Genomic DNA, 72,089 nt, shown 5'->3' on the forward strand with positions numbered 1-72,089 from the left:
TGCACACTCCTAGATTATTAGTTTACTGTGGGACTTTGCCTTACTTAAAGACAACATTCATTGAGGTGAGCTCTGTAATCTCTGATTACCTATGTTTTTTAAAAATCAAGACTTAAGAAATAATAACATGTCAGTACATGTACTCTAATTATAGGGTGGTGAACATCAGAATAAAAAAGTCAATCTGGATACTCCAACTCTTCACCCATTTATCAGGTAAAACCTCTCCATGTCTGATTAGTCATAATGAATTAAGTGGCTGTAGGTACACAATGTGAACACTTGCTGAATAACTTACCTGTTTTTGTTTGCAGCCATTCCTTAGAAATTGTCAAGGCCAGATTTGAGGATTATGCTGTGAAGAAGCAGGATTTTTTGGGTGATGATGAAAGACGGAAGAAAGTCTTATCATTAATAACAGAAGAAAATATCCTTTTTATTTGATAGAAAAATATTATTGTAGTAATTTACAACTTGCCTGTCTAAAAATCTTTTGTGGACATCAAAGTGCAAAAAGTAAACTCTCATCAAACTCACAAAAAAGCCAAAACATCACCATGGCTATTGCAAGTTATCTAGTATGTGATATGTGCCGTTTTCTACCATAGAACATTTGATTAAGTTTTTAGAACCCAGGTATGAGATACCAAGTAGAACACATATAGCACAGAAGGTGATGCCGGAACTCTACACCAAGGTTGAAAAAAGAATTTTAAGTGATAATGATAAAGCAGACTTTAAGTATCGTATCAAAAAAAATTGAATTGTGACACAAGTATCGCAATAAGTATCGTATAGTGAAGGGGCATATCGTTCAGCCCAAATGTTGAACTTCGCTTTGACCCTGAGCCTTTTATTCCTCAATTTGCATTTATCTTCGTTTCAAAAAACTGTTCAAGATATTTTCATCAATCTTCATACACTGATACAAAATGGTGAGAAGAATTCTATGGTGGCATATTTCTGCCCCCACTTGTCAGATAATTATGTCGGCTTGTCAGATCTTTTTGTTGTCTTGTCAGATAATTATGTCAACTTGTCAGATCTTTTTTGTTAACTTGACACTTATTTTAGGTGTTGAAAAATTCACCGTGAATATGTGTCCATGCCCAGTATAGGCCATCAGCTGACAACATATTTTTCTGACTAGTCAACATTAAGTATCTGACAAGTGAACATAAACATCTGACAAGTCTAAATCTCATCTGACAAGTTAACATCATTATCTGACAAGTCGACATAATATTCTACAAGTCATCATCATCTGACAAGTCAACATCTGGCAAGCCGACTTGTGAGAAAATGATGTCGACTTGTCAGAAATTGATGTTGATCTGTCAGAAAAATATATTTACTTGTCCGAAAATTAAGTCCACTTGTCAGATATTATGATGACACGTAGATGTCAGTGGCTTTAGCATGCTGTAATAACAAGATACGGAGATAAACATCTGACAAGATCTGCCAGCATAGTATTCAACTGAATTATGATTTCAACCATACCTAATTTAGACATCATGTATTATAAATATAGTATAAATAAAGTTAGCAAATTGGAGAAGAAACATGAAGCAGTAAGGCTTCATTTAGCTGCTAGTTAGATAGGATGAATCACTATATCACATACCATACTACAAAAAACAACAAATGTAATAAAAGTATCAGTTCTATTTCTCAAAAAAAAAAATTGAAAAGTATTCTTTCATAATATTTAATACTAGCTCTGATAGAAGAAGCAAGGCACATTTCTTTCCAAGTATGTTCTATGGGCATATCTACTGGGGTAGTTAAAATTCAGTTTTAAAAAAAAAATTCAACTTTGGAAACAAAAGTAAGAAAATTACAGCTGTGTATCAATAGGTGCACACAACAATACAATTAACAAGCGAGAAGATTCATATTTTATTATATTTTTTTGTAGAATTCAAGTGGTACCCATTAAGTGTGGACAAAAGTTTTTGAACTGTCTGGTCATTTTGTGCCTTTGTCTTCCATTGATTAACTAAAGATTGAACAATTTTACATATATATTCCCTTGTCTTCATACGGGTTGCCCCTGATATTTCTATACATGTTTTATACATTTCTGATGAAATGAATGATAATATTCAAAACAAAAACAACTCAATCTGGTCTCTGGTTAGACTGTTTGTCAATAACATATGTTTTTGTTTTATGTACCAGTCAAATTTAACCTTAATTTTATACAATTAAGATCTCCATTGGAAGAAAATTTTGAAAAGGAATTTGATGGTGCAGTTTCCAAAACAGCGTGGGATGTTATGAAAAAATATGTAAAAAATGAGTATCAGGTAAGTCCATTGGATTAGTAACCGGAAATGGACCTCTTTTGTAATATAATTGTCAAGGTTACTAGGCAACTTGGCTTAAGGTGGTACTATATGTCCTTTTGTCCTTCCATCCTTCTGTCACACTTTAGTGTGAAGCTCAGTTTCAAAGAAACAAGATATTTTAATCAACCTTCATCAGCTGATACATATTGTTGAGAGCTATTCAACTGCATCAATATTTTTTCACCTTTACCTTTTTTTTGACCTTGCTAAATTTCAAAGAAACTACTCAGATTTTTTTTTTTAAACTTAATATGCTTATGCATATTAATGAGAGCTATTCAGTGGCATCAACATTTTTGACCTTGACCTTCTCTTTGACCTTGACTTCCAATTTGTGTTTAGCTAAATTTCAAAGAAAGTATTCAAGATATTTTTATTAAACTTTATATGCTTATACATATTGATGAAAGCTGTTTAATGGCTTCAACATTTTTGTTCTTGACCTTTCCTTTGACCTTGGCCTAACTTTTCTCAAATTTGTGTTTATCTCAGTTTCAGAGAAACTATTGTATATATTTTTATTTAAGTTTGTGTACTGATAGATTATTTGATGAGAATTACCAACTGTGTCCAAATTATTTTACCTTGACCTTCCCAATGACTTTTGACCTTACTATTTATTGTGTATAAAAGTTGTAAAGAAACTATTCCAGATAGTTTCATCAAACTTCATCTCTAATACAAATTTTCATGTTTCATATCTAATGAACCCCTGGGCAGGACATTCATGTCCTATGGACATATTTTTAGTTTATCTTGGTCACAAATATTTATTCACAAAATGTCAGATCTTACTTGTTTATTTAGTTTATTTTCATTATAAAATACACTAAAAGTGAATCAACGGTGGGGTGGGGTCTGTATATACTTAACCATAGTAGGTTTCTTTAGTATAAATTGTAGTAGAGAACCAAAATTCAATGAACATTAGATTTCAGGGATCGACTCAACAACAAAATCCACAGAAATTGGTGTTCAACAAATAATGTTCAAACCACAGTGATCCTGTTGTGTTCAGGTACTGAGTTTCTAGGAAGTATATGACAAAGTAAATTTCTTCCATTTTCAGAATAAGTTTAAAGGATCTAAATATGTACTGGAGGAGATAATGCTACAGTACTGCTACCCTCGACTGGACATTAATGTCAGCAAAGGAGTCAACCATTTATTGAAGAGTCCTTTCTGTGTTCACCCCAAGACAGGTAAAGAGTTGCTCTACCTGCTGATAGGAACTTTTCAATGACAGTGTAGACTTTCAAGTGTTGCCCACAATCAACAAAATGATGTAGTGTTTATTATGTTCATCATCCTTCTTTCCATCCTTCTGTTCTTCCATCTGTCCATCACACTTTGGATTTAGCTCAGTTCCAAAGAAATTGTTCAATATATACATACTGGTAGGAGCTATTCAACAGCATCATCTATTTTACCTTTTGCTTTTAGCTTAGTTTCTTTGAAACAGTGAGAGATTTTTTTTAATATATAAAACGATACATTTCCTATGACCTTGACATCACTTTTCCTCAATTTGCATGTTGCTCAGTTTCAAAGAATTTATGATATTTTTATTAAAACCTTGTCATAGCACAAGTATACACATAAAAACTACTTACATTTTCAGTAATTAGGAACACCAAAATGTGTATTGTTTTTGCTCAATTAAATTGAAGATAATTGTCCTATTTAATTCTTGTAAAAATTGAACAACTGTACAATTGAAAGAACTATGCATGATAAAAACATATTTTTGCCCCATAAAAGCCAAAATTTGAAAATCTCTAGAAATATACACAATTGTTTATATTGTATGAAAAACCTGAATTAATAATAATAATAAAAAAATCATCCAACATGGTGCAGAAGTAGACAAATAGAAATTTGTCTTTGGACAGGTTAGTATCCTAAATTACCTGTCCAACCAAAAAATATGGTACAATTTACATTCAACATTCAGTGAATGTTTTCTCCTTTATAGCTTATGAAAACTTATTTCTGTTAATCACTTAATTAATTCTAAACCAGTTAGATCAGAATTTTTAAAGCCATCTGTATAACAGATTTCTTAGGAAGTAAGTTTCTTCTATCTGTAACATATGAATCAATAATGCAATATTTTAATATGTACTTTCATCCATTTATACAAATATTTTATACAGATATAAATATAGTCTTTGTTAATATGAAGATAATTGGTCGCAGCCATTGCAGTAAAATACTGTAAATCACTTTTTATTCGCGAGAACTTTATTTTCGTGTAATTACGTGAGACTGTCCTCGCGAAAATTTCATTCTCGCGTTTATTAGTATTTCATAAGATTATATAGAGCAATAAGCACAATTCGTGAAAATTTTGTTTCACTAATAGTTAATGACTATCTCGTGAAAATAAAGTGTTGCGAAAATTTAGTGATCTACAGTACATGAACTGTGTGTCATGCATATTTTTTGGTCATTTAAATAAATTTACAAGTTACATTTCTTAGTAGTGTCAATCTCAAACATAAATGTTACACCAATGTGAATACTGAAATTCCTTGTATTTTAAGGTAGAGTGTGTGTTCCATTTGATCCCAAGAAAGTTGATGACTTTGACCCCATGAGTGTCCCTTTGATAAGGTATAGTAAATTTCTGTTCATTGGTCTTTACCTGTCAGAAGCCATATCTTTCTGAAAGGTAAATTTAATACAAGATAGTAAAGTTTTTTCTAGGTCAGTCGTTATCATTTTGTCTTAGTATAAATGTATACAACTTTTTTCTAACTGCATCATTTATTTCTGAGGTAGTTTGCTTGGATGTTTTTTTTAAATGTGATGAGAAATAAATGCATTTATTAGTTCTAAGGGTCTACCATCAAATGAGTGAAATACGGACCACAGTTGTATTGGCATAATATGCCAAGGATTTCGGAGGGGAGTTGAGCAAAAAAGCCAGGCAAAGTTACAGTAAAATCACTTGATTTCATGTGTTTTGTGGTTAGAGGGGGAAATATTGGTTCTTTGGGGTATAATTTCAAGTTTGGTAGACACACTTTATCCTTAAGTTTGAAATTTTAACATTTTAAGTATTGATCAATGCAGAGACTAACAGAAAATTTTCTAGTGTAATGAAAATCAAGGTCTTTCAATATCGGCATTTTACTGGCTTGAATACAAAAGGATAAATTTTGTAGAATGGATATTGACTTTTAGTGTTATTTTTTATCATACAATACTTGATCGTTATTCATTGTTTATGTACTATGTCTTTCAGTGATATTTTGGAAGAACTAAATTCAACTGAGAAGGAAGACTCGAGCAAGAGGACGAAAGGTAACCTGACTAGTTTTACAGAGCTTTGTGCAGTATTCAAAAATAAGTAGGTCTACAATTGAGGTTTTTATGGAGGAATTATTAATTATTAACTGTTAAGTTAAAAATGGAAAGGGGGATCAAAGATTAATTCTGTATTTAATATCTCCCTAAGAAGAATAAGGGTATTGTCAAAGTACAGGTGACTCTCGATGGCTCGAACTCCGATCTCTCGAAGTTCTCGATCTCTCGAAGTGAACCTCCGGTCCCGTTTTTTACTTCCAATCTCTCGAACTTCCAATCTCTCGAAGTTCTCTATCTCTCGAAACAAGACCTGGGTCCCGTCACACATATTTCATTGTTTTTTACTCTCTATCTCTCGAAGTTTTGATTGCGCGTGTGTACACGCCAATCAAGCGTAAAATCAATGCAGCTTGGACTTACCTGGATAACAGTGAACGCCTGAGGCTGGCATGGAGGTGTTAATTGGGTGTTTACATAGATGACACTATACCTGTGAGCATCCGAGTGTTGATATAAATAATTAATCGGTTATAATTGGTAAATCATAAACGAATTGCTTCACAACTTATTTTGACTTGACAGCGAGACGAAAATTTTTAGAAAATAATTTAAGAGGCGCGTCAATAATTTTCCATAGATTATGAAGTTTTATTAGAGTGTACATAATCCCAGTATGACAAACATTGCACAAAAAACCTATCTCAAGAATTAAATACCGATTTAATACGAGAAATCTGGTAAAGGAACCGATCAAGCCCGGGGGGTAGCCATACCGACGATTGCTATTCAGGTTTAATGAAATCATGAAATGAGAACAAATAAATACTGAAACTTAAAGAGATCGTTTTATTTATTCAAAATACGATCAGTGTTGTTGAAATCAAGTGAATTACCTGTAAAATATGAATGAAAACGTGCAATGACATTATCAACATATACTTCCGGTATCAATAATAGTAGAACAATGATGATCGGAACTGAAAATTCCGGATTTTATTCACTTTCAATCTCTCGAACCCCTCGATCTCTCGAACTTTTCTTGCGGTCCCTTGGACTTCGAGAGATCAAGAGTCACCTGTAGTAGAGTACATTCTTATTGTCCACATCATTGTGTTGTAAATGAGGCTCTCAAGTTTGACATTGCCTTGCAGGGATTGAAATTAACTTTTTTGACCACTAGCAAATTTTAGCTAGTGGAAATTTGCTTTACTAGCAATATTGAACTTTCACTAGCATTTTTTCTTCACATAGTAATTAACATAGGAATTATTTGAATAATTTCATAGAAAACTTATTTGCTCCTTAATTAATTTAGGTTGTTTTATACAAATGAAATCTGAATGGATACAGGGGTGTGCAATTAAAAAATTCAAGCACTAGCCCACAGACTAGTGCAGTAGTGGCAGCAATAAAATTACTAGCCCCAAGTAAAAAGTTACTAGCTCAAACATAGGGGGAAGAAGTAGCAACTAACAATGAAAGAAAATAAAACAGTAGTTTATCAGTTTATCGTTGAAAAAGTCAGGGTCTTAAGGTCATTCTTTTTAAAATTAAAGTTTAATTCTCTGTAGAAAAATTTAATCGTATATAAATCAATAACTATGATTAAAAAAATGAATTTAAAAATAATCTTCCTTTTTTCTGGTCATTGGACTATCTCGTTTAAATTGAAGCGAAAATCTGAAACCATTAAATACACTGGAAATATATTTTTATGAAAATCACATATAACACTTTTCCTCTAGTTGACTATGTGATCATAAATATCTACATGTATTTACTGTAAACAAGGAAATGGAGGAAATTCGGATTAGGAAAAAACGATCGTTTTAAGAAGTAAATAAGTCAGGTAGTACTGCAAAATGGATGAGATAATGGAGGTTTACGAACTATAAGAGAATGCTTCCTGGAAATTTTTCATTGTTTGGGAATTTAATAGCAAAAAAGTGAATAAAAATACCTGTAGTACTGTTCATGTATTACATTGGTAATTTTAATTTCTACTAGCTCGAGGGGCTACCTCTGTGCATAAAATCACTAGCCCGACCTCCAAAAATGGTAGCCACGGGCATGAGGCAATGCTAATTGCACATCCCTGGAATAAACCGAAAAAAATCCGAAAAAGTTCGGTTTTTTTCACTCGCAAAAGTTGGCGACCACAGGTCACTTTTAACTCGCAATTTCTGTTTTTAATTCGCATTTAGCGAGTATTTCCCGTTAATTTCGACCCCTGCCCTTGTGTTATTCAGGTGAATGTTGAGACCCATGGGCCTCTTGTCTTAGCATTAGAGTCAATACTGAGTTAATTAAAAGTATTTTCCTATCTCACTAGATTTTAACCGAACATCATTGAAAGACTGCATCCAGGTCTTTGAGAAGTTTGTGAAAAAGCTAGAGGAAACTTGGAAGGGAAAGGGAAAGTTCATAGAACAGAGTGGTGGGTAGTTGTTGTTATTTAGTTTATAATTAATACATAGTATATACAGTCCATTTTTGATGAACTGCCACCGTGTGTTATTTATCAGTACTGATCTTTTTATGCCTTGCCATGAACATAGCAAGGGCATATAGTGTTTGTCATGTCCATCCCTCCGTCTGTCCGTCCATCACACGTAGAGTTTAGCTCAGTTTTAAAGAAACTATTCAAGATATTTTTATCAAACTTCATATGCTAACTTGACCTCCCCTTTGACCTTGACCTCACTTTTCTTAAATTTGTGTTTAGCTCAGTTTCAAAGGAGCTATTCAAGATATTTTTATCAAACTTCATATGCTGGTACATTTTGTTGATTGCTGTTGAACTGCATCAATTTTTTTTAACTTGGTCTTCCCTTTGACCTTGACCTCACTTTTCTTAAATTTGTGTTTAAATGAGTTGCAAAGAAACCATTCAAGATATTTTTATCTAAACATATACTTATATTAGTGAGAAATAATCAACTGTGTTCAAAATGTATGACCTTGACATTTTATTAATTTTGCCTCAGTTTCAAAAAACACATTTAAGCTTATGCATTGATACATAATTTGGGGAGAATTTACCAACTGTGGCCATTATTTAATTTTTTACTTTGACCTTCCCAATGAGCTTTGATTTTACTGTTTATTGTGTATAAAACTAACTTTTAAAGAAACTATTCAAGACATTTTCATGAAACTTAATATATTGATATATATTTTCATATTGCATTGTACCTTGGACAGGGCATTCTATGGATATATATTTCTAGTTTGTATATGAAATAGAGTTACCTTTCCTGCAATAAAAATATAAACGTTTTGTATTTATTTTCTCAATATTTTTAAAGCATATTTGGGAATATTTTGAAGGAATTTCAGCTTAAATTATTTCATTATATATCAAAATACAGAGTTAGAAAGTACCCACATGTAAATGCATGTGAAAACAAACATTATTCAAAAAAGCTACCCAGTAGTTACTGTCTGTACTTTAATACCTGGTGGTAGTATTTAAAATGAATATTTGTGATTAAATAATATTTATCTATCATGGCTGCATTGATAAAACTTTCAATAATGTATCAAAACTGTGAAAGCTGACTTCTCATCTATTTAAGTGAGATTGTCAAGCCAATATCATTGTCCTCGGACTTAAACAACATCCACCTTGATGGCCAAGCCATGACTAAACCAGCTAAACAGGAAACAGTTCATTTAAAAGAAAATTGTTTTTTTTCATTGACCACATGCACCCATGGCAGTCGATAGAGATAATTGACACTTTGAAATGATTTATGATGAAAACATGGTGGTATACAAATTTAGCCAAGAGAATTTTATATAGCAGGAAAGACATTTGTGGAAAAATATGGCATTACTGTGAGAATAGTGATGAATCTAAGAGAGATAATTCGCTAATTGAATGTATAAGAAAAGTTTATGAAGGTTTTTAGAGTCATATTCAAATTTCTGCTGTATTTTTATAAGGTGTTAAAAGCCATAATTTTAAATTGGTAAAGATGCTGAGATAGGCTGTTACAGATAGATTTCTGAAATGTAAGACTAAAAATATTTGTTTTCTCTTTCATCTCATCACAGATATGACAATGGAGTTCTAGGACTACACAGGAGACTGATGAATGTGTATTTATTTTAACAACCAAGTATTTACAACATGGACAAAAACTGATATGTATGTACATTTTGCAGTAAACAGGGCCTATGAGGTGACTGTACATTAGGCAAGCTTAAAAGATTCTTTGTTTGCAGTTGCCAATCTATAATTTTTAGAGTGGGTAGGTAGGTATGTATCTCTTTTTTTTTTTTTTTTTTTTTTTTTTTTTCCCTAGAAAAAAAAAATAGATTTTAGTTTTCAGGTTTTTGCTGGATAAAAAAATCATAGAGATTTTCAAAGGGTTACTAAATGTAAATAAGCTCCACTTATTGTAAGTCACCAATTGATAAAATAAAAAATGAAATGGTTTTAATATCCTGAAAACTTGAAACTTACACCAAAAAAATAATCTCAAAAAATGACTGGGAAAAAAGTTTGGGTTGGGTGCATTTAAGTGTGTCAGTAGGCAACTGCAAACAAACAATTTCTTATGTTAGGCCTTATATACCCAAAACTTTCATGCATCTTATGTTAACAGGTGGAAAGTTGCTATGTTTTATTCAGTCACAAAACACATACTGATGTATTTTCTGTAGTAAATGCAGAGCAGCCAACCCTTACGATTTATTTATTTATCCTTACGATTTCCATTTCTCTCCGTCAAACATTTGAAATACTAGTATTTCATAGCTGTCCTCCATCAGTTTTCACCATTATAATACAAAAGTTATAGTACTTACAGTGCATGTTTGTATTGCTATCGTCCATCTCTATGCTAATTGTGATCTAAATCATTTCAAAGTAATATCTAGCGGTCGCGGGTCTAAGCGGCCTCTGGACCTCCTAGTTACGATTTTTCATTTTATAAAGTTGGCAGCTCTGTAAATGACCATAAGATGTGAAATTATAATGCTCACTATTAAATAAGATAGAATGCATTGTGAAAGAATTGTATCAGTGGAACAGACTTTGTTTAAAAAAAGGAAGCTGGAATCAAAGAAATAATTAACAATTATTTTAGATCTGAGAAAAATGACACGAAAGAAATGTCTGGATGAATGTGGTAATTAGAAAGAATTTGTTTTTGATTTGGAAGTAAAATGATGCCAATACTTGATCATGTTTTGTTGTTTGTTGGACTATTAGATGCTTTCTGTGTTTAGTCATGGAATAAACTTTAAAATCATGACTGTGTCTCTCAGGTGACCTATTGTTTTCTATTTTTGTCCATCTAGGTCCATCACTTGTAAATTTTTTAAAAATTTCAGCTTCTCTAGAATGACAGATGCAATTTTAACCAGTTTTGGTAATTTTGTGTAAAGGAAATAAAAATCTTTAATTTTGTTATCTCTGCTTTCCTGTGGCTTGAGGAGGGGGACCAAAACCATCAAAACTTTAAAGTCCTGGACATTATGTTGAACTGTTAGCATGTTTGTATAAAGCCATGAACCCTCTACAAACGAGGGGCTAAGTTAGTCATACATTGAAAATACACTGCAGTGTTAAAAATATACTTCATCTAGCAGGTAAAATTTTATTACCTACCAAAATGGCCATATCTTGAATATAAAGATGAACAGTTTGTCAGCGCAACTACTCTTAAACTCCTACACAGAATTTTGTCAAACTTTGCAGATATTTAGGACACAGTGTGTAATTGTGCATATTTCCAGGAAATTCCGATTCCATTATTTTTTTGAATGTCCTTATATACATATCCTTATAAGAAGTTTTGATGTGATGATACAATGTATTTTGCAAGTAATGCCCCTTTTTGAATTGTACTTTGTATTTAAAGTGCAGCATGCCATTCATTATGTGTTGCATTGTCAAGTTTTGGGGGAGCGTTGGGTATGTGAGCTTGCTCACTTTTTCTTCCATTACATCTGTGAAATTTTTCTACAGTATATTTATGGACATCTAGCAGGCAAAATGTTTGCATGATTGTAATTAGTAGATGATATACTGATATGATTAAATTCATATCCCATGGGTCTAGCAAAATGGCCTCAGTATGGGGTTAAGTTGATCATATTTTGAAATTTATTATGTGGTGCACATCATCATCTTTACTCCTTGTCTACTAGGAGACGAGTTCCATGAATATGATAATGATTAAATTAAGTCTTCACCAAACTGTAACTTTTTTAGTCACTTAAAGACGTTTTATACACTAGTGAAGTTTTTTTCTGGACATTGACAAAGTTAATACATGTATTGTATAAAGATGTAAATATTGAGTTAATCTTTTTTTTTCAACATGGGTACCAGCCATTTACCCCATGGAAAAATGTTCAAAAACCAAAGATGAACAGAAATCACTGTTGCATACTTAAATGAGAGAAAGTGTTCAATTAATTCACTGAGGCCTAATGAAATGTTTAGAATACTTGGATTGACTAAAATTTGAGAAATATTCTGTAGATTTTAATTTATTTCACTGTAGATCTAAGGGTAGATCACTCTACCATGGAATAAGAACTCTTAAGTGTGCTGTGTATGCAGGGTTGTTAAGGGCAGATTCTCTGTGGTCATATCATATTCGAGAACTTTTAGAGCAAAATTGAAATCACAAAATTTTCCTAGAATCAATAGCATCGAAACGTACGACTTTTCAGTCAACTTTTTATATATGCAAACAATTAAATCATAGACAACTGCTTCTTTCATAAAATTGGAACTCATTTTGATTACCTTGTTACTGGCCATCTTCAAACTTATTTTGTAAAAAAAAATATCATGTTGATTCTAGATAAAAGTACTTCGAGGTTGAGCTTGAGTTTTATCTAGGTGGTTTTCAGAGACCAGGCCTGCCAACAATCGTCTGTTGGGATTTCTATGGGTGCTAATTGTGCTCATTTATCAGCAGTCCTGTTTTTGTATTCATATGAAGCAGAATTTATTCTAAAACCTCTACATGAAAAGAAGAAGTCTCTTGCTTAGGCCTTCATTCGACATTTAGATACATCGACGACGTTTTATCAGTTAACAATATTATGTTGATTCGAAATATCCCATTGAACTCGAAATAAAAGATACCACAGAGGCGGGTATATCTGTTTCAGGTTTGGATGTTTTACTTGAGAAAGACCTTAACTAAACTTCATGATAAACGTTATGACTTCAACTTTTCCATCATCCAATTTCCCTTATTTATGTAGGCTAGCAATATACCATTATCACCTGCATATGGAGTTTATGTCTTCCAGAACATGTTCTACGTGCGAACAATTTCTAAAACGAGGCAGTATAATGACAAATAAGTGGTCGAATGTTGACATACGTTTTTCATACAAACTGTTAGGTCATTATTTTCACACTGAATTGACTACGGATTTTTCTGTTCGCCAGATCATGACAGGGAGCGCATGATGGGTGTGACCTGTCGGCCGGGATGGTTATTCCTCCATGGCACTTGATCCCACCTCTGTTTTTAGAGGTCCGTGTCAGGCTATAAGAGACAAAATCAAATTTATACTATATTATGAGTAGAGATTCAAGATTGTTCAAATCATGACCCCAAGGTGGAACCACAGGAAAGTGGTCAAAGTTTTCCATAGAAATACCGGGGGTATATAAGTCACATTAATATCAGCAACACCATGCAGTGAAATTGTCCTTTCAAACCGTGGTCTATGAATTCAAAGTTTTACAAGTAAATATTTGGGAGGAAAATCTTTTGAGAACAGAAGGGCTTTTATTGGAGAAGTGAATGGGCAAGTCTTTAGTCCTCTGAATCACATTGTTTGTGTGTCTGTGAACACATTTGCTGTCACGCGGTAACTCATAAGGCCTTCCCATTTGTACAACTAGTTGAAATCCCGCGCAAGCGCGGGAAATTGAATTTATACCACTGCCGACAGAAAAATTCCAATAATATATTCTGTAGTTTCTACTGACAGCCTACAGGCTTCTAGCAGGAAGAAATACTTTGTTCAAAATCCCGTATTTTGCTTTGGAGCAGAAGTAACTGTAGATATACGTCACCACCCCCCACCCCCACCCCTTTGTAAAAACTTGGAAAATAACAATTTCATTAATTGACGATTATTGTGAAACCTGTCATACTATGTTATAGATATTGTTTTTCAGGTGCTCTTATTTCATTTTCTTCAAGGATAAAAGCAGCGAATATGCACATTTTAATGATAAATTGATTTTGGGGGGGGGGGGAGGGTAAAGATTAGCTTTTAACGCCCTATGAATAGTCCGTGTATTTACAATTGATACAAAAGACTGTAATCAGAAAAAAAAAACAGAAACAAAAACTGAAATGTATTGATTAAAGCACAAAATTTCAACAGATTTAATTAACTGTATTTGAACAATACCTTATTCATTAACTTTCTCTTTTCATTAATGCAAATTTATTACAAAGTACAAATTGTACTTTGGGTTCGTTGCCACTATGCTCTCAGTGAGGAATATACAAATTTTACCGATTAATTTATTAGGAAAACCTACTAATAGTCTTTCGATATATAAACATATTCGCAACTTTGAGTGTTATCATTGATATACCATTATTTCAGTGACACAAAACAGGCCCGTAGGAAGCAATTTCAGTTTGGGGGGGGGGGGGCACAGCCATACATTTTCAGTTGAGGGGGCACTATCAACCAAAAATTCCTTGACAAGCAAAAAAAAAAAAGCAAAAAAAAAAAAAAAAAAAAAAGGTCATCAGACGTTTTTATTGAGGGGGCACAAGCATATAGTAGCTCTTTTTACTATAGTAATCTATATATCGGCAAAATTATTAGGGGGGGGGGCGCACGCCCCCCCCCCGTGCCCCCCCCCCCCCCGGTTCCTACGGCCATGCAAAAGCTTTTTTTATGTTCACGCAGCTTTTTCTTTTTAACATCGGACTCGATGCTATATCATGATGTTCTAGAAGTTTCCGTCAATATTAAGATCGGTGAATGACGATAATAATTTGCAGATTTCCCTTTTAAGTTGGTTATCACAGATTATTTCTTTTATATCATTTAAATCAAGTTTTGATTGAATAATTCAGTGATGACGTTTTATGAAATAAATAAACGATTGCTTGTTGTCAGTTCCATTAAAAATTGCCAGTATATAACTTAGATCCGCCAAGCGGAACCGCCATCGTACTCACGTTTTTGCCATTTCAGGGCTGTTTATAGAAAATGAAAATAAACTTTTAATTTAATGCACGGTACTTACTAATCGAGTGAAATCTGAATATAGTTTACGGACATCATCTTTTATCTAGTGTATTCATAGAGAAGTAAGCAAGAACTCTGGTTCACCCGTTTCGGAATTTATTTGCAAAATTTATTAATTTATATGTATAGATATGAGAAAGACGTGCATCTATAATTTTTTGGGACATGCAGCTTTGTCTGTCTGTCTATGTATATATCTGTATGTATGCCCATTGTCACACGATAACTCAAACAGTTTTTTTTCTCCAAATTTGTACAGTTTTTCAACGTAATGTTTTCAAATTTTGTGCAGAAACAGAGAAAGACCACTATACCCCAAACTGAACTTGCTTCCTACGGGCCTGAATTGCTTAATCTGTATGTATGTTTCTTTAATAGTAGGAATTTTCACAAACATATATATGAGTGATTTTTCCATATCACTTTCCTTGTGCGCGTTTGCTGTATTTCATTCTAAACATTACTGCAGCATACATGTCACTTTCCAATGACAACCATCAGCGGGGACAGGACCTTCGCCATCTTTCTGGAAAGAGGGGTGCAGGGAGGATCTGAGAGGTGTGTACCTCTCTTCTGAGTCACAATATTTTTTTATGAATAGGTATCATTTGGTGGGTTTTGGTGCATTCATGAAATCATTTTTACATAAAAAATAAATAAAATCTATCAGCATTTCATTAAACCTATGAAAAAATAAATCTATTTGTTTCAAAAATAATACTTTTGACACGCTCTCTTTAAAATGGAAATGGTGGGTTATGGTGCATTCTTGAAGTTACATAATAAATTAATAAAAAATTAGCAGCATTTCATTTGAAACTATGAAAAATTCTTTATTTGTTTCAAAAAAAAGACTTGACGTGCTCTTTTTAAACTGGGGCTGGAGATTACACCCAACACCCCCCCCCCCTTTTCCGACCGCTATTTTGTGTCAATATATCGGCAATAAAATTATGTCGTATTGGTGAAAAATATATGAAAAAATAAATGTACACTTTTATATATACACTGTATATACGCGTGTGTGTAGGTGACTTTGTCTGAATTCGGGTTCTCCTGCCTTTTTGTCTCGACTATACGATCAACAAACACGGGTTATCTAAATATTTGGGGAGCCCTTTTGATAATTAGATCGCTCTTAAACAAGTTTGATCAGTGGATTTAAGAACAGACGGAATTAAAAAGAAAAACCCTGCGTTTAAAAATGTTGACAATGTCATGCATTATCCGAGTTCAAAATATTTTCCAAGATAGAAATCTATAATGACAGCATGCCGCCTTTTTTTCTGGCGTGATTTTTTTTTTTTTTTTTTTGAAATTTCTTTTTACACGAAGAGTTTTGTTTTGTGATAAAGTGCATTTTTTCTTAATAAATAAAATGCCAGATGATATCCAGGAAGCATAAAGTAGTCCAAGAGTAGCGTTCGGATTGGCTCCATGGATGCACTTTTATTGTAACAAATGATGACCCAACCCATGCTCGAAGTTACTCAAATCTCTATAAGCCACTGATTGCATCAATAATAAAAATATTTGGAAATAAATACCTAAATGATATTTGTTTGCTTTATTGATCTATAATGCTGTACAAAGTCTTTTTAGGTCACCTGAGTCACTCGAGTGACCTATATATTGCTATTGGTTTACAAGACCAATTGCCTTCAAATTTGGTATGAAGCATTTTTAGGATGAGAGAAAGTTAAATGTTAGATTTCAAATTGTTGTACTCCTGGTGCTAAAGAGATTGGGCTAAAAACTGCCAAAAATAAATAAATCTTCGAAAATTTTATTAACCCTTGGACATCGAGAAGTTTAATGGAAAAAAAAAGTGAACACAACGAACAGTGTTTAATCTCATAAATCCTGTTTAAAATTAAAACTTTTTTAAATCCTGTAAACAATACAAATCGTGATCAGGGCAAAAACACGGATTCCTGGAAACATCAGAGGTGGGATCAGGTGCCTAAGAGAAGCAGGCATGCCCTGTCGACCTCATACCGGTACTCGTCTTGAGCCCTCTGTTATTTCTCTGCTTTACCTGATCAATCCGTAGTCATACTTGGTATTACACAACGACCTAATTGTTAACATGTTAGTTAAAAAGACGACCCAGTTATACTTGCAAACAAGGTTTTATTACAACAATAGAATTAATGAAGTTGAAACGACATTGTTGAAAGCCCTATAAAATCAAACTATTTGTCACTAGCCTTTAAATTGTTGGCATGATTACAATGAACAACGAGTCCACAGGCACCTGACGTTATTTATTTTAATTCTTTATTCTTTTAATAAAAAATATATACCCCTACCAAAATAATTATTTAGGCAGGAGGTATATTTTTTATTGATAAATAATGTTAGGTGCCTGTGAACGAGCCCTTCACCAGAATTGTGAAATTCATTTCTCCTGGGTCAGGGTTCAGACCTAAGGGTGGGGCTGGTGTATAAATTGAAAATATGTCTTTGAAAATCCTCTACTTTTTAAAAGAACATCTAATGGGCAAATTATTTGCCTTATAGAATGCTCAACTTAAAAAAATGTGAAATCCATGGTTCCTGTGCCCATGCATGGTTCAGGCTCTAGAGTGGTGATTAGTTTGTGATATACTGAAAATACATTTACAAGACATATTTCAAAATCGTCATATCTACTAACTGGACATTAAGCAAGCAGACCATTTTTCATTATGATAAATATTTAGCCCTCTACAAGAATCGTGAAATTCACGACCCTCGGGTACATGGTTTATGCAGGCTCCAGCATGGAGCTAGGGTGGTCATGTTTTGAAAATACATTACACTAAATTTGAAAATTTCCTTTACTCATAGGCATCTCTTTGGGGAAAAAAATGCATGATTATAATAAACAATTAGCCCTCAACTTAAAATTCATCGCCCCTGGTCCATGGTTAAGGCTCAGAATGAGACTAAGTGGTCATACTCGTACATTGAAAGCACATTACATCTTTGAAAATCCTCTTTATTTATCCACGGACTTCTAGCAGGCAATATTTCTGTATGAATATGAGCGGCTATAGCCCTCTATAAAGATTAAAAAAGTAATGTTCCAGTATGTACCTTATCTTCTTTAGCTGCATGAATATGATATTAATAAGAGAGTCCTCACTCATCGTCGCAAACCAGGGCTAAAATAACCGATCCTCTTCCATTTTGGAGAGAGCGATTTGGGACTCCGGACCTTAATTGGCTTGATAGGAGGGTCCTCACCAAACTGTAAAAGTTTTGTCGGACGAATCTAGAATCCCAGTTCCAAGTGGGGCTAAAGTGGTCAGAGCCCGAGAAACTCATGATACTCAGGTGATCGTCAAGGCCCATGGGCCTCTTGTTTTCAGTAATGCTTGTTCTGATATACTGATTAAATAGACTTTATGCACAGAAATATCTGATCCACTAGATAGAAACACTTATTATGCAGAATAACCTTCTATCTTCAGTATATGTTAATATGTGAAGTTAGTGATTCGAAATAGAAGAATTAAAATATAAAACTGAAAACTGAGTAGATGGAAAGTTAAGAATCCGATTGAAATAATATTGAAAATGTTCCCGAGAGGGCATCAAACAAGCACTCTTCTCCAAGAGACGGTGAATGTTTTACTTCTGGAATCCAAGCTTTTGTAGAAATCGTTTTTCGACCCCCCCCCCCCCCCCCAGTTGGATCCCAGGATAAAAATAAAAAATCCGGAAGCTTTATATAATGATGAATTGGCTGCTGCTGAAAATGTATTTTAAGGAGTTTGAGGAAGAAGATAGTGTGTGACAGATAGAATAACAGCGTTTGGAATCATAGATATTGAATGCAATAAATAAATAAATAAATAAATAAATAATAAAATAAAATAGAATAAATAAATGAAATTTTAAAAATATATATAATAATAATAATTATGAAAATAATAATTAAAATTGGGGGGGGGGGGGTCAATCACGGGACAGGATGATAGCAAATAGATATATTGAATGAAGTGTAATCAAGTCCGAACTTCGCATATTTAAAAACAGGAAAGTAGAATTTACAAATTATGCATCTTTTAATTAGAGACACACTACTTAATTCCATAGGACAATATGAATCTCAGAAAGTATGAAATGAAGGGAGCTACCTTGAATTTAAAAAGTACGGGAAATTTACACAAAGGCGACACCTGTCGACAAGCATTCTTTTCAATACACACTACTCGGGATTACCTGATATGACGTCATCAAACATGGCTGACACAGGATCCTAAGAATGAAGGTAATGCATGCAGACTATGTTTTTTTTCGATATGTATAGAAACTAAAACGATTAATCATTATTTAGGAAGTGACAAGTAGTTATTTACTGTTGATAGTAGTGTAGTTAATTGTTGTCTAGTGTTAGTTTGGTGTTTGTTCCTTAAAACTGACATCAGGCGATATTGAATTCCCCTTTCTGAAGTTTTCGAACTTTTTATGCACTTAAGTAAACTGTCATGTGGTTGTTAACTCTGTGTTCAGTCGTACAACAAAATGTTTGATTACTAGGGAATAAATTCATGAGGTGTTAACACATGTATAAATAGTTATCGAGAACAAGTAGTATCGTTATGATTGGAAGACGGAAAGTAGGGCATCTATGAACGAAGAATCTGGGTCAGTCTGTGGCTGTACACATTGATACAGTATTTACCATATACCAAAATGAAGAAACTTGTATTGAAGAATTTCTCGTCGAATTTAAAAGAAACTAAGAGACTATGGATTTTATTAGTCATTATAGGTAGACAGTATATACATGGCTGTATGATTTTTGTGCGTGTGTTGTGTTTTGGTGTACACACGTGTCCAGATGATGATTATAGAGTGATGTAAAACGGTCCTCTCAGTTAGGGGAAGAATATGGTTAAGATGTCAATGAAATTCAATTTTGACACCTAATGCAGGGTTGTCCCTAAGAATTCATGTAGCAGGGGACTTTAGAAAAGTAAAAGGGGGTTTGAGGTTCCTTCCTGAACAGGGGGTAGAGGGGGATACCAGAATAATGGGGGTTGGCCCTGGGTCTTAATGACAACTATGCTAATGTGACAAAGAATTCAAAAGCCACCAATGTGTACTATTTGTCTCTACCATGTTTTTATTCAAATTTATATAGTTTATTATCATGTCAAATGGAATAGATAACTGAAAAACTCACATGAGGTATAGATAATTTGTTGAATGAAATTCATACTTCAATTAGAAATTTATATATTTGGTTAATATTTTTTGTAAGTGACAATGAAGTTGATCAGTTCATTACAACAGTGTAGAAATCATGGTAGTTGGAAGTATGCATTATCATGATTATACTGAGGCTTTGTTTTGAAAATAATTGCAAACCTGATAATGGAGAGTCTGTGTATTCAACCCTGGAAACTACCCATTTCACAAAAATAAAATAATGTGTTAATCAATTACAGAGAACTTTGAGTCACATTAGGCAGGTTAAAAAAGAAATCAACGATTAATCTTAATGCATAATTGCATGTTTAGTTTTCATAGTTTGGACTATAAAATCATAATTAAGACTATGTCACAGTTGGTGTTTGTACATAGTAAAACCTTGTCTTTGGACAATATATGATCTGACCAATATTAATTTGAAAGTGGTAAATACGAAATTTATATCAACACATGTAAGTGAATTGTGTAAGTCATTTTATTTTTATACATGCATGGTCATCTGCATTAAATGTAAAAGTTCATTCTCTGCAGGAAAACTTGATAGTGAATTCATTTTTTAAAAAAGTAATTGAATTTGTTTTTGAGTGTAATCAGCATTATTCTGCTTTGGGGGTCAAAATGAGGAAGTTTTAAAATGTGTTAATTGTATTTAAAACAAAGCTAGCTAAAAATGTGTAAAAACAAATCGTATTGGTGACACTTGGGTGTACAGCAACTTTGCATATATTTTGCAATAAATGTAATTTTTTAATGCTAGTTAGAGAGAACTCAGAATGGTCTTAATTAAATTTTCAGAGGTGACTTAGTTCTTTTTCATTTTAACCTGGATAATCATTGTTAGTGAGTGACATTTATGTTGCACTTACCTTACAAATGTGAAGAGGTATACAGAGTTTCTTTGTTTGTTATGTATACCTTTTTTAAAGCTATAAAGAATTTTTTTTTATTGTTACAGTGTTCTAGAATGTTCAGCTTCTGTTTATTAGAATAGTCAGTATAAATGTAACAAACAGTTGTAAGAAAGGTGAGGTGGGGGTGCATGCTTTATATGTTATCCTCCATGTAATGTTTTGCATATGTGTGATTAGCTTTAGGAAATGAATATTTTTTAGATAACTAGGAATTTGAAGCATTCTGTCAGTAAAAACATCGAAGTCACGCATAAATGTTAAAGATTGTGCCAACAGGTAGATATGGTAGTAAATAGTGTGACATGGTACAGAGATTTACTGTTAATAGTAGGGTCCTCCCACGCGTTTTCATTCGGAGGACCATAGACAGGACATACATCTTAGGAAGGGTTTGTCTTCTCCAAAAATATAGGGTGACCATATAAAGTATGCAGGAGTCAAGACGAAAACAGGAGGAGAAAAGGAGCACATGTAAATAACATCTCAGTGTTTCCATGTTGCCATACCGTTATAGGGTTTTAATAGCCATTATACTGGTACTAGTATTTTAAGTTGAATTGTTTTATAGTGTCAATCCTGTTAGATTTGTGCTGTTGGTGGCATTTTGCGGGGGTGGTCGTGTGATGTAATTTGCGAGTTCTAGAAGTATTCCTTTCTTTTTTAAATGACAACAGAAGTATTAGGTAAGCGGAATGATGATTTCTTCATAATTTGTATTTCAGTCAAGAAATTATCATGCATCTCTCTTAAAATGTTGTGTATGGATATTCAAACTAGTTGTATGACAAATTACAACGCAGAAATATTATTGTAATTGTAGAAAATTAAGCATCGTCGCAAGCCACGGGTTTTGTGTCCATTCTATTTCCACAAACGGAAATAGAATGGACACAAAACCCGTGGCTTGCGACGATGAAAATTAAGGAGGAAATTTTGTCTTGATTGTGTTATCTATTATTCTTATTCTAAAAAAAATGGAGCAGCTGTATTTGTTAAAATCTGCCATATGACTCTGTGATTTATATTTTGAAAGATGTTAGATCACTTTGTCAGTAAAAGTATGGGGTTAACATGATATCATGTCAACATAGTAAAAATAAATACACAAATACCTGGTACATCAAGTTTAAAGTCCTTTGCTGAAGTGACCCGTCATTTATGTTTGAAGCATTTTATTTGGCCAGTAATTATACTTTCATTTTTCTGTTTGATTTATTTGTAAGTGTTTTCACCAGTTTTTAGACCTAATAAAAAAATTATTGCAAGGAAATGTTCAAGTGAAAATTTAAAAAAAAAAAATAAACATAATACACTTACATGCAACCACTTGAAACTTTTGAACTGTTCATTTCCGTCAAGCAGATTTTTATCTCTTTTTTGTGTGTGTTAAATTTGAAATAAATTAAACCAGATTACTTTATTTCAGTATTATTTTGTATGTTAATTTACCTGCAAAAAAGTATAGGAAGAAAAAGAAAACCCAGAAGATAAAAACAAATTTGAAATTTATATCACCATCACTTTATTTTTTATGTTTGAAAAAGGATAAAAATAGTAAATTAAGGCAGTTTAACTTTTATTAGATTTTAAGTCTTTTTAACTGCTATGAACAAAGTGATATACTGGTAATGTTTTTTCTTCATTTTCCCCCCAATTAAAAAAAAATGGGGCTATGTAGTGATGAGGGTGTCAGTCTTTACATATGTTACACTTAAGTATAACCATCCCTTATCCGCAACCCAAATACACTTTTGGCCTATACCACTGAATAAAATTTATTGAGACTTTCACAGAATCTTTATTGCATAATGCCATTGTGCATCTCCTATTTTGCGTTTCAATCCGACACTTATTCAGGATTTCCCAAAGCAATTAAAACATGGACTTTTCCATAAGTCCATCTTTAAAAAATTATTTGGTTGCCCTCTCCCGAATAACTGGCTAAAAATGGCCTGACTCAAAACTTTTTTTAACCTCCAGGAAACATTTTTTTTTTCTCCGGAAAATAGATTTTGAAAATTCAGCTTTGGTGTTGAAATAAAATATAATGTACCTATCTGATTTTTTTTTATCCTGACTCTGGAGAGGCCAAACAAACATTATTTTAAAGTTGGCCTGACTCGTATGGGAGCAGGGTTATCATTTTGTGAGCCTAGTGCTTACAGTACCACTTTTTTTTTTTTTTTTTGGTGCCAAAATTGTTAGGATTAGTTTTGCTACGATACTCACTAGTGACCTCAGCATTTAGCAAATCTTTAAAACTGTGTGATAGAAAAAATGTAAAAAAAAAAGTGGAGATTTGCTTTTTGCTGTGTCATATGAGAGGAAGTTTTGAAATCATTTAATTTTGCATATCATTAAGTCATGAGTGCAAACACACAGGAAGCAGGAATTCAAAGTTTTTTGTTAGTTTTAAAAGTCTGGAACTTGATTACACTTGATTGAGAATTGACACTTTATAAAGCCTCATTGAGACTTTGACTGCATCAAGGCAGTCTGCAAGTTGAATGCTGAACTTGGAGTACCTACATAATGAGTCATCAGTGACATATATAGATGTTTAAGTCAATTAAATAAGCTACTTGAATTTTATTAAAATTGAATCTGACAAGATTGTGTTGATGTTTGTTGATGTATATAATTAATCATGTTGTTATTTACATGTGTGACAGGAATTAATTGGTTTTCTTGTCTCTCTGGTTGTTCTACATGAGTCATTTCTGTGTGTTAGTACTGGTGAGGTAAACAAAGAGATCTTATATACTGTAATATGGTGTGCAATAGAGGAGCTCTCTTCTGTCTGCCCAGGGCTAGTGGTGAATTTGGTACATTTTTTATGCCTGTATTAAGATTATAAACTGCATACAGATGGCTAGCCAGAAGCCATTGAACTTGTGATAATTAGGATATGAAGGCAGTTTACATAGGAGTCTGACAGAAACGACAGCTTCTGTCTCTTCTTTTTAGGAAAATCATAAAAAATAAAACCAAGTTCAGGACATAGTCGTATACATCTTAATTTTTATTTACTGTTGATATATCGGGGCAGACCTGAATAAGTAGCTCAGCCAATTTTTGATTGTCCTTGACATTTATCTGAAGTTAAAAAACTACAAAGTGTTATCAGTATTTAAGCAGACTTGCAGGATACTTTTTATCATGTTTGATGCAAAGGATTATCTGAATATTTTAAACACAATTGCACCAAAAATCCATTAAAGCTATGTGCAAGTTGAATTCTCACATCTTGGTACAATATCATTAATTTTGTAATTTGTGAAACATTTAATGCAACAAGATTTTGTTCTTGAGAATAATTCATACCACAGATTGTGAGACTCTCTGTTAACCTAAGAATCCCCCCCCCCCCTCCAAATAAACAATCGATCCAGTTCCTTTGACCCCAGCATTTGTTGTGTTACTTATATGTTATATGATGTATGTCCACACAAGTTTTGGTTTATATATGGATGATATATCAGTGATAGATATTTGCTTGATTAATCCAGTTACACTTGCAATTGGGTAGGAAGAAATCACAAAGATTAGTTAGATAAGAAAACATGATGGTGTGGTCGTAAGGTGGATATTTATAAGAATATTTACATTCAGCACTAAAATACCTGATAAAAAAAATGCTAGGTACAGTTTAGGAAGTATAAACTTGAAAATGGTTGCTGAGAATAAATCTGCCCTTGTAGTAAGCTGCATCAAACTTTTACCAATATATTGTCATGCATTTTAAGATTTATTTTTCATTTGACCATGATTTAATGACAGATGGATTAATTCTCGTGTTCTGTATTTTATTTCAGTGAAACGTTCCGATTATGAACTCACTGAACCAGTAGAATGTTTGTATTATTGCATTGTCTTCTAACCCTTTCATTAGCCTGGTTTTATGTTCAATACACAGACACCATCACAACAAAGAAGAAACTATATCAATTTAAATGTCAAATTTGTAAACTGTTTACACATATTTTCAGAATTGGAGTCTTTTTCCAATCAATTGTGAATGCATTTTTTAGTCTATATCAGTTTCTTTAAAATTAAGAAGTCGTTCAGTGCACTAATCACCAATATCAGGATTGGGACGTTTTGTCAGTTGTGTATCAGTTTGTGTAACGTTTTCAGAGGGAATACAGGTGACCTCCTTTTAGATCGGGTTCTTTAGACGTCCTTTTGTTTCCTATATAGATGGACTTGTGGAGAGAATCCTATTAGAAATCTTTAATTCCTAGCATTCTATTATGTTTGGCTATTTGAAATAGGGGCCATAGAATATTGCAGGTTTAATAACTTTTTTCATATAGAAGTTATGTAATATGGTTTAAATGTGGTGAAATCAGACATTAAAGTCTTTAGAATATTGTCTGATTATTCTAAAGAAGTAATCTAGTTATCAAGCCTAGAAAATTGTCCGAGTTGATAAAGTAAGCTAGGTTTTCATTTTGGGATTCCTGAATGGTGAGATCTGCCTCTTTTCAAAGTTAAAAAAAGTTCAACAAATATGTTGAGTTCCCTCTGTGTGCAGAGCGGATGGCTTGATATACATATCTGACACTCATTTTGGACGGTGTGCTATAACTTCATATCTTAAATATTGATATGATGTTGTACAGAAGGTGCATGTAGAAGTTAAGTTTGTGAACTCACAAGCACACTTCCAAATGAACAAATACATTGAAGGTTTTTAAACAAATTAAGTATGGCATCTATTTAATTTTCTCTTAAAACCTGAGTGGGTGCAGGGTTCTCCATTGTTACACAGGCTTAAGTATTTTGAGAACTTAATTGCATGTGTGAAATATCTTTTAAAAATCCTAAATGAATCTTAGTTTTGATATTTTGGTGAGCTGGTGGCAGATGAAGGCTGGCCTTAGTGCCAGAAGCATCTGCCTCGTAACCAGGCATACAGCTGTTGTATGCAAGCACCTGTATCAAAGAAAGATTCATTTTGATGAAAAACAACTTGAGAATGTTTGCCCATTTTTCTGAATGTTTTAGATAAATCAAAGAGGTAAACATAACCCTAGATCACATTTTACTAAGTAAATGGTAATTGGTTTGCATATAAGAAAGGGGAACATTGACCTCTGGAGGATGTATGCTGTACATATCGTAAACCTAATAAGGATTAGACAACCAAAGATAAAAGTCTGTCCTGTTAGTCTGCTACAATGATGTGAAAGTAACTGACACGTGTATTTCAAATTGCTAAAAACAATTTTGATCTTACTGATTTTACACAAACTGTACATATATACATGTCCATTTCTGTTTGTTTTCTCTGTGATAACTCTTTGAAAATTAGTTGAGTTGATTTCTTGATCATTCTACCGGAATGCAAATTTCGCCAAGCGAAAGGTCAGGAGCTAAGCAGGCCTAATATGCATGTAATTCTTGTGCGGTTGTCTTTGTGTTTGACGTCAGTGGGCGGGGTCTATTGAAATTGACATGATCTAAATTTACAATTTTATTTTACAATGAAATGGAAATATAAGGAATCACTCTCTAGTTAGTAGAGTATGCCAGGGACATCAACGATAGTTGGAAACGTGGGATAATTTATGCATAAAGGGCTTCACCCTTTGGGCAAATTATCCCACGTTTCCAGGGCATCGTTGATGCCCTGGCATACTCTACTAACTAGACAGTGATTCCTTAAATATAATTTGTCCTTCAAGTATAACTACCAAATATGTTCAAGAAAGTATTAAATACAACAAAATTTACCTAAAAGTATTGAAGTTTTCTGATGAATTGAACTTAAAATATAAATACTTGTGAGTTAAAATGTAACAATATCAGTTCAATATCTTAAAATAATATATCTTAATAAATTTGTTGTAGAAGATGTATTGTTAAATGTCACTATTTGTAACCTCTATGAGACACAAAGTCAGTTTTTAATATTTGTAAATTCATTATATCAGTGTTCATTATATCCATTAAATTTTATAAGCATTTGCCAGGGATCTTAAAAACTTAGCTATATCCATAAATTTGCTATATATCTGTGTTTATACTAAATGAGTTTTACTGTAGTACACTTCCTTACTTGACCTTGTATTTTGTATATAGATCTATATATGTAAATATGTCCATGTGCATTGTACTTCATGTACTATTGTATGGTTTGAGAGAAGTATGTAATCAAACAGATATACATTTAGAATGATTTAATTTAATTACTGTTGCTAAAATTCCTGGTACATTTGTTTAAAAATCACAAAACTTCCAATTTATAGAAATATTTTGCCCTGGCTTTTTATTTTTGTGGAAAACTTTAAGGTGTGTCATTTTTATATTAAATCATTGTTTATAAACAGAGAATGTATTTTGAGGTATAATGTGATTAGTTTACAAACTTCATATGTAACATTTGAAAATATTTGTTGTTGTAATATGTAATAGTAAATGTAATAGGTAATAGTTAACATAACACAGTTTATACAGGAAATGATGACTCACCACAAAGTGTGCAGAAATTGTGTCATATATGTGTTACAATAGGAGTTGATATCTATTTTTATGTTTTTATTATCAAAAGCTATTTGGACTAAATAGCTGCAGGTATAATATGTTTTATAATTAATAGTATGATTGAGTCTGTTGGGGAAGTATTTAAGTCATTCAATTGATCTCCTGTTTCAGGATGCTAATACCCGACAATTGTATCAGGGATTTGTGCAATATTTATCAGAATCTCAAATTCTCAAAACCATAAATGATATAGCCAGCATACAGAACAGCAAGATTTTTAATGGAAACTACACATGTAGCACACTACTAATTTGGCAGGTTGATTTTGTGCTAGTTTGTTATATCATCTTAATATTGCTGGTTTTATGTATATTTCTTCTGCTTGTCAAATAATTAATTGTAAACATCTTTTTTTTTTTTTACAGAAACAGAAAAATGAAGATTTTACAGATTGGTTATAATGACAAGTTTCCTCCATGAATAGCTTTAGATAACAGAACCCAAAATGGGTAAGTACAGTCTTTTTTCTGACATGGGACTGCAACAATGCAGATAGTCTAGATTTTCTATATCTTATGACTAAGTGTATCAGTATTCTACAAAGTATGTAGTATTTTGTAGGTAAGAAATTATGCATACTATGCAGACATGGTGCATTTTGTTGATAGTACTGATATTTGAATGATAGTGAACACAAGAGACATTGAATCATTATTCAGCCGTGATACACAGTTTTAAACAGGGATTAGAAATATTTTACCTTCTATTAAAGGATTTAAGGCAGAGTAAAAAAAAAGTTCCCATATATATATATATATATATATATATATATATATATATATATATATATATATATATATATATATATATATACAGTCAGAGAAAATAAAGTTGTATATCACAAAGATAAAATAAAATTTAAAAAAAGGAGGTAATGTATCCTCAGCACTATGAGAACTAAGAGTCATGATCTAAACAATTGTATAAGAAAAAGTTTCAGTTATTGGACAAATTGTCAAATCCAGTTATTTGATAAAGAGGCAAGTTTGAATTAAAAACTTTTGAGAGATCGAAAGATCCAGAAATTTACATTTTATTTATATGTTCATCATTCTTCATGTGCGAGACTAATAATTTTTTCCATCTGCATTTTTAAATGTTTTCCATGTTTATTAAGACTATTTAAGGAATAATTTTCTGAGTTTCTGAGAATAGTAATTCAAAGAAAAACATTAATGTTTCTTACTTAAAAAATGAATGAATACATTGTTACCAGAAAACCACAGTACAATAGTTATATAATAGTGTTATTATTTGGATGTACTATGCCGAAATAGTAGTCAGGGTTTGACACATGGTGCACGAGCCGGAGGCGAGTGCACTATGTGTCAAACCCTGACTACTATTTCGGCATAGTACATCCAAATAATAACACTATTATAATTATTATGCTGACTGTTGTTTGTATACGACAATTTAATTAAATTCTCAATCCCAAACCTGTTTGCAGACGTTAAATCTAAATGAAAATTTTCTTGAACATTCTTTGATCAAGCGTTATATCAAAAAGCGTTTTATTGACTCCGAAGAACCAGTTCATGTTACGTTGCAATTTTGGTTACTAAAAAATTCGATTATTTGTTAGAGAATTTTTCTTTAAGATCCTAATCAATAATATCAGTCTTATAGAAATTATATTCATTTATTTCTTGTTTTGTGACAAATGTATAAAAACTACGTTTATATACTTGAAAATACATTCCCTAAAGTAGCGGTGTTTGTGGCGTAATCGTTAACGCGTTGGACTGACGTTCTCGAGATCGTGAGTTCGATCCCCAGCGTGGGTGCTAAATACATTTTCTCTAGAAAAGACAGCCGTGCACTATTTCGGCATAGTATGCTTACGCTATATAAATCCTTAGAACACTATGCGAAAATAGTTGGGTATTGATTATATAGAGACAAACTGACAGGAAGCATAATAATTAATAATGGTACGTTTGGGACAGGAAAACACGACATATTTTTGTTCACTTATTCAATTGATTTGATAAATCATGCTTTAAGTAAATTTTTATGGTTTGTGCCAGTAACAAAAAAAAACACACCTCAAAAATCAATTAAGTTATAAAACTGTGTAATAAAGTCACCAGTTTTAGTGGCGTTTTAATTTTCATTGTTTTCATGCTGTGAAGAGACCCATAAATTTATGTCCACCACTGAATGTTTAAAATTCATTAATTAATTATCAAGATAACTCAACACTTCTTCAGCCACAGTATCAACCTCCTATGAACCGCCGGGGTACTTTAAGTTATTGAGAGAAAAACATGTGGGATGACACATAATGGGAAACTGGGAAATCTAAAGTACCCAGTATAAATTATAAGGAAAGAACAGGAATGGGGACCTCACATCAAGAGATAGAAAGTTCAAGTCAGATAAAGTCATTTGTAACATAGATTAATAAGACTACACTAATGAGTGATAAATAATATGAATTGTTACAGCATTCCATTTTGTTCTTTCAGATGGTCAGCCATCTTTAGAGGCTGTGATGGGCTCCATCCAGTCTCAGCTGGAAAGGGGTTTAAAACAGGGTAGCAAAATAGCAGCCCAAAGTGCCATTGCTAACTTACAGGTAAGAGAAATCAGCTGGAAAGGGGTTTAAAACAGGGTAGCAAAATAGCAGCCAAAAGTGCCATCACTAACGTACGGGTAAGGGGAACTGGGGGAGGGGGTATTACAGGCTCAGTTAGTTGCTACACAGGTTCTTGTAAGAGGAAACAGGTGGAAACTTTTCATTTTTTAAAACAAATGACTCAGGAATGACTTATAATATGCAAATTTCTGTTTGATTTTAATTAAGGGAAAATGTTATATTTTATAGATATGTGACGTAAAGTTTTATTCTGTAAATATTTTATCTAGTTTGTCTACAGTAATTCATTATACATGCCAGCAAATTCTGTAATTCTATAAGATTTAAAAAAAAAATCTTTTCAGAAAAACCACAGTAGTCATAGACAGAAAATAAAGCTGGATTACATGGGAGAGAAACGGTGAGTCTATTAGCATAGAAGCCAAATAAAGATTTATCAGTGGCAGTTTATTAATGTTATATGAATACTTCATGTGACAAAACTCTAGAAAACATCACCCAATATCCCCCCCCCCCCCCAGAAAACCTTTGGCAATTGAAGTGAAAGCTTAAAGTGCTAAAGGTTTTGGAGGGGGGCAACAATTTACCCATTTTGAACTATTGCTATTACATGTATGCTTTGTTTTAAAGTATCACCTATGAATTGTATCATATAGGGTAAATGTATGTCTTCTTCAAAAGTTTCTCATCCAATGAAATTATATTTTACATGAAAGAACATTAAAATAACGTGCACACTGAAATATTGCATTATATGGAATAAATTGACATTTTGTTGGTTTTATACTTCAGTGTTGTTACGTTGCCCCGTCCTGTTGTATATGATGACGTTTGTGCCAAGATTCGGGAGATGTATGGATTTGATATGAACATAGTCTTCACACAGTCAAATGGAGAGGTAGGTTATTCTGCATTAACACAACTGGTTTCTAATTATAGCTGTGGGAATCTTTAAAGTAAAACTGCTTACATCAAAGTGTTTTAAAAGCAGTCAATTGCCCAGGAAATTATGATGTACAACATAAGGGTTTTTTATCAGATCAAATAAATTAAGTACAGAGAGGGTATAGATACATCTTGTAAAAATTCTCATCAAACTTCAAAATGCTTGAGCTGATTTTGGAGAGAGAGAAATACAAAATAAAAGATATTTCAAAAATTGCTTTTAAAATATGATCAAAGTATTCATGTAAAGGATGCAAGTTAGTGAAAAAAGCTAATAAAACATTCAAATGCATTTAAAAAAAATTGATTTATAATGCTTTAAAATACAAGTAATTTGAAGTTGTTTTGGGTGAGTGGTTTCGTATATGGTAGAGATTATTGTTTGCCGTCATCAGCTGCAGTCACGGGGGATCTCATTGGTTACATAGCTGACACAGTTTTGCTACTTCTTTTCTGTATGATATTAATATGTGTTGACCCTGATTTTGAATGTATTGGGAAATTTTGATGGTCATATTTGATAGTATTGTGGTTAAATTTTATATCTTTCTGTGTATAACATATGTCTGAAGAGGTTTTCACTGATACATGATAATGTGAGCCTCTACATTAGGTAGATATTTTCAATATTTTAAGTATTTTAGTGTCATGACAGTATGAATATTGAAGACATAACTTTAAAAACCTGTGTGAATTATAGTACATTTGTACATGGTTGCACTTTTATGAACATCAGTGTATAGGTACAAGTCACAAACATGTACCTTTAATTGCATACATTTTCATACTTGAGTCTCATTTATCAGAATGTGGTATGCATGTAAATATATGTATAATAGATGTGTTAGTACACCTGTAAAGAATCCAAATATGTACCAGACACAAATTCAATTTGGATATGATAATGAACCTAATTATACATGTATATGAAGACATTAATCGTCTGGTATTTTTTTTAATTGAATTATTTTCTATTACAGATAAAAACTCCAGTTTGTAATCAAAATGACCTTGACATGGCCATTGCTTTAGTGGATAAAAATGAGAGATCAACAAGTCTTCGTTTAATCTTGACCGCTCCTATTGGTCAAGGTCATGGTCAAGTCCGGCGTTCAGGAGCTCCCTCCATAGACACTGGTTACTCTTCCATTAGATCTCAGGTGAGGGGTCCCTAAAAGGGAAATTTTACAGTAAGGAAAAATATGACATACTTTACACATATGATCAGAATCCCGTTTAACACTAACACAGGAAAGATTTCTGGCAAGTGTGATAATGCTAGAAGATTAAATAGTTAAAGAGCATTTTTATGATGTTACAACAAAGAAGTTTAATGTGTAGGAAAGTATGCCCTTTATTGGTCCTCATTAAAATATACTGCTTTTTCAAAAGCAAAAAAAGGTGCAGTGCCCTTTTAAAATCTATAAGTGTTAGATGCATATTATTCTGAGCATTCTTAGCAACTAGAGACATTGGTTGAACTCTCAAAAAAGGTTTTATTTAGTACATTGATTCTATTTTAATTTTCAAGTTGTGTAGAAGGCTGTCATAATTAAGTGAGCAGTGTTTGTCTTTTTGTTCTTGGCAAATAATTTTATAAGCAATATATAATGTATACTTTCCAAAATAAAATGTCAAGGTCACATGAATTTCCCCCAGTTTGTGCCTTGGATTTTGTCTTAGTTTCCCATCTGATGGTAGTAATTCAGTATGTTATCAGGTATAGAATGATTTTACACATGAACTGATTGAAGCCTGATTTAACCTTTGAGCTGAGTACACATTATCATATTTACATGTTACCTTGGTGACTCGATGTTTTGATGTAAGGAATCAATACAATTTTCTCTGTTTCTGAATTTAGTATACTGCTTATTTCAAAGAGTTTGATACTGAAGTTTTCCAAAACATGTAACATGGAACACTTGAATATGGATTACTTGTATAATATCAATATGTAATGATGCTTCCTCGAAGTTAACAAGGTCATTTTACAATTTTTCTAAATTATAAGAAAAATATTTGGATTCTAAGGAAATTACAAGACACACTTAGACCATAAGAACAAACACAACTAGGAAACATTTCATCTACTTGAACTTCAAGAAGGAACATTTGAAGCCACTGTTTATTTTGATTAACCTATGACCAAATTTAGCAAACATTCAGGAAAAAACAGACTATTTTGGCAGAGTAATGTCTTACTAGGAGAAGAAGGAAGTTGGAAAAGAGAAACAAACAAGACAGAAATAGAAAGTCTAATGTCAAACATGGACATCAATGTAGCATCATTATCATTGTCTGTAGAGAAGACACAAGTAACAGTCAGTGGACAGAGGATTTATAGCTGCTTATCCTACACTGCATTACTCCAATTATCTCCACATAAAGCTTGTCTGTAAAACACCAGGCTGACTCAGACGATAAAACACAGTGTCAAAGCTGAGCTTGATCTGTGCTGTATAGATTTACAATTAACGCTCTATAATGAACAGATCACATTAGAGAATAACTTGGTATATGGGTGGATGTTGGGGACTGCTGTGGTAGTGTGCTTCATTTTACACCTGTTGACTGAAGTTTATACTACCTGCACACGATAATAATTTATCTTGGAAGAGATAAGGGTGATGTAAGCATCTTTATATATTGCCTATATCTTGATCCTGATATGGGCTACTGTTATTGCCCATTTTGATGACAAGTTATTTTGATAGTGATATGGGCTACTGTTAGCACCTTATTGCCCATTTTGGTGACAAGTTATAATCTTGGTAGAGATAAGGGTCACTGTTAACACCTTATCACCCAGGATGGTGATATGTTACTGTGATAAGAGATAATGATACCAACAACATCTAATGACCCATGCTCATAAGTCAATATTTAATAACTCATTCCTTCCTATACATTTTATGTGGCAATTGATTGACATGTTCATAATTAAATAAGCCAGTGATTGTGTTAACTTCCAAGTATTATGTAACAAATCATTAATTATAGACTGATAAAAAAAATCTATCTCTCATCTTGGAGAATCCAAGTTGTAAGTGCTTAATGTAAGGATCTTCTTTTGACCTATTTATAGCTGGGACCTTTAATTGTGGCCACTCTATTAAATGTCATTTTCCACCTTCTTTGGTATCCAGCCATCAGTGGTTGTTGTTATTAATAGGCAATGACCTTATTTTTTTTTTTTTTTTTTTTATAAAACTAGAGTGCATTTGAGATATTTTGGTTATGGTAGCAGTGCATTTATTCCAAAATAACTGAAATCACCTGTTGAAACCTGAGGACATTCATAAAAGAGAGCATGGAATCAAGAATACTTAATCAATAAAAGGAAGACAAGATCGTATTACATTTAAATTTCCAGTACCGCTACCTGAACTTTTACAAGTAGCCTGTTGTAGAATGTACTTTGAGGATGTGGACAGATTAAGAGGATACACTAGATATAACTACTGACATGATTAATCTAAAATTAAATCAGTCAAATTTATACACAAGCCAAAAAAGAGTGAAAGTGATTTTACGTATCTGGGTAATCTTTTCAAATAAAAAAAAATTTAAATGTTATAATAATAAGGACAATTATTTTCACACATGAGAAGAATTTTAAATTATGATAAGGCTAGATTAATACTATCTTGAGTAAGGTAAAATAAATAAGAAATTCCAAGGCTGTTGACACTTGGTCTGAACAACTGCATGTTTGTTATGAGCTGACACGCGAGGATTGGTGGTCAGACTAGGACAGTATATTATTGCGCTGTACGTATTTCCCCATACCATTCTTTGTTTATGATGTAAAGCACAACAGAGAAAAGCATAACACACGTCAATACCAGATCCAGGTTAATTATTTATTAATGCCCTCGTAATACTGAATAGAAATGAGCAATTGTTGTATGACCACTAATATTTTGTGATAAATATGCATGAGTAGGAAGTTATTTTGAGCTGTTGAACACTACTAGCAGCAGTTGTTTTTTTTTTTCAAATAAATTTTCCTGGCAGTAGGGAAAGAATTGATAATATATTTAGTGTTTTCAAATTCAGGAAGGTATGGTACTGGGCAGTTGTATTTACATAAAAATTGTGGACTTTGATTTGACATATAAATTGTGTTTACCTTTCAAATGATAGAAGTATAATAGTGTAGAAAATATACAGGTGTTATTTTCCCATGGAACTTCTATATGTGAATTTTTTAAACAAATTCACAGAAAGTAATAAATGCCTAGAAAAAGGGGAAGTGCTCCACATCTTATTAATAACAAGGAAATATCATTCAAACATTTCCTTGTCCACCATTCTAAATGTTCAAAATTTCAGTGACATGGAGGCTGAAGCAATTTGGCAATGTATCTTACAGCTGTCCAAATTGACTGTTAATAAGCACATACCTATAGTAGCTGAGATTGAGCTCATCAACTCTATATATACTCTGGAAGGGTTTTGAGGAAATCCAGGTTTGATTCCTTAAAAAGAATTTTCCTCTCTCCCATAATAACTTACAATTGATCATCACATATACTGGTATTGATCACCAGTAATGTTATGTTAAATGAAAAAAATGTATACATGTACTTCCAATGCTTGAGTTGAAAACTGTTTGAATTAAGGAACAAGTGTAAAAGAATAATAAAAAATAGATAATTTTGGTCATGTCCCCAGCTGTTAGTTATACTTTTGCTACAATAGCAATATTTTGACATGTTTCTTGTGTAAGTGATCGTACATGCTGATAATTAAGATTAGCTCCCTCCCAACATTTGTATACAATACATACATATACAATACATATATTATAACAATTTAAAGAACATACAGATCGTACATGAATATTACATATATTACAGTAAAACTTGTCTAATCCCAACACCACTGGTATCATAGAAATTGGCCTGACTAGACAACATTCCAGATTACACAACATTTTAACAATTGAAATTACTGAGAGGGACTTGAAGTTAAGATTGTAATAGGCAAGATTTCAGAATACACAAGTTTTACTGTATTTCCCAAAGGTCAACATCACTATGAAAAAATATAGTAAGTGACTATGATATATGAAATCAAATGGTAAGTGACAGTGATTTATGAAATTGTTGATTTTCAGTCAAAATGTATCATTTGAAGTAAAGAAGAGATAAAAATAAAAAAAAAAAGTTCATCACATTAATGGATCAGTTTACAGAGTAATAATTGTCCTTCCTTTTTTCAGGGACGAGATATTGAATCCCCCAGCCCTCCACCTGGATCACTGCCCCACAACTTCAGCCACAGTGTGTCTTGTAATTCCATCAACAGTGAAGGAGAGTTCATCCCTGAGGGTGATGAGGTAAGATTACCCTCTCATCCTCCTTCCACATATTTATATACTGTAAACACACTTTTTTCCGTGGAGTCATAATTCTGCAGAATCACAATTTTTGTTCAATCTGCAGGTAGCAAATTACGTGGATTTCATGGATTGTCATTGTAAGCCTTAAATGAAATTTAACAGCATGCATAGTGTAAATGAAACCCACACGAAAAAATTACGTCTACAGTATATGGTACTTCAGATAAGGAATATCAGAGATGGTATATATATACCCTCCCAACAACTGCCATTAATAATCGTAACATTTGTTTCTGTCCCTTTGACGTACACAATTTACTCAAAGTAAAAAGATTGAAACAGTTCCATATCTTGTGTTTTGTTAGAATACCTTTTTTAAACATTGAATTAAGATTCTGAACATGATGCTAAAAAATGAAGCCCACTTCAATGTGTGGGACCCTATTATATTACAGGGCCAGTCATTCTACCTGCCAACACTTTTTATGTGCTGGAGTACCTTTCATTCTACAGACATCATATTTGAATTACATCATATTTTAATTACTACATATTAGGTAAAAAGAAGTGGTTGTTCAAAAGTAATAATACTTTCAATAATTGATCTGATAATTTGAACACTCACAAACTGTAGACTTACTGTTTTCCATAAAGGTTGATGATCGGAATAAAATGTAAATTTCTGGGTCACCTGGTCAAAGTTCAAAAATGTAAATATGGTGTGGGGTCACCTGGTCAAAGTTTTATTATGTAAATTTGGGATCCCCTGGTCAAAGTTTTATAAATTTGGGGTCACCTGGTTAAAGTTCATGGTCAGAAGTGGAGGTTATTGACAGAATTGCTGATAAAATAAATTACACAGTTTATGACTTTATATTAATTTAACTACATTTAAGGAGAGGTTGTATTGAGAAAGACACCTGTAGGTTTTGGAGTCACTTTGTCAAAGATTGAGATTATTTATATTACTAATGTGATGCAATAATTTACATATCTTTTCACAAACAATTGATTATTTTTGTATTTTCTCATAGTAGAGAATGGTAAGAGAAAGATGCACATTAAATTTGAGCAAAAATCAAGACCAGAAGGGTCAGGACTATGAACAGAGTATAGCATATTTAGGTGACATGGTTACCTTTTAGGATGCAACAAATGAGCCCTTTTGTATACACAATAAGTAGTTCGCTTGACCAGGATTGACACCTATGATGTCAGAGCAATGGCGCGTAATATCAGCAATCAAAATATGCATATTGAGAAATTCAAACTTAGAATCGCTGAAACATCAAAAATATTAATTTCCTAGCAAAGAATTTTAAATATATGATTTCAATATCATGTAAACTTTGTCATATCAAATAATTTTGAGACGTGATAAAAACCCTTTAAGTACTTTTTAATAAGAAAATTACATTTTTACTTCATATTCAATTAAAGGAGACATCTTTAATTTCTGAGTCTACTAGCTTAAATTCAGGGTCAAAAGGTCAATCATGGATAAATTAACAATACATGCATAACCGTGTTCGTTTTTTTCTTATTTCAGTAGATGTATATTTATCTTAACTCTGAGGATTATTTTATACACTATACAGCTGTATGAGTAACAGAACCTACACAAACATAAAAAAATCCAAAAAATCCACATATATTTCACTAGATTAGAAAAATTGTAACATTAACCAAAGTAAATATCTAAGAAAGCATAACCTGAAACAGTAAGGGTTTTTTTATGTTTTTAAAAAATGACTGAAGCCTTGAGGAGGTTGTGTCTAGCTGATTCATGTTTATGGTTTATAACATGGATTGACTTTGACCTTGTATGAACCCCGTACCTAACCTCTCGCTGGTTTGTCCCTTTCTTGACAAAGGGATTCCCCTCCAAGAAATAAATTAAACCACGTAATTTATATATTATGTATGTGGTTATTGCTGGACTTCAAAGCTTGTCAGGAAGTCAATCCATAATTTATTTTATTCAAACTTGACGTTAATGTTTAGTTGTGTGTTGTATATACTATTAGGTGCCCTTTTTCTGTCATCCTTTTTATTCATAGAGCAAACCTGTATTTATTTCTGATATTTTAAATAAGAAAATAAGGTGCATACACTATTTATAACTATATGACATTAACTTGTATATGTATTGCTGCAGTACAGGTTTACATCATATGGATTAAATACTTTCACTTGAAGCTACAATGCTGTGTTTATAGTTTTAAATAGTCCGAAGAAGTAATTTGAAAAACATTTACTAAGTTATAGAATAGATTGTTTATTTAGATAACTTTAATGAAATTATTGATGAAGACACATGGCTAAAGCTGACTTTCTGAATATATTTAAACTCTGAAATGCGTTATTTTCTGTTTGTTGAAAAGTTTGTATTACAAATAAGATTAAATTAATTTTTTTAAAAATGCTACGAACAGGAATGGCTTTCTGAACATTTAGGAAAAAGAGAAAAAAAATAGCATTCTAGAAGTTATTTGTAAACGTTCTTTAGGTATCAGTCTTCTATAAACATGATAAACCTTGGAAGAATTTCTGATCATATGTATGAACATGTATTCAGAAATTTACTGAACTTATTAAACTTCTATACTCAGAACAAATTGGTAGCCCTTCAGACTTAAATTTACCTTCCCCAGTAGACACATGAAATAAATGAAGTCATGTAAGTAGAATATTCATGTTTTGAGAAAAGAGCCAATGTTTTTAATGTAAACTTATTATAGGAACACAATTGTCTCCATGCAGATATTATTCTAGGCCCACCATTTAACCAAACCCTGAACACTAATCACATGTGATTTGTCTTTTTGTAACATTTTGTTGATTTTATCAAACTTGACCCATGCCTTGCTCATAAAACTTGGCTTTTCCATAATTCTAAGTCTACCCACGTAAAATTTGTCAACCATTTTCAACAGTGAACACTGATTAATACTGTTGGTTTAGTTAAAAGTGCTTCAACTATGGGATGCCACTGCATTTATAAATTATCATTTGCTTGCATCAGGTGACATAATATATGTAAAAACATCATGAAATATTGTGTAGGTAGATTGACTCGTAAGGAAATTAATTATGATATCTTCATTAAAATTCTCAGTATTTGGAGTTTTTTATGTACTTGTATGAGAGACATTAATGCAGTTGTCACGATTTACAAGGAAGAAGAGGCAGCGTAAATCTTAAATAGATAATGTCTGTAAACTATTTTCATTGTGGAATGGCTATTTTAGCAATCAGTAATAAATCTGTCAAGAATCACATTTCAGTAATAGTTCATGTTTTGTAAAGAGCAGCAATCTATGAAAATGATATGATGATTTGGAAATCTCAATCTTGTTTCCCTTCACTTATAGCCACTGCAAAATTCTTTCTCCCAGCCAAAAAGGAATGACAAGGCAAAATTTTTAAAATAAAAGATATAGAATTAATATGAATTCTTTTTGGCATTCATTGCCATGTTTTAAGTTTTATGACTTTGAAGCTAAGATAATTAATACTGAGTTTAACGATTTATAGGTATCTGTCAGGTGACACAATCCAAAACACTTCTATACAGAGAAAATTAGAGCAAATTTACAGACCCTTTTAATTTTTTTTTCTATCGGGTCTATTAAAAAGATTTTTACAAAGGATTTAGTGTGAGTGGGATTTGTAGCCTGGTTTAAGGTTACAGCTGATTTTTATGCCCTATATTTTGTACTGTTATCTGGATTATGGGACACAGTTGGAGTTTTCTGTTTAGTCATGCTGGTTTGTAAATATCACTGAAAAATTTACTTGTCAGAAGCTGATAACATCTTCTTCTTGTAGCTTATTGTGTTACAATGTTGAATGTGGGAGAAAATTCTTTCATTTTTTCCCTTCAAATATCACAATGATGAAATTGCATGTTTCACTTAATTCACTTAATAAAAATTAGACCATCTGAGGCATCTGTGTACCCAGATCCTTGATATTGATGCTTCCTTTTTTTTTCTTTCAGACTGGCTCAATAACAGAAAGCAACATATCATTAGACAGCAATTACATGAGCTCTTAGTAAGTAATGTGGAAATGACTGAGGATTTTATACATGACTTGCTTTTTTGGTTGTACTTACTGTACATTTTGTAAACAACATCACCAATAATATAGAAATCACTATAATTTTACTGGGCACTAAGAGTAAGAAGTTCTTGCTTAGCCGTTATACTATTAAAAGCCCCTATTAGCTGTTTCATCAGTTACACAAGTTAGCAGGACGTTTCATATGAACAGCTACAAAGTCACTCTCTAGTTACTTTTAGTAAGTCATTTCATGTACAGCAATACTAGTACAGTGAAGGTTTAAGAATAGAAGACACATATGATAAGATATGGATAAGTAATGTTAATATCAGTAATGAAATCTCTAATTTTTCAATAAATGCAATGACTACTGTGGAATCATGACTGTTCAATGTTTGTTCAAAGTGGGATTCATTGGCCACCCTTGTATATCCATAAATTCATATCCTCATAAATGACAAATTTATTCAGCATATCAGTTCATTGGATTTTATTTGTATACAAGTTGCCCCTGAAATCCACTAAAATTTTGATTTGAAAAGATTATTTTGTAATTACAGTGGTGGAGATACATTTCCACTCAGGGGCCGCTCCACTTCACGTAGAAGTATTTTGCCTGTTGAAAGGGATGATGGTAAGTTTTGCGGAGTCACCTACTAATAGGAACATTTAATCATTAGAAAGAATTAATTTTTTTATAAAAATGATCGTAAAAATTCATTGCTGATTGTTTTCAACTTTCAAAGAACCAAAATTAGTGTAAAGAAGTATTCTTTTCAAATTTTGAAATCATATGTACAAATAGAAAGACTTGTATATTGTAGAAGGTCGAAATCAATTTGGGACATTTCCAAGGAGTATGGGCTCTCTGTCTCAACAAATGGTGGATGGACCTAGTACATTTCCACGGATAAGACCAACGGTCAGTTCCCGGCCAGACCTCAGTAACAGTTTGAGGTCAGTGATGTCTTCGAGGGGGAGTGAGGGTACGATGTCCACGGTCAGCTCTAGTAGTAACAGTAGTGGCTTCCCTCCCGATCATGACATGGACTCTCCTGATGGACGTATTATGATCAAACGCAATAGTGATCTGGATAGTCCTGTATATGCTTTAGCAGATCTCTCCTTATCAAAATGTAAGAGAATCATACGGTAAAAACAAGCTTATAATGAATTTACAGTAAAATAACTCTTTCATTCCCCATAGATTTTGGATATTGTATGCTTATAATGAATAAACAGTTACAGTAAAATGACTTTCATTCTCTGTAGTTTTAAAAAGTGTGATATCAGATATTGTCGATTATAATGAATTAGGTTTATAATGAATCAGTATTGTTTGTCTGTGGCACTTTGCTATAAGACTTAGTATGTTTTACGGAGTATATACTTCAGGACATGCAAAATTTATCCTTGAAATTCTTGTTTGTTTTCTTTATCTACTGAGCATTGACATCATGGATAGATCTTTTGCCTGTTTTAATTATAATTTTGTATGTTATTTTATGATCTATAATCTACTCTTGTTTTTTTTTCAGCCCCACGTTGTCCTGTGAACTGGAAGGCAGGGGCTCTGTTAGGAAGTGGAGCGTTCGGTGAGGTGTATGTTTGTCACGACAAGGACACAGGCAGAGACCTAGCCATGAAAGTGGTCAGACTAGAACAGATGAATGCTGAAACGTCCAAGGTTTAATTATTTTAATATACTTTATACATGTCATATGAAAAATTTGCATCAGAGGAAAATCTTGTTTACTGAAAGTTTAAAAAGGATATAAAACAATAAGAATGAAGTTTTAAAAGTGAAATTAGAAGTAAATTTCATTTGCATGCTATATAATTTTAATTCTCAGCATGCAATTTAAAGTTTGTTGTCTTTTATAGTCAATGTGATTTTATTTGGAATGAAGTATAATATGAATTTGGATTTATTTGGAGTGACTTATGACTTGGATTTATTTTAACAGGAAGTTCGAGCTTTGGAAAATGAAATTCATCTGCTAAGAAACTTTGAACATGAAAGAATTGTCTCCTACTTTGGTTGTGCACAAGACAAGCAATCACTATATATCTTTATGGAGTACTTACCTGGAGTAAGTAAACACTGTTTCTGTTCATAGTTTACCATGCATTAAGTTTTTTAAGTTGCTCTAATCATTCAGGTGACTTGTTGCTATGATTTTGTCTGTTGTTGTCTGTCAGTTGTAAACTTTGTAAACTTTTAACACTTTCTTCTGCAGAGTTTATCAGCCAATGTTAATTGAATTTGCCACAAAGCATTCTTCAGTGATTAGATTCAAGTTTGTTCAAATGAATAACCATAACCCCTTTCCAAAGGGAGATAATTAAGAAATCACAATAATAATGTGGCATCCTATAAAAATCTTCTTCTCAAGAACTGCTGGGCAACAAAAGAATGATAAATTGTGTACTATGGAAGCTTTCTTGTGCAGTGAGGATTCAAGTTCAAAACATGGCTCCCAGGATCTGATGGGACCACAAATTAGGATCCAAAAAATTTACATAGATATAGGAAGGAAGATCTTTCAAAATCTCTTCATTAACTACAAAATTACAAATTATTTATGTATGCAAACATCTTCGTGTAGTGGACTTTTAGGTTTGTTCCTTATGTACATAGGAAATATCTTTTTCTCAAGGATACAGGATACAAATATTTCAATTTCTATGCAGTCATATTATCCAGTGCACAAGCAACTTAAGTCTGGGGAACAGATCAGTTCCTTAAATTGTCTTTTTAGAGGATTTTGTATGCGATTGCCATCCCTATTTAAAACATTTCATTAAAATTTTAAATTGAAGGATTAGTACAGTAAGTACTTTAGGAAGAAGAAATCTTGTAAACTGTGTAATTACTGTTTATGTAGTAAATACGTCTTAATAAATATTTTTCTTTGAAAGAAAACATGGATAATAGTGAGACATGTTTATTATGAGTGAAAATTTAGATGACTTGTGCCCATTTTTAGGGCTCTGTGAAAGATGAAATCACAAAGTATGGACCTCTGACAGAAAACGTGTCCAGAAAGTATACAAAACAGATGTTAGAGGGCCTGGCTTACCTCCATAAAAATGTCATTGTACACAGGGATATTAAAGGTTTGTATGGTATCACAACCTCTATATCACCTCGACCCTTAAATTAATTTGAAGGGGAGAAATACATTGCGTAGTGTCTAGTTTAATTTAAGATGACTCAGAGTTGTCCCTAAGAATTGAAATAGTAGGGGACATTTAAAAAGTAGAAGAGGGTCTAGGGTTCCTCCCCTAACAGGGGGTCAAAGGGGAATACCAGAATAACCGGGGGATTATGTCATTATAGGTGGGGAAATTCCCCGACCCCTGGGTCTTAGAGACAACCATGTGACTATCTATGCCTCAATATAAATAATGTAAGAGTTTCAACATTAGAAAATATTTTCGTAATGGTGTATTTTGCATCTGAATTGAATAATGAAAAATTTCTAATTTCTTTGTCCTTGTAGGTGCTAATATACTGAGAGATGGCAATGGTAACATTAAGTTGGCTGATTTTGGTGCCTCTAAGCGCCTACAGACAATTGTTAGTGCCACTGGTCTACACTCCGTGGTGGGGACCCCCTATTGGATGTCTCCAGAAGTTATAAATGGTGAAGGATATGGACGTAAGGCTGACATCTGGTAAGACTTGTACTACATAAAATTGTCACGTTGGCATAAAATTTAGATGGATTTGTGTATAGATATACAGTGTATTAATTTTCCTTTAACTTTGACCAAATTATTTTATCAAGCATAACTAGTTGTATCAGTTTCTGAAATTGACAAAAATAATTGTAATTGGATAATATCAACATTTTCTTGCTGTATGATGTAATCTGAAAGCACTGTAATAGTTGACAATAAATGCATCTCTCTTCTTTCAGGAGTGTTGGCTGTACCATAGTGGAAATGGTCACCACCAAGCCACCATGGGCAGAGTATGAGTCTATGGCTGCATTATATAAAATTGCTATGGAGAAAAAACCAAGATACACATTGCCAAATCATATTTCAGAACTGTGTCATGATGTTCTTAATAAAACATTTGATAGAAATCCGAGCACGAGGCCAACTGCAATAGACTTATTAGGTCACAGATGGATAACGGGGTAAATGAAGTATTGTGTTGCAGAAGTTTCCTCAAACACGTGTTCATCTGGTAAACTTTGCAACAACAAAAACCAGAAGTGAAAAGGGAATTATCTTTGTCAAACAAAGTATATATCTCTTAGTATATCTTCTGCGGAAAATCCAGGACTTGTAATTCTGATGTATATAAAAGGAGTATTGAATACCCACAGACGTCTTTCAAGAATGATGTACTAGAAACACTTGAATAGTATCTGAGACATGTCGAATCAAGTTCCTTGGATTTGATGTGCAGAATAGCTGTATAAGATTCCAGTGGGCTTATCCAAGCTTCAGAGTAAGAGTGGAGAATACCAGAGGGTTCCGATTCTGTGCTTCAGATGGATATATCTGACAGACTCGGAATACAAAGTATTAATTAGCTATGACAGTTCTGTAATATTCAAACCCACCATCTCACCATGATATATTTCAACCTTCCATTTCATTATTTTGTTTTATAAAACCATAAGTCAGTAACCATAATGAATGTTTCATCAGGAAATTAGATATTCAACTTTGCTGTGCAAACAAAGGGCAAAAAACAAACTATGCACCAGTTTTGTCTACCAGTCAATTATTCACTTTATTTTGAAAAGAGTGCATGTCTAATGAGAAAAAAAAATCTTAATACTGACCCCTCATTCTGACACTCACTTGGACATATAGTTAAGCATAATTACATTTGTTTATTGATAAGTCTGATCATTTATACCGATTTCATGAACTGCCTCTGATTTATTTCAATTAAAAAAAAAAAAAAGAATATCAGGGTATTAAAAGCAACCCTGAATGGGATATAAATCTACATGAAATAATTTGAACAATCACGAACTGTGACTTCTATTGGCAATATATTGAATTGATGCATGATTTTGATTATGAAATAGCACACTGAGACTGCATCAGAGGTGCTGAAAAATAAATCCAACAAAAATTAGCATACATACAGTACTATGGCACCTTCGTATAATAATGGCAAACATGAACAAAAATCATCGAATTTCTGAGATTATTTGAAAAAAATGTTTGCACAAAGATGAGATGATATTACAGTTCCATTACTCTTGGTTGATTACTCCTGAGCATTGTACAGTATGTTTATTGTATGCCTTCTGTCCATTGTCACATTTCTTGTGTAAAACCTTGGTTTGTTCTGCTGTTAAGACTATTGTTTTACCATAGTAAGAGGTATCTAAGTCAGAGCATGACAAACACTGCTTTCCTCTTTACTAATGCTACTGTTGTACTTTTTATATGGTGTTCTGTTAACATGAAATCTGTATTTTGATATGAAATCATTTTTCCTGTGTTTATGTTTTTAGTAGGACAAGTACACGATAGTCAATTGATTTATTTTCCCTGCCTCTTCATAAAGGTGCAATGAATTTCTACAGACACTTCTGGGCATTATTCCCATTCAGTGTAAACTTTTTTTGCTTAATGCCATCTCAAAAAATGTTCCTGTGGTATGAGAGTTTTAAAGATGGCTTAATGTCCGTAACCATGACAATGAGTAAGCGGTAGTTCTGTGTCGGTCTGATGCTTTCCTTTTGACTTTCTCTTCACAACTGAGTCTATGGATACACAAATTTGTTTTTTTTTTTTAATATTTTGAAAACTAGGTTTCGTCCAAGTCCTGGAAATTTTCTTACCAACTCTGCTATAAACCAGTATTTAAAGGTGCATTTTAAAAAATTGTCTACCTTTATTAAGGGAAAGAAAGACCAGATTTATATGAGCAACGATATATTTCCTTGAATTTTCTGTAATTTTTTTTTTGTGATTGTTTAAAAGCATCACTTTTCTGGGTCTCTTTGTAATTTTTTGTTCTTAGGAAATGCATTTTTTTACCTGCAGTATTCATTGATTTTGTCATTAAGGGAAAATAACTGTAAGATAGGTTTGTTTCTGAATAGTTTGTCATAGAGGAAGGGAGGAAAGGACTATGTATCACGTCAGTATACTTTGTTTCTTAATAATTTTCAGCAAGTCTGATAACTAATTTAGTGAACTTTAATTTCAATTCAGTTTGGAATCTAATCAGTAAAACATATTCTGGAAAATCTTTGGCTAGGAATGATTGTTTTGGTTCTGAGATCACCTAGTTTTAGGGAGAAATTATTCTTTTGCCACATTATTTAATTTAACAAATTTATCTTGTATGGAGAGGGTATTTATTGGCACTGCATGCCTGTTGCCCAGTCTATTCAGTTGTCTGAATCAATATTGTTTAAAGTAACTAATTATGTAGTTTTATTAAGCATAAAATAATTTTTTTTTAAGAACTCCAATAAATAATTGAAAGTACTGAATGATAACCAAGTGCACATTCTCCTGGAAAGAAAAATATTTTTTGAGTCAAGTTCTTTGATGTCCACTTTGTTATCCAGGGTAGCAAAAAGAAAGGGAAGATTATTAAATTACTGTTTCCTGATACCAGATCCTAGCTTTCTATTTTATCACAAGAATGAATGTTCTCAAAGATGTATACATTATATCAAAGGTGTATAAATTGTACAGATGCTTAATGTTAAATAGTAGCTACAGATTTCATGACGAATGTGATAGATGGAAGTAAAAAAAACTCCCAAGTCCCAGTGATTATTTGTATATAAGTGTAAATAATGTGTACAGGTGTTCATAAATATATAGCACTAGAATCTATACTTAACAGGCTTTAAGGATGAGTATTACTGTTGGTTTGTCTCTCTCTACTGAAGGTTTAACTTTACAGTGTTAATTTTTAGGTAAATTCTATGAAACTGAGGAAAGCAAAGTTTGAATTAGTTGCAGAATTTCCAGTTTAGCTTCTTTTTTTTTGGGGGGGGGGGGTATTTTTTGTATTAAAAGCATTTGATAAGGCAGTTGATATTTTAAAATGTCTATTCTACAGAAAACTAATTTGATAAGGGTAAGTCTAATTTTTATATCATTTAAAAAGTCAAGTAGAGCATGCCCATCAACTGAGAGCTCACAGTGTAAGAGAGAAAACCTGTTATATTTGTTTATACATGTAATAAGTTTTTGAATGAATGTTATGAACAAATTTTCTATCATATTGAGTTATATATACACATATATATATATATATATTATATAGATCAAATTATTATTATAAAGATATTATTGTTTTGTATTGTAATCATGTGTCGGTTTATAGCCAGGCACTTTGACTGCATTGTAATGTTTTATGTATGTCACTTCTGTGAAGGTGTTATAACCCATTTTACACAGATTTTGAAATGATTTTAAAATTTTCAAGTTTTAGCCACTTGTTATAATATTTGTAATCTTAATTTTATGGAAAGAAATTCAGTTTTCATTTGTTTTAAGTGCAGATATACTGTATTTTTTGTCCCGGGTATTTATCAAAATTTGAAATTTAAAAGCAGTCTTTGAATTCCTATGGAACTTTATTTGCTAATGTGGGAATTTAAGAGTATTAAAACAAACAAAATTTAACTGGTGAATTAGAATAACTTTACAATAAAGAAGTGCTGAGAGCTCCAATGACTTGTTATAACTAGCCTGTGATTAACTTGACTATTTTTGTTAAACCTTTATGCAAATCATGAATCTTCATCACTTGTGTCATTTGTGCCTTATTTTTATACACCAATAAAATTGTGTATAAGTACATGTCTTAAAGATATTTTTCTTGAATTTTTAGCTCAATATTTAGAGGAGTATGTGATGGAAGGTGTCTGTCATCTGTTTGTCTGTCTGTAAATTGTATCAATTTCGTACACATGTAGGCTACACAAAGCTTCATAATTCTATTGACCAATTTTTAATTATGATTAATGGTGTTGCCATAACTACTAAAAGTAGAAATTGTGTGAAATTCTTTCAAAACACTACTCATACAGTTTTGATATGATTTCAATTAAATTGTGTGCACAAGAAAGGACATGCATGTATACCCAATGATAGTACACTATGAATTGATTAACAGTGTTGCCATGGTTACTGAAAAGAAATTTCCTTGAAATTATCTCAGAATGCCTACAATTTTGGTTCTATTTCATTTTCCTTGTTGATGGTTGCTAAAAATATATTTTCTGTGAAATTATCTCAAAACGCTATTTTTCCTACAGCTTTGGTTCAATTTCAATAAACTTGGTACACAGATAAACTAGACAAAAACACATAATTCTAGTTACCATTTCTGATTTGGGCCAATGATTATGCCATGGTGGTAAATAGTGAAATTCTTTCAAAAGGCTACAGTTTTGGTCAATTTCACACCAGCAGAGTTACAGTCTTATCAGAAACATCTGGTTCAGTGAAATACAATGTACTAAGTACAATGTATAATCTGGTTCATGGCTTTGAAAGATTTTATGGTTTTTAATAAGTGTGTGAGACCATTTTGGCAAAACTTTTATTGAAAGGACATATAAGTAAATGAAAATTGTATTTTTTTTTTAGTAATTTATAATATAGATTTAGTGGTTGGGGGGGGGGGGTGTTAAACAAAGCATTCATTATAAAGGACATGCACATACATGTATTTGAAGTAGATGAAATGTGCAACAAATATCTTAGCAAATTCATGTTAGTGTAAATCAATGTAATTGATTATAAATTCACTCTTAGTTTCAATTTTAGGGTTGAGTTTAAATTTTCCATTATTTTGTGGCAGTGGGCTTAAGAAATTTACTGGACAAATTCACTTGGCGTAAGAACATGCTCTACGTATGAACAATTTCTAAAACGAGGCAAGCTATTGACAAACAAGTTGATGAAACAAGGATATCAACAGTGTCTTTTGAAGTCATTTCGCAAGTTTTATGGTGGATACAATGACCTTGTCAGCAAATACAACCTATCATGAAGTCAAATGCTGACTGACGTTTTTCATACTAATTGTTAGGCCATTATTTACACACTGAATTGTCTAGGGATTTTTCCGTTTTCCCGATCATGACAAGGAGCACACGACCGGTCGGCAGGGGATGCTCACTCCACCATGGCAGCTAATCCAACCTCTGAATTTTTCGGAGGTCCGTGTTTGCTCTGCTCCCGATTTGTATCTTCTAAATGGACTCTGAGCTTGTATTCTGTTTGTTATCTCCATATTTCATTAGTTCACCATAATTTAACTATTATTTAAATTTTTTATAGTATTGGTTGGAATTGTTTTACTGCATTTTGGAAACGCATTTATGCACGTCAAGTAAGACAGCAAAATTAAAAGCCCAGATTCTAGTTCTGTTTGAGTAGAAAGAGATAAGCAATATGTCAAATAAGTTGATGTTACAGGGATTTCAACAACCCCGTATGAAGTCAGCTTTTCGCAGATTCTACGGTCCTTATTATGACCTTATTTGTAAATACAACCTATCGCTCGGCCGCATTTTGTCTGATACGTTTCATACCATTTGTTAGGTCTTTGCTTTTTTTTTTTTAACTAAATTTGACTACGGAGTATTCCGTCTATCTGATCAATACATAGGGCTCCTGGTGGATGCGACTGGTGTAACGAAGAATTTTGACACGGGTTGAAAACTGATCCGGGGGTCATATTTCAACGTTGAATATTGAGACCAAGGGTGTTGAATTCAGACCCTAGTCGTTGAAAGTTAAACCCCGCATCGCGGAATTTTGATAATTAAACGGGGTCAAAATTTAACAGCATAAATACATATATAAAATTATAACAAAAATATAACAATTATGATTTTGGAGTCACAACTTGGGCTTGGTACAGCATTTGTTCGTAAGGACCTTTATTAAAATTAGGAATCCTGTATAGGTAGGGTAAATCAAATACATTTCCGTTGACTAGAATGTTAAAAGAATGATAGACGAAAGCGTAATTTTGAAGAAATTTATCCTTAGAAAGTAAGCTTAGTGTACAATATGGATTTCCAGAAGTAAAATTAAAACCCAAGTTCTTCTAGCAAATCGCTTTCTAGATGTCCTAGCGATGTGTAGGTTAATCAAAGCTATGCATTGATATGAATTCTTATGTTTAAGAGATTTATTTTGCAATCAATTGATTAGAATTCAAGTAAATACTGTAAATCTGGTTATTTTTGTTATACAATTTTGCTGTTCTATTGTCGTATGTACTTTTTATATACAGCTGTACAATCGATGCAGAAAAAAAATCTACCAAATTTTGTCCCAATTTTGAAAAAAAATTAAACCAATGCAAAACTAACTTTCATAGGCACCGGTATACAGTAAGCTTTATATAATAATAGACTTCTGAAAGGGGGAAGGTGATGAAGGGATCCCTTAGATGGTCATTCTAGTAGGTCATCTGTAATAACTTTTGTCAAAGATGACCATGAAATAAGAAGTACCGTACTCCCACTCAGTAAAGTGTCTAAATTCAAAATTTAGAACATGTCACTGACAATTCTAGGAGTTTATCTTCGATAACGTTTGTCATAGATAACCACGAAATAAGAAATACCGTGTACTGAACAACAATAATTATTAACTTACAAATATGTTCACATGCTATTGGTTTGCTGATTTCAATCTGAACTTATTATTCTAGAAGAAATTCAAATTCTGAAATTGATAAATGTATTCGTAGATATATGTACACATAAATCGTGTATAACAACTTCCAGGACAAAAAGCTGTAGTTGGAGTCAATATTCAACAGGGTCAATTTTCAACGCGTTATTGTTTTAAGTGCAGAGAAACAAAATTACCAAGCTGTTGAAAAATGATCCCGGGTATAAATTTCACGACTTTTGGTCTCAATTCTCAACGTTGAAAAGCCACCCCTAGTTTAATATTTGAACGTTGGAAATGAACCTTTAGTCAGTTTTCAAACCAGTTCAATATTCTTCGATACATCGGTCGACAGGGGATGCTTACTCCTCCTAGACACCTGGTCTCACCTCTTGGACTTCCAGGGGTCTGTGTTTTGCTCTGTTCTAGATTCGTTTTGTTTAATGGATTTGTGAGATTGATCACTGTTCATTATCTGCACCCTTTACATTACTAATGGAAAAGTTGAAGATAACGAACAGAAATTGACCTTATTAAATCCTTAATACAAATTGTGAACTGGACAAAAACACAGACCCCTGGGAACATCGGGATATTGGATCAGGTGCCTAGGAGGAGTAAACATGTGTCACACACACCGTGAGCCCTCTTTATTTATCAGGTAAACGGAGTCATCCGTTTTATAAATCAATATAATAATAAAAGCCTTAAAACACAACTTTAGGTTGTATTTGGACACGAGGTCATTATAATGACTATAGAGTTAGGGAAGTTCTAATTTTACGAAATTGTTGAGAGCACAGTAACATCAATTTATTTGCCATTACCTAAAATTGATCGTATTCAGAACATGTCTTCCGTAGACATAAACACCATACGCAGGTAATAGTATAATCTTACAAAATAAACTAGGGAGGTTGACGATAGAAAACTGAGTCATCACGTCTGTCAATTAGGCTCCTACATTGTAATCATTTTCTAAGAAAACGCACGAGAACGTCAATCCCTTGTGTAACCTGCTACAGTTCATGCATGCAAAAAAGCACTCTACTGCAACCAAATAGGATGTGTCCGAGTGATACTTAGTGTTTACTCCCGGGTTTCTGAAAGAATTTTGTATTCAATCATATTTATTATTGTAAATAAAAAATCCAAAATTAACAGCATACAGCCTATAGTTTAAAGAATCGAGCGATTCTGTATTCAGTTAGAAGGAGTGATTGCAGAACTTCTGAACTGCCGAAATTACCTATGAAATACTTTTAATTTTTTGCTTTATGATTACATGTCAGTTTTGCTCAATCTATGGTTCACCTTAATTAATACTTTATTGGTAGAGAGGTCTAGGGTGTCAATTCTCAATTTGTTATGTGGTTTCCCAGAAATACGACAAGAGCGTTGTTATATTGTGCCAGAGAGATTCTTGTAAACATTTACTAATCAATTTAAATTTAAAAAAAAATGTACATGGTTTTTCAAAGAGAACATCATCTTTGTTTGTAAGGCCCATTTTTCTAACAGTGTTTTAGAGGAGAGGGATTTAATTTAACAATTGGTAATCCAACTTATACCCTTAGCTCTCTTTCTAAGGAGGGAATTCTTCAAAATTATATGTCAGTTTTAAAAATGTTTAAAATTTCCAAAAATCAAGTTGAATTCTTGAATTACCACACTGGATTCCTAGACTACATAAAAATCCTTACAAACAAAGATACATAGCGGGTTCCAGTAAATGTTCTACCAAGCCTCTTACTTTACAGCGGTGAAGGAGAAACTTCAGGAGTACTATACTATTCGAGAAGTGATGTAAATCAGATGTGGATACTTAAAAAAAAACTCAAAGGAACTTTGAGAAAATTTGAAATCACAAAATTTCACCGAAGTTGATATTAAAAAGATGGTTGAGTTTCTGATTGACAATATCTACGGAGTTTTTGAAGATCAAGTCTTCCAACAATATGTCGGAATTCTCATGAGTAATTGCGCCCCTTTATTAGCAGACCCATTTTTATATTTATATAAAGCTAAATTCATTTAAAAACATCTACATGAGAAGAAGACAACATTTGTTGTTGCATTCATCTCGACATTAAGATATATCGAAGGCGTATTATCAATTGACAATAGTTGCTTTCATTCAGATGTCGACTATATGTATCCCAGTGAACTTGAAATAAAGGAAACGACAGAGTCTGACACATCTGTTTCATATTTGGATATTTTACTAGAGAAAGATGTTATTGGTAACGCAACAAGAATACTTTATTATGCCTTCAACTTTTCTATCGTCAACTTCCCTTATTTATATAGCAATATACCCTTATCACCTGCAAATGGAGTTGACGTCTCCAAGTTGATTCGATACGCAAGAGCATTCTCTACGTATGAACAATTTCTAAAACGAGGCAAGCTATTGACAAACAAGTTGATGAAGCAAGGATATCAACAGTCTCGTTTGAAGTCAATTTCGCAACTTCTATTGTCGATAGAATGACATTGTCAGCAAAACAATGTAAGTCGAATACTGACTGACGATTTCATACTAATTGTTAAGTCATTATTTACACATTGAATTGTCGACGGACTTTCCCGTTTGCTCGATCATGACAAGAAGCACACGGCGAGTGTGACCGGTCGACATGGGATACTTACTCCCCCATGACACCTGATCTGATCCTACCTCTGATGTTTTAGAGGTCGATCCGTGTTTGCTCTGCTCCCAATTTTTATTGTTTCGATGGACTTTTGAGCTTGATTATTGTTCGTTATATCCATATTTCACAGTAATTTTGAAATATTCTTTTCTTAGATTTTCGGAAATTGTAGTTACTCTGTAGCCTTTGGAGATTTCAAAAAAGCTATTCGTTTATATTCGTTTATGATACAAGATGCTTACTAGTTTTCTTCGAATCACGTTTCAGTTTTAAAATACTTTTAACATTTCCACTCAACGGATATGAAATTGATTAATATACCAATACTGGATTCCAAAGTTTTATGAAAAATATCCTTACAAAGATAACTGCATGGTCTTTTGAATGCTCTACCAAGCTGACTGCAGTGTAGGTGAAACTTCAGACGCACTATACATGTCCTACTGTATTCTAAATATATTGTGGATTCATTAGAACTCAAACGAACGTTTAGAAAATTTATAATCACCATTTTATCAGCATAGATTACATCAAGAAGTAGAACTTCTCAACATTATGCAACCATCCTCACGGAAGGAAAAAAAAGGGGGGGGGGGTGGGTATTTGGATATAAAGATAACTGCCTCTTCAGTAAAAAGTCGGAAATTTCCATATCTCCGCAAAAATAACTTTGTTAAAAACAGCAGTTAACCATATTTAATATATAAGCATCCAACATTGGGTGAAAACTTAACTTAAGGCTAGGGCGGAATCTCATTAAAGGGGTTCAAAGCTTTACACTGGAAAAACATTTTCTATGATCATTTTCTTAAAGTCATGTATTTTAAATATGGAAATACACTGTATATACATATTTTTCCTATGACAAGACATGAAAAATCAAAATTAAAAACATGAACAGGTGACTATTTTGATAACATGTACCATCTTATGTGTTTTTTCTTCAATAAAACTCTAAATCAAGATGAAGTCAGTTCTACATGATTCTTGGACCAGTGTAAAGACGAATAAAGACCCCTTAGAAAATGATTTTTTTTGTAGGTGACAGTTTTCTACTTGTGCAACTTATAAGAAAATAATCTCCGTTAAAATATGACCCCATCCAAGCAATGTGATACAAAGTTTAAAAGAGGTGATTGATGCCAAGGTTTGGGTCTCAATGTTTGATTTCTTGCATTTTTCTGACGAACACTGGACGAACGACCAATTCAAATGTATTATAACAGCAATATTTATATATGTTTCTATCTATTAGACCTATTGTGTTCTCAGCACACAATAAAAATTTCACAATAGATACTTAACAGTGGCTATTGGTTACGGGGTATATATCTCTCAGTTGATTCGATACGCAAGAGCATGCTCTACGTATGTACAATTTCTAAAACGAGGTAAATTATTGACAAATAAGTTGATGAAACAAGAATATCAGCTGTCTCGTTTAAAGTCATCATTTCGTAAGTTCTTTGGTCGATACAATGACCTTGTCAGCAAATACAATTTATCGTTTTTCATACTAATTGTTAGGCCATTATTTACACACTGAATTGTCGACGGATTTTTCCGTTATTTCCCGATCATGACAAGGAACACACGGCGGGTGTGACCGGTCGGCAGGGGATGCTCACTCCTCCATGGCACCTGATCCCACCTCTGATGTTTGGAGGTCCGTGTTTGCTCTGCTCCTATTTTGTATTGTATAATGGACTTTTGAGCTTGAATACTGTTCGTTATCTCCATATATTTCATTAAAACTGTTATCTTAATATTTCCTTATCATCTGTTTCATATTTGGGTATTTTACTGATTATAGACGTTTATGCCCGACTAACAAATAAACTACAAATGTATCTATGGCAAACGGAATGACTTTTGAATCGTCTATTCCATCGGCAACTTACAAGTATTTATCTATTAATATTCCACTATCGCCTGCATGTGGTGTTCATGTCTCCCAACTTATTAAGAACACCAGAGCATGCTCCAAGTACGATCAACTTTAAAACAGAGACAGGATACTGTCAAATAAATTGATGTTACAGGGTTTCCAACAGTCTCATTTGAAATCAGCATATTGAAAATTCCTGGGTCACTTGTAGCAAATACATTTTTTTTTTTAATTTGTAAGGATATATATTTTGTAATTTTAGAAAATTGTTTACTCTAACAAATTTGCCAAGATCTTCGAATACATGTTTCAAAATTTATAAATACGAAACAAAAATTTATATAAGGCAATTGTACGGTGCCATTGAAGCCCAGAAAAAAAAATAGTTATTCGAACAATATATATATATATATATATATATATATATATATATATATATATATATATATATATATATATATATATATATATATATATATATATATATATATAAAAGATATTAGTTTTGACAAGTTTGTTCTTCGCTCAGACGAACAAGATATCTGTGTGGACAAATAAGTTCTTCCTTCGGACGAATTAAATACACTTGAAAATTATTTTAATATTTTTGATCGCAATTATTCAAACATTCTCATTGTACTCTCACACAAGTACTCTGATGTTGATATTAAAAAGATGCTTGAGTTTCTGATTGACAATATCTATGTGGTTTTTGGAAACCAGGTCTTCCAACAATCTGTTGGAATTCCCATGGGTACCAAATGAGCCCCGTTGTAAGCAGACCTATTTTTGTATTCATATGAAGCAGAATTTATTCAAAATCTCACACATTAAAATAAGAAATTTCTTGCCGTGGCCTTCAACTCGACATTTATAAATATCGACGACGTATTATCAATTAACAATAGTTATTTCCATTTATATGTCGACACCATATATTCCAGTGAGCTTGAAATAAAAGATACCACAGTGTCTGACACATCTGTTTCATATTTGGATATTTTACTAGAAAAAGACATTAATGGTTATCTAACAGCCAAGCTTTATGATAAACATGATGACTTTCACTTTTTAATCGTCAACTTCCCTTACTTATGCAGCGATATACCCTTACCACCTGCATATGGGGTGTATATCTCTCAGTTGATTCGATATGCAATAGCTCTACGTATACACAATTTCTAAAACGTGGTAAGTTATTGGCAAACAAGTTGACGAAACAAGAATATCAACAGTCTCGTTTAAAGTCATCATTTCGTAAGTTCTTTGGTCGATACAATGACCTTGTCAGCAAATACAATCTATCAAGTCAAATGCTGACTGACGTTTTTCATACTAATTGTTAGGCCATTATTTACACACTGAATTGTCGACGGATTTTTCCGTTAATTCCCGATCATGACAAGGAGCACACGGCGGCTGTGACATGTCGGCAGGGGATGCTCACTCCTCCATGGCACCTGATCCCACCTCTGATGTTTTTGGAGGTCCGTGTTTGCGCTCCTCCCGACTTGTATTGTTTTTATGGACTTTGAGCTTGAATACTGTTCGTTATCTCCATATTTCATCACGCTAACTTTGACTCACTCGAGGAAGCTTGTTGATGAAACACAAATTGAAGTGAATATATTTTGGCATTTTCCTTTATTCTGTTATATGAGTCAACATTTTTGAAGATGATTTACCATTTCTCTGCTTTTTAAAAACAGTTATTTTTCGAATTCATTTTCTCTGTAAATTTATACTTGCGATACATTGCATGGGGTCTTAACTTATCATCCAAAAAACACAATTTTACCACTTGTATGAGGAATTATCACTCGTTGTCATTTTACGCACAGTTTTTTGCTAGCTGGTCTTATGAAAAAAATCTTATTCCTTTATTTATAACAAATTAAAAACAATTGGGAAAGTGATTTTTAGTATTAACTGTTATAGTCCTTGCAAGCGAAATACCCTAAGACAAATTTCTCCATGGTGACCAGATCGGATGTGTTAGGTTGTTACATTTCACTCTTGGGTTTCTGGGGGGAAAAAAACAAGAGTCAATGCAAGAATACTATTCCTTTCCACTTAACAGATAAGCACACTTAAACAATCTAGAAAATTCAATAAGTACTGTTATTTCTTGTATATTAGAATCCACGTTTGTGCGTATGTTATGAGATGACTTTGGTATCACTAGTATTTTACTGTAATGAACAGAAAAATATATTGTTTACTGACTTTACTCACGTATTACTCATTACGAGAAATGCATGACGGGTAATCTCATCCACCTCAATAGTTTGACAAATGATGGAAGACAGTGTGACCTTTTTTATTTCCGTCAGCTGATCTAAAATGTTGGAGAGAGATAATCAAGAAATATAAAAAGATGCGTTAGATAGAGTTTATATCATAATGTTTTTAAATCTGATAGGTCAAGTCTTTAATACTGTCAGATATTGGGACGTTAATATTATTAAAACTGTTCCTGTTTTCAGTTAAAACAGATGTTAGCATTACTAGTACTCAGTAGTTAGGTATGAAGAGGGTGGATTGAATTCACTGAATAAAATACTTATCTGAATATGATAGCGATAAAGAATTTAAATGACATCGTACTTCTTGGTTATATGGATATATATCAAGAAAATTTATGCCCTGCTTTAAGATATTTTGAATGATATATTTTCCAATCTAAAGTCCAAAAAGCATTTTTATACATAATTGCGGAAATTAATGTTTCAAGTCTTCATAAGACGACAAGAATTATACACAGAACAACTGCATCTCTCGGGATTTCATTTTAACTAACCTTCAGTAAACCCTGTATAGCCATCGTTCTCGTACCAGAACCTGTCTCCTTTCTTGTACAGAATGAACTGCTTTGCTATCAGACAAGCAAATGTCGGCCCCACCACTCCACCTTTCACGTGCTTCTCAGTCATAGCACCGGCAAAGAGGTCTACATTTTCTAAATTCCTAACATTCAAATACTGAATGAAATTATCAAAATTTTAGAAGACTGTAATTATGTAAATAAAATTTAATCTTTAATTAGATTTTGATTGATAATTTTTATGATAAGAGTTTTCTTTCTTTCTTTTTTTTCTTTAAGAAATTTATGCAAAAAGTTCTTAAGGTGAATAAGTTCAGTAAAGTACAGGAACTTTTGTGATATTTTCAGAAACATGACATGTGATAATTTTGTACTTTTTATTAATTTTGTCATGTTTAAAAAGAAGAGCCTAAAAGAAAACTATAATATAACACTATTACGAAAAACTTGTTTTAACTTATTAAAATCATAGAGTTAAGGCCTAAAAATTATTAAATGCTAAGAAACGGTTAAAAGAATCAGAAAAAGAAAATTTCGTCAAGGGGCAAAAATGTGAATAGGATATGAACACACTTGTATAATCTAAGTGGTCATGCTAGTACGTTAAGCAACAGGATTTTACAATAAAAATGTCCTTATTTGTTTAAAACAATTTTTAAAGTTAGACCATCAATTTGTAATTGATGTACTTTGTTAGCAAAAACAAACCTATAAATGTTTTGAAGTTTGAGTTCGTCAGCAGTATTGTGATCTGAGAATGTTTTGTGATTCAATCCACAGAATTTCCTCCATTTCCAGTATGGTGGTATCCCATGATCCCTTCCACGCTGCAAATTGATGGCGGGAAGATCCAAACTCCTACCGGCCGAGTCCATGAAAAGCTTGTCTCTAACGCCACTCTCGAATACTCTTGAAAAACCCAAAAGTTTTTATAGGCATGAAGAGATAAATTTAGATTAGCAATTTTTTCTGTGACTATTCTCTTACCCGTCTGTTTTTGCAGTACCCTCTGCAAGCTGCCATCTTAAAACACCGTCACTTCCTTTTCCTTCCTTTTCGACACACATATGTGGGTGATGATAGGTGTCTTCAATATTCTTGCTCACAACTCGAGAGTACGTTTTACTAAACTGCTTTTGATGGTTTGTAACCTGAGAATGACCGAAACGGAAGGCCGCAACACCAAAACTATTTCTAGTAGATGCATCAACCTTCTCGTCATAAACCGTGTCATGGCCATTGGATTTAGGGAGGAGTTTGTATTGCTCCATAATGTCATGCCCTAATACAAGCGGCAGATACTCACTGTAAACCACATGTTGTGTGATAGCACTCACTATAGCACGAGTTTCTTGATAAAGTATTTCGTCATTCCACAAAGGATTGATAGCAGCCAATTGCTTTGCAATGTAATTGTGATATCTAACAAACAGAAGGTGCATCGAACCAAGATTTGGTACAACATTTACCCGAACATCTCCTAAAATGAAATGCGCAATATTACAGGTAAATCATAGAATACAATCAAAACGCACATTTCTCCTATGTTTACTTTAACACACCATTAGTGTCTTTACCTGCATTTGGACAATATTCATGTGTAGTATCATCATAAACACATTTGCTTGTGCCACCATCTGGCAAGCCGGCGTTCCTCTGACGCATTGTACCTAAAACAATATTTATCAGTATAATCCAGAATATATTACTAGTATCCAGAAATATCACACGACATTGTTTTTTTACTCTCATTAAAAAACTATGTATTTATATTCAGTATTGTATGATAGGGTTGAAGACAAGCAAAGTAGTTCTCAAAAGTCAGAAACTGGGGTAGACGACAATGGATTCTTGGAGGTAAAAAGAGTGACCTTTAGAAAAGATTATAGACCTAAAACTGTCCATTCTGTGAGAAGAAAGAACTATTGGAGGGCCGTTTGGTCCGATGCACACGGCATGACTTGCCTTCAAGTCTTAAAACTTAAATTTCTGAAAGGCTGTGTACACCTAATAAGGCGAGCCTTACAAGATTATAACCAACATTACCATAAATTCCACGTGTTTTTATTATTGAGTTCTCAAAGTGGAAAGAAAAAGAAACTAAGAAAAGGAAACTAAAACAGATTCTTTCCTCTTCCACCCCAAAACTAACGACTTTCTCTACAACTAAGTTTGTATAGACAGTCATTACCACTTTCGAATTCGCCAATCTACCCACATGTACGTATAAAATAGGCTGACACTCGGATGACTAATTTTCATGGGCTAACAAGAAAAAGTCGGCTTGGCCTTGTATTCAGATTGTATTTAGAAATAGAGCAGTGCTCTATTCCCAAGTCAGACTTGTAAGGGTGTATTAAGGGTGTACACACGGTTAGACTAGAACTTAAGTTTCATGACTTGTAAGCCAAGCTTTATGGTGCGTATCGGTCCTTCGGAAAAAAGTTTTTTCTCACAGAATGGACAGTTTGAGGACTATAACCGATAACCTACATAAAACATGTACTCTTCTGTGTTCATAAAGTACTTTCTTCTTTATTAAAGGTCCATTGTTCAAGCAAGATATTGTCTATTCACTAGAGTGTTTCAGATAAAGGGATTATTTACAATTTAATAAAAATAAAATACCGGTAGCATTCACTGCAATAATTAACTAAGTGGACGTTAAAGGTAAGTGCTATTTCTAACTGTATAAAGAATATGAAACACAAGACGTGAGACTCGAATGCCATTTTCATTGAAGGCATGTCTTCGTCTGAGGGGAAACGAATTTTTTGACGCAAAACATAAACCTAATGAACTTTGACCCAAAAGTGAATTTTTTCCGGATATTTTAAACCTTTGGTCCCGACAAATCAGGATGGAGAAAATAAGGTGAACGTAGAAAGTTTTCCATAATTGAATCAAGACTTGTCGAAGAAAACACAGCTGACATCTAAATGGGTGATAACTGGCAGAGAGTACGTAAAACCCTACACAATGATTGATTGATGTTGTCATGCTTAAGGATATCATGATGATGAGTGATAAAGAAATCAATAAAAATATAAGCTTTTTTTTTATAGCTATATTCAGAAACAAAGTGGAGCAAGACAGTGTACCAAACATCCGTGCGTTCCTATAAAAGAACAAACGATGTTCTCTGGAAGAAAGTGAGCAAAATGATTCAGAGGAAGAAAGAAGGAGCTACGGCTTCTTGACCGGGGGGGGGGGGATAAACAGGGTAAGTGATGTACCCAAGTGTTTGGTTGGTTCAAGTGAGATTCAAATAGAATTTTAAAAATATTTCATTCAAATTTGAGTTCTGACATCAATTGCAAGTTTCTGTGTTGTATTTGTTTCAATTCAATAACTTATCTTAAGATGCCCAATAAGTTATTAATACTGTCCCTTATTATTCATAATGGACATATTTCATAAATTATTGGACGAATATCTTGAGCCTTTCAATAACTAGAAAGTATTAAAAGAACAAATTGTGATGTCATACTAATGTGTTAATATGAAAAGAGGAAGCAATTTAGAGAGAAAAACTTACCATTCTGAAAAGTTCTAAGCCTATTTGCTTTATTCATATCAGAACCGTATACATTTGATGCATCAATATAGGAAGTGACGTCATTGATCTGCTCTCGACAACCTACAAGATTACTGAATGAACTCATCTGTACACATGGTAAGCATTTCTTTAAAAGTTAGCTTAATCATTCATTTCTCATAGATAGAAAAAAGATGTTTAGACATAAAAAAATCCAGTTAGTATTCATTTTAAAAATCTTTGGTGTAAAAAAAAGCAGTATTCGATTTCAAATATTTGAAAAATAGGAACAATTGAAATTATACTATGAAAAGGTGCTTTTTCTCTTAATACCAAGCAAATGCTTTGTATGTTATCATTAACAATTTTTTCCCCAGCTTGATTTAAAAGCTAACAGAAGTATGTCTTTCCTCATCTTCAGGTACGATAGATTAACTGCATATAAGTAAAATATATATGTTTCTTCTTTAGCTAATCTCGAAGTCGGGGGGGGGGGGGACTTAAGCTATACCATCGACATCAGTGTTCCAGGTTCAAGTTTTGGAGAAAATTTATTTCTAATGAAAAAAGTGAAGATAACGAACAGTTATCGATCTAAAAAATCTTTTAAATAATATTGGTAAACAGGGCACAAAACACAGACCCCTGGAAATTTCAGAGATGGGATCAGCTGTATTGGAAGAGTAAGCATCCCCTGATGACCGGCCAAACCCGTCATGAGCCCTATGTATTGATCAGGTAGACGAAATAATCCGTCCGTAGTCAAATTAAGTAAAAAATACTAGCCTGACAACTTGCATTAAACATGTCAGTCCAAATATGATCCAATGATAGATTGTATTGGCAAACAATGTCGTTATAACGACGTAGAATTTTCGAAATGCTGACTTTAAACGAGGTTGTTAAAATCCGGTAATAACAGCTTATTTGTCAGTAGCTTGCCTCGATTTAAAATTTGATCGTACTCAGAGCATGCTCTTTCATATCGAATGTGAGACGCAGGCGATAGTGGAATAATAAGGACAAGTTGACCATGGAAAAGTGAAATCGTCTCGTCGTACACCGTCTACAGTCAGAAAAATATCCAATTATGAAACCATGTGGCAGACTTTGTCGTGTCTTTCATTTAGATTTCACTTGGATATATCTTGTCAATATATTAATCAAAGTAACTGTAATATTGAAAATTATTTCAGTTTCGGTTTGCTTGACTACACCAATATTTTAGTACAACATGAGGATTTTGACTTAAGCTTAAGATGCTTCATGATCCCCGGGCCTGGTCTCCAGACTGCATAGATATTGTCAAGGAGGAACTCCAGCATCCTCTTAATATCAAATCTCACACTACTTGTGTGTAGATTCAGAATGATTTTAAGGAAGGAAGTAATTTCATAGATGACCAATCACAAAGTATGAAAATTTCCGATTTCCATTATTGAAGAAGCAGTTCTCTATATATATCAAAAAACCTAGTCTTTAAGTAACTCTTTGTCTTCAGAGTTACATTGATGATTCATATAGTACGTTTCATTGTACCAGCCAAAATTCTGATACTGCTTTGTTAGTCAATAATTTCCATTAGAATGGTCAGATTAATGTGTTGGAGCAGGCCTTTAGTTTTGGAGCAGGTCTCATTCTCGAGTAACTATAAGCCCCATAGTGATTGAACTTGCCAGGATGATGCATTTAGGTATGATGATGCACACTACCATTCTTTCTTCGGATGCCGGATCTCACAAACAATTTTCGGAAAAGTGAACAGGTAAACGTTTATCTACCAGGTCCATTCCTAAGTAGCTTCAAGCCCTATGGTATTCAAACTTGCATTTATGATGCATCTACTAATGCACACTACCCGACTTGCTTCAAAAGCTGGATCTGACCTACTTTTTGCAGATGAGTGATCAGCAGAATGGTGACCAAATTTCTGTAATGATGTATCTAGGGATGAACACTTCTAGAATACATCTATTCGTCCAGCTGAGCTCTGTAGTCTTTGATTACCTTCGTTTGTAAACCATTTTGATATTTACAGGGAAAAATATATTTTTCTATTGCAGTTTTGTACGTACACTTGTGTTCACGTTGTTGGAAAAGTGAAGCCGATCGTGTAAGAGGCATGCAGTCTTCTTTAAAGAATGGATCCCCTAGAGGAATAGTGATGGGTATACACGGGTCGCTATCTCTGTCTTCTCCACAGCAGGCAAAAGTTCCTGAAAAATAAAACTTATACACTATTGATTTAACCAATGGCTGATTAGAGAGAGAGAGCGAGAGAGAGAGAGAGAGCGAGCGAGCTACCTCAAATTAAGTGTGTCAATGAGAGAGAGAGAGAGAGAGAGAGAGAGAGAGAGAGAGGAGGGAGGGAGGGTTACCTCTGATGAGGGGTGTCAGTATCAGGTCGTGATCAAGAAACTGGCCAAACGACATATGAAGAACGTTAAGCTTTGGATCCGTATCGGTTGTTGAATTTCTGTTTTGGAATAGCAGGTTGCTGATTTCACGAGAACTAGGTAGTGGCATCTTCCTGTATCCTTTTTGTCGAGGCGAGTTACAATCTTTCAAATGAATTAAATAATTGAAGCAACAGTTAAAGATTTCATTGAACATTAGAAAATTTATGTGAACTACTGATTGTTTTACACATAAAACCGAAGGTTACCACTGTCATATTTCGGTGTGAGAAATCGCCTTTGCGCTGTGTAGCTTCTTCCCCAGTCTGGATGATTTAAATTATTACAAGATCCGTCCGCAGACCTGTATTTGTATTCAGAATTACAAGACAATTCCGGTGGTGACGCATCGCAGATTTCCCTCCCCTGTTCCTCTGTGAAAATTCATTAGAATTTATAGCTTCTTTCATTTGATTGAAAACCAGAATTAGCGTGTGTATTTAGTGTTACGCATGTTCTTCATCTGTCGTCTGTCTGTCAGTCAATATATTTATTTACAATTAACCAATTTCTTGCCTCCTAATTTCATGTGATAAATGACAGAAGCGTAAATATAGAAATACTTTTTTACGACTTTCAATTTCTTTTTTTTTTAAATGGGCGGCATTAAAATCCTTTTAAAATAGTGGATGTTATAATAATAATTCTATTATTATAATATAAGTAATACATTGAAATTTAATATGCACCACCTACACCACTGCATGCCTATATGTACCTTTCATAATCTATAGTAACTGATTTAAATTCCAAAAATGATAATTATGTTTAAAAGGAACGAGACATTATTTAAACTCACCCTTTTCGTCTTCTGCTTTAAGATGAAATAAGACTTGAAATTCTGCCAAAAATGAGAATTGAAAATTTAAACAAATAATATTTGAAAAGAAAATGAAATAAATGTTGTGGATCAAATGAATGAGTAATAAATGCGGTTGAAGAGAGCAAGATACTGTATGATATTATAATACAAAGGTTGTCATTTCCAAACCATTTTTAGTCAGATAGGATACATATTACTTGAAACAAACAAGTATGGCACTTTTTTTTTTTTTAACAAAGATTACGGAAATTTACATTAATTTAGAAAGTTAATTTCTACCATTGCTTTCTTAGCATACGAGAGAGGTGATGTTATTTCCAAAGCTCATTTTTTAAAATTTTGAACACCTTCTTGTGATATTACGTTATTGACGGTAAACAACGGAAAATCATGAACAATGATGTATCCTTTTCCAAAGTGGCAGTAATTTATACGATGCTAAAATTTTGCAGACTTAAAATTTACCATCATATCAAAACACTACTTGAACTTGATTAGGAAGAGTTAATTTGGGATGAAAAATTATTCATTGATTGAACCAGGATAGGCCAGGATATGCATGGTGGACCCCCCCCCCCACCTTCCTGAGAATTTTTATGAGACAAGATAACTCATTAAAAATATATGAATTTTAACATATATCTGTACTAAAAATACTCGAATTTTTAAAATATCATATCTGTATTTCGATATTGATATAATTTTCTGTTTTTGTTAAGTTTGAGAAATTGCCCTTTATCTAATATAAAATATTTTTATATACCGTATAGGAAAATTAAAACTTATCAAAAACGGGGAATAATAATAAGTAGAAAGTTTTGTTGAAGGTTTATTTTCATGTAATTAACCCTAACATTTTAAGAATGCAATATTTAAATCCAGTGATTCAAATTCTTTGGGAGGAACTTACAGTTTACCTATCATAGGAACCATCAATTCAATTAAGTTTTATGTCTGAAGTTCGAATCAACGGGTTAGAGAACGTTTGGATGGGATACTTAACTATTCACGCCACAAAAATATCAATGAATGAAGTTCATTAGAATAAAACTAAAACACTTATATAGCACATACTAAAATGTTCGCTTTGCTTCAAAATCCGTCTTTGGAATTAAGTTTTTCAATTTTTTTCCTTGATGACAAATCTTTTTTATTTCAATTTTATGTTCCTCAAACTTTCCTTTTCTTATATATAATAATAGTGTAACAACATGGTTTCAGTAATTGTCACCTATAAAAGTAATAAGAAAATGATAAGTAAAATCTTTCTGGATTATAGGGAAAGAATTACCTTGAATGCCAAGAATGGCAAGTACAAGTAGGAAGACCCGGCACATATTTTCAATTTGTTTCTCCATGTCAGTGTTATCATATTATACAACATATTCCGATCAATCAATGGGTTGATGGCAGTCCAGTTCGGCAGCCCTATCCGGATAATTCAATAAAATATAACCAAAATATGATATCACAAAAATCCGGATAATGTTTTAAAATACACTCAAAATAATCAATCACAATAATCTGGAAAATTCACTAAAATAAACCACAAAAATCCAAATGATTTAATGAAATATACACCCCCCCTCCCAATCCGGATAATTCAATAAAAAATATCAAAATATGTAATCGCAAAAAAATCCCGGATAATTCATCTAAAAATGTCCCAAAATTCCGGATAATTCAATAAATTATACCAAAAATAATTTATGTAATCACAAAAATTGGATAATTTTCTAAAATGTACCTAAAATATTTAATCACAAAATTCCGGATATTTCAATAAAATATACCCCCAAAATCCGAATAATTTAATAAAATATACTTGTACACAAAATATGTACATGTTGTCATGTAACGTTCATGTAGTATTTAAAAGCTTTACATCATGTATAATGTAATCAGTTTGTTATCGAGGGGAATTTTTATCGTACAAAGGATAAGGTCATCAAAAGTTAGCATTTAGTTTAATATTTCTGGAATTTCTGGTAAAAAAAAATGCTTACTTCAAGATCCTAATTTAATTTTTCACACACCACATCAAAGCAAGCAGACATCTCTGATGCCTCAGTTAACCAGCTATTTTGAGATTTACCTAAATGGTATTATTTTTGCTGTGAATTCATGTCGGCTGCATCTGTATGCGCAAAAGATACCCCAAAAATATCCTATAAACATAATACCCATATTTATCACAATTTTCTTTTCTTTTCTTTTTTTTTTTTATCAAATCATGCTTATTGTTGCAATTCTCGCCGAATCTTTATTGAAATTCGACGCAAAAATATTAAATAATTAATTTAAGAATTATTTTATTTATGATATACATAGAAGTATATACAATGAACATGGATTGAACAGCAGGGAAAAATTGCCTATATTGGTTCTCTCAATTAGAGATCAAGGTACAAATGTAACAATGATATATATTTGTAGTTGTACAAGGACATGTATTTTAAACTAATTTTTAAGTAGATTACAGAGTACAAAATTGAAAACAAAGGGTATGAACAATAAAATGGAAAAATGAAAGGGGGAGGGAAAAGGGGAAAAATTAAATACCGTTAATTAAATTCCAAAAAATGAAATATAAATCAAGCGTTATGGTACCAAGTAACAAGTAACAAATTATTTGAATCTAAAACAAGAAAATCTAAGAGGCTTTGAAAAGAATCCACTTTCACCAAAGAATGAGTATTCTTTTGACTTCAGGCAAATCATAAAATGAATTGGAATCATCAAGAGTGTCGTCTTTTTCTGAGAAATTGTTTTTACAATTCAGGATATGTTAACAACACATTTATTAACAGCAAATTTTTAACTCTAAGCATCTTATTTGCAAATAAAACTTTTTTTTTCATTTCCTATGAAAAATTGGGAACAAAATCTTATAAAATGATTAAGAGCTAATATCGGCCTTCAATGCTGAAACCATAGTTTAAAAGGGACGTCTTAATCTATTAAATAAAATTCTGGTGTGGTATTCCTCCTTAAGCAATGCTAATAACATTTTCCCCTTTATTTTTGTATAATTCTTACGATTGTATTGCTTGCTTTTGTAATAACCTTAGAAACAGGAAGCCTTGTCGTGATTTTGTAATAAACTAAAGGAATGAAAGTAAACAAAGAAAACTTTATACAAAATGGATAGTTACTTGTTCACAAAACTGACTTTTTAATATGAAATACAATTAACAGGAAGATATTTTGAATTCTTTATGAATTTATTGCGTATAAACAAAATCCTGCAAAATATTGTGAATACATTGCCCATAAGTCTTTTTTGTTTATTAATCAAACAATGAGCATACATACTCAGTTTTCTATACATAATACACACTGTATTATGAGTGAACAAAGCCAGTATTTTTCCTGTATAACTTCACTGAAGTTGTTTACATTTCATTTGTTTTAACAACATACCAATCTTGGGAACTAATCCCACTTTGTTTATGAATTTGAAGACAAGCTCATCAAGCTCAAAAGTCCATTGGAACAATACAGACTGGGAGTAGAGCACACACGGACCTCTAAGAACATCAGAGATGGGATCAGGTGCCATAGAGGAGTTTGTCTAAGTACCTGACCGTCACGGTAGTTCAGTCGTTAGAGCGCTCGCTCCGTGATCGGAAGGTCGTGTGTTCGAATCACGGCCGCGACTGACCTAAGTCGATAAACAAGAATAGATATGGGTTACCCCATATTCAAGGTATTCGGCTTTTAAATTACTCAAATTTCCACTGTGCTCAGCTGATCCCCATAAGAAAAAATTGTACTTGTTATGAAACTAGTTCTTCAATCCGTAGCAAATACTGTCAACAGTCTTGCGTCACTAGCAAACAATGAACACACCTGTGATTGCAAGACCAAATAGCCTAGTGTCCGTTCTGACATATTTCATTTTGTCAAATAAAATCTGCAACACGTGCGATCAGAAAGTCAATGGCATCTAAATTCGTTGTTTTTCCGCTAGTCGGGAAGTCCCGAGAAGTTGCGATTGCAGCTGTTATATAACCACTCCGTCAGTAAACAGTTAAAAAAAGAAACAAAAACCACACACACACACACACTTAATGATTAACATTATCTATCATAAGAAATTGTATAATAATTAACGAAGAATAATCATGAAAGTAATGTAATTGGTGAAAAGATTGTCAATCGAAGAATGACCTACATATTTTCGGGGAAAAGGCTGAGAATATGAATACTTCTTATCTACATTTCTAGGGATAAAATGATTTTCTTAAAATCATTTTACGTTAATTTTGTTTTCTTCCATGTATAACATACACATCGATATTCTAAACATTTGTTGTAATGTTGTATCTGCTGATCATGAATGGACTATATTTTATCCGAGCAAATGTGTGAAGAGCACCTGGCTTTAGTAATATATCTTGAATAGATAGTATGCACTGATCGAATATATTAAAAATAGGTAGAAAGTGTTCCTTCGCCAAGCGCTCGGAACTTCGAAGTGAAAGTTGCGGGTCCTTCGGATGAGACCTTAAAAAGCGAGGCCCCGTGTCACAGTAGGCGTTGGCACGGTAAAGATCCCTCACTGCTCAATGGCGTCTCTATATGAGTGAGAAAATCTCGAACAACATACAATCAATCAATCTAAGCATTTTCTAGTCTACTTAACGATAAACATTTACATAAAAAAACGCTTTCCAGCAACGCTCAGAATCATTTGTGTATCCCCTAAAACCAATAAATATTGATATAAATGTCTATATTTAAAAGGTATTCTGTTTACTTTACGTTTTTACTACTTCATTTGACGAAGGAGAGGCTGCTTTGATTAATTCTGAAAGAGATGACTTGTGCCTTAAAAAACCTCATCAACAAATTCCCTGTCGCTTAAAATGTCAAATGATCTGTCTTTGACATATCTTTTACTTAACATAAAAATATTATTACAATTTGTTTCTGGATCATATTGAAATATTAGTAAATAATTGGGGAAAGAGTATAAAAAGTTATAATTGGACAGCTATGCTGTTGCTGAATCAGACTTCAAAACCAATTTTATTCGTTATTCAAATTTTGATTAAAATTAAAACACCTACCGGTAGTATTCTTTTCTTGCTTTTTAGTCGATATTTTAGGAAATAAGTTTGTAATTGTACACATTAATAGAGATAGCAAAAAAGATGCTTTTGAAATACTGTAACTTTTAGCCACCCTTAAAAAAATTCCAGATAACACAAATTATTTTGAATAATACAAATAAAATCAAGGATTTACACACCTTCATGTCGTGTTTTTTTCCTGCTCCCAGTCCAGATTTTCATTTAGATGACAGGGAAGTATCATATTTGTCTTTAACCACCATAAGGAAGAAAAGTTAAAATATAGGCGGATCAAAGAATCTTGTAAAGACGAGGAGATATTGAGAACTAAATATTGAATGGAATCTCTGAGATTACATTTTTTATTTCGAGAAACCTTCCTCCTTTGATTTAAACCGGACGGAAAAGCGCGTAAAACTTAATATTCTGGTATTTCAATTTTAAAGGAAGTCTTCTATGTATGTAAACCGTCTTCACGTCAACAATATAATAGGGTGACAGGGCATTTAAGAAAAAATAACAAATTACATGTATGTCAATTTTCATTATGAATAGAAAAAAGGCCACCAGGAGGGAAATAAATTGAAATAAATTTGTAACATAAATTGTAATAAATTTGTAACCAGAAAAATATGATAAGACTGTAGCTCTACACCTTCATTTTTTAAAATTAGAAGAGATAATTCCAAACTGAAGCACTTTAAAAGTTTTGAATGCACATATCTATATATTCTGATGATTTCTACACAATTACCAACTTTTACTGAAATCAAACCCAAACATTCGAAGGAGTAGCATTTTTAAAGAATTTCAAAAAATCTATTTTAAGTAACCATGTCAACAAAGTTCATCGAAATTTAAAAAAAAAATATACAGGTAATCATATTTTAAGTAACCATATGAAACTTTTTTCATTAAGAACCGATTAACATCATTGTCAATCTTCTTGTAGTATTGCGGTGTTCCAAGTTTCATGGCAATCGAAAAAAAATTGTAGGAGTATCAGCATTTTGAAAAAAATGGCTTCTATTTCATTTTTAAATATATCATGTGTAAAATTTTTCCACTGTAACATTACTTAAAATGAAGCGATGTAATAATATACTACAGGAAATTTTAGTTTGAATATTCATTTGATACTGCCTTTCAAGTTTGTTCAAAATAGGTTTTATATTGTTGCGTAAAATTCAAGTATCTTCTCATTTTTTATTAAAAAAAAATACGAACTAATTCTTAACAATGTTTAGTTTATATTCTTTACAAAGATATAAATACATTTGAAAAGTACTGTATTGTATTGCATTGCATTGAATTGTATTGTATTGTAATTAACGTTAGCTGCAGATCTGTAAATGGTTGGTCTGTAAAATTAGGACGGACCAGTTGTGTTGGTACCTTGTATGCTTGTATACAAAAAATCTACTTTTTTCAAAAGAAGAAAAAGAAATAGAAAAGGGATCAACCTGGATATTGTAACCCTATACTATTATGTACTCTGTAAAGCTTACTTTAGTCTACCGTTCATTGCATTCTATTCTGGGTTGGAAGAAAATTAAAAAAATACACCATGAATTGTACGTCACAGTTGAAATTAAATAAATACTCTAAGACAGTA

General features: G+C 32.7%; 3 protein-coding genes across 6 annotated transcripts in view; 2 read left to right on the forward strand and 1 right to left on the reverse strand.

Moving 5' to 3' along the window:
• Positions 1 to 9,928, forward strand: part of LOC133173965 (DNA primase small subunit-like) — a 21,161-nt gene extending 11,233 nt beyond the window's left edge. Inside the window, exons 6-13 of the mRNA XM_061309024.1 lie at positions 155 to 216; positions 315 to 427; positions 2,209 to 2,312; positions 3,424 to 3,556; positions 4,901 to 4,970; positions 5,605 to 5,663; positions 7,999 to 8,103; positions 9,726 to 9,928. Coding sequence (XP_061165008.1) covers positions 155 to 216; positions 315 to 427; positions 2,209 to 2,312; positions 3,424 to 3,556; positions 4,901 to 4,970; positions 5,605 to 5,663; positions 7,999 to 8,103; positions 9,726 to 9,745 — 666 coding nt within the window. The 3' untranslated portion in view covers positions 9,746 to 9,928. The remainder of the gene's footprint in view (positions 1 to 154; positions 217 to 314; positions 428 to 2,208; positions 2,313 to 3,423; positions 3,557 to 4,900; positions 4,971 to 5,604; positions 5,664 to 7,998; positions 8,104 to 9,725) is intronic.
• Positions 9,929 to 19,162: 9,234 nt separating this feature from the next.
• Positions 19,163 to 48,373, forward strand: LOC133173704 (mitogen-activated protein kinase kinase kinase 2-like). Of its 4 annotated transcripts, none has more exons than XM_061308716.1 (15): positions 19,163 to 19,191; positions 27,964 to 28,047; positions 30,070 to 30,179; positions 30,545 to 30,600; positions 30,993 to 31,098; positions 32,126 to 32,305; positions 36,376 to 36,492; positions 40,499 to 40,554; positions 41,124 to 41,197; positions 41,388 to 41,699; positions 42,102 to 42,250; positions 42,531 to 42,656; positions 43,554 to 43,683; positions 44,070 to 44,244; positions 44,490 to 48,373. In XM_061308716.1, the coding sequence occupies exons 2-15, from the start codon at positions 28,044 to 28,046 to the stop codon at positions 44,716 to 44,718; spliced, it is 1,824 nt and encodes a 607-aa protein (XP_061164700.1). In that variant the 5' UTR covers positions 19,163 to 19,191; positions 27,964 to 28,043; the 3' UTR covers positions 44,719 to 48,373. The 4 variants fall into 4 exon arrangements, with proteins under 4 accessions (XP_061164700.1, XP_061164698.1, XP_061164699.1 ...); XM_061308714.1 differs by lacking the exon at positions 19,163 to 19,191 and adding an exon at positions 21,712 to 21,732; XM_061308715.1 differs by lacking the exon at positions 19,163 to 19,191 and adding an exon at positions 27,224 to 27,233 and having other exon boundaries at positions 27,962 to 28,047.
• Positions 48,374 to 57,435: 9,062 nt separating this feature from the next.
• LOC133173111 (peroxidase-like protein) lies at positions 57,436 to 66,817 on the reverse strand. The gene is made up of 12 exons (XM_061308041.1): positions 66,688 to 66,817; positions 65,373 to 65,414; positions 64,783 to 64,947; positions 64,496 to 64,678; positions 64,193 to 64,333; positions 62,118 to 62,219; positions 60,157 to 60,249; positions 59,567 to 60,059; positions 59,288 to 59,488; positions 58,556 to 58,722; positions 57,991 to 58,093; positions 57,436 to 57,779 (listed from the first exon to the last, which is right to left on the reverse strand). Exons 1-12 carry the CDS (start codon positions 66,752 to 66,754, stop codon positions 57,713 to 57,715), a joined length of 1,824 nt encoding a protein of 607 aa, XP_061164025.1. The 5' UTR covers positions 66,755 to 66,817; the 3' UTR covers positions 57,436 to 57,712.
• Between the last annotated feature and the right edge of the window lie 5,272 nt (positions 66,818 to 72,089).

This window comes from Saccostrea echinata, unplaced genomic scaffold (assembly GCF_033153115.1).
Source record: "Saccostrea echinata isolate AGI-Se365-2 ecotype Australia unplaced genomic scaffold, CSIRO_AGI_Sech_v1 ptg000056l, whole genome shotgun sequence".
Classification (NCBI taxonomy): Eukaryota; Metazoa; Mollusca; class Bivalvia; order Ostreida; family Ostreidae; genus Saccostrea; species Saccostrea echinata.

Excerpts from the sequence above, each read along its gene's own strand:
- LOC133173704 (XM_061308716.1), top strand. Across the intron at positions 30,601-30,992 it reads GATTACATGGGAGAGAAACG|TGTTGTTACGTTGCCCCGTC; the intron begins GTGAGTCTATTA and ends TTTATACTTCAG. Across the intron at positions 32,306-36,375 it reads ACTCTTCCATTAGATCTCAG|GGACGAGATATTGAATCCCC; the intron begins GTGAGGGGTCCC and ends TCCTTTTTTCAG.
- LOC133173111 (XM_061308041.1), bottom strand. The coding sequence starts at position 66,754 with ATGGAGAAACAAATTGAAAATATGTGCCGGGTCTTCCTACTTGTACTT. Across the intron at positions 65,415-66,687 it reads TGCCATTCTTGGCATTCAAG|AATTTCAAGTCTTATTTCAT; the intron begins GTAATTCTTTCC and ends CATTTTTGGCAG. Across the intron at positions 57,780-57,990 it reads TTTCTCGTAATGAGTAATAC|AAACCCAAGAGTGAAATGTA; the intron begins GTGAGTAAAGTC and ends TTTTCCCCCCAG.